The 72,089-nt window shown below is 36.6% G+C and overlaps 1 pseudogene; it reads right to left on the bottom strand.

Annotated features, from left to right (window-relative positions):
• Positions 1 to 16,657: 16,657 nt before the first annotated feature.
• On the bottom strand, positions 16,658 to 57,465 carry LOC109567073 (E3 ubiquitin-protein ligase Hakai-like; annotated as a pseudogene).
• Between the last annotated feature and the right edge of the window lie 14,624 nt (positions 57,466 to 72,089).

The raw sequence follows: 72,089 nt of genomic DNA, 5'->3' as shown, positions 1-72,089 counted from the left end.
TATATATATATATATATATATATATATATATATAGTTTGAACAGCTTTAAAATAAAAGATTATTTTTATACATGTATATGTTCATATTATATATGTAAAGTCTTTATTAAAAAAGCACTCATGTTTGTAAAGGGTCTGTTTCATGACAAAGCAGTCATTCAGGTAGATTTTTAGTATGTGTAGTGTTATTTTGAAGTTAAGACCGGAAAGAAGAACTTAGAAGTATGTTGATATCATTTTATGTTGATATACTGGACTTGAAATTTTCATGGCTAGAGGATAATTCCCAGAACTAATTGAATATGTTTTGACAAAAGGAAAAGCTTTCTAGAGTAGGTTCACAAAGAAGTATTTTGTCAAAATGAGTGAATTACAAATGCCAGCAGAACCAATAAAAAGGAAATTGGTTCTACATGTAAAAAATTCCCCTAAATCCATGCCTAAAGTATAACTGAAAGGATCAATATTTTTTGTATTATTCCTAATCCAATTACACATGCCTTTAAATCACTATAGTTACAGTACAGCATTCTGATTGGGTACCATAAATTCATTAAAAAAAATGTAGCCAGTGAAAATTGAGTTGCTTTTATAGGAGTTTAAAGGAATAAGCTACAAACTATGTTATCCAATTAGTTTTGTATTTCCACTGAAGTAAATCTTGCTATCCATTCTCAGTATAGCAGATAATTTCAAGTTTGTGTTAAATATGTAGCAGCTGGAGGTTGCCAAATGAATGTGTTGAATGAGAGTATTTTAGTGAAGTGTGTACTATCTTTTTTGACATGCATGTAATGATAACACATTTTCTGGCAGCTGGATTCCCTAGGGCAAAATGAAGCTGTAATAGAAGATAAAACAGCCAGTTTGCTTATGTAATGATCATCAAATAGTACGTATATATTTCAAGAAAAAACGTCTCAATTGGATGACTGACTTTAGCTGAGGTCATGTTTTACAATGCATATTAGTCAAACATTTTTCAATATCTTGAGTAGAATTGTAAACAGTATGATAAATGAAATTAACTAACTTAAGCTTATAAACAAAAATCTCAACAGTCATCAAGTTTGATTACTTAATAGTCATCAAACTGTCTTAGCAAAGCATTTTTTAAATGAAAAGAAAGAATGATTTAATATTTCCAACCACAATATGACAAAGTCATGTGTGCTTGGTGATTTTTATTCTTTTATATATAACCTGATCTTTAATACATGAAAAGTTTTCCTGTGAAACACTAGTTAGAAATGATGATTTTCCCACCCCCTAACAAAAAAGTCTAGTCAGCCACCAATTTTGAATAGTGATTTGATAAGAACTATATTATTTGTCAAATCTATATTATCAAATATATTTGCACCTATCATCTTGTTTCCATTCTTATACAAACATGACTCATTTTAATTCGCCATCATTGTAATGTGGACTTCAGTTATTTGAGTATGTTTAATTATACCATAGAAGAAAATAAAATAGTCTTTCAGATAGATGAAATTCATAAGATGTGCTGATATATACGATGACTATTCCATCAGATTTCAAATATAAATAGAACCTATGAAATGCGTTAAGTATGGAGGCAACCTGTCAGGCATTATAGAAATAGGTATTAATAAAATGTATCATATATGACAAAAGATTCAGAAAGAATATCCCTAACTCTAAGAGGATTGATAATAATAAACAGGAAGCTTAACATTTGTATAGCTGCTGCTGCTAAGTCGCTTCAGTCGTGTCCACCAGGCTCCACCGTCCCTGGGATTCTCCAGACAAGAACACTGGAGTGGGTTGCCATTTCCTTCTCCAATGCATGAAAGTGAAAAGTGAAAGTGAAGTCGCTCAGCCGTGTCTAGCGACCCCATGGACTGCAGCCTTCCAGGCTCCTCCCTCCATGGGATTTTCCAGGCAAGAGTACTGGAGTGGGGTGCCATTGCCTCCTCCGACGTTTGTATAGGTTGTGACATAAAATGAGAAAAAGAGAAAGACTAAGAAAAGCAGAAGCACGTAAAATTCCTACGGCAAGATTAGCTTTCAGGTATACAATGTAGTAGTGGGTTAATAATAAGTAACAAAACGAGGCTGGTATTTCAAGAGGTGATAACTTGAGTTGTTTTAAGTCTCTCTGGTGCAGATTTAGTTATTTATCTTACATATTTATTTATTTACAAAGTATGTCTCGCTATATAGGTTCCACACATAATGGCATATCGATGTACACAGTATTTTTTGCTCTTTGAATTATACTTTATATTTGTGACTATACTGATTCTCCATTCCTAATATTGATAGTTTTGTCATTTCTGTAGTTTCCATTGCTCAGTCTTATCAGAAGTATTTTTTTCCCTCACTACGTTGTATGCCTGAAGCAAATATACTGTTGGAAAACACCTATATTTCAATTCAAAAGTATTTTAAAAGAATTACTTCTTAGATTTTAAAATTTACTTTGCTTGTAATGATTTTTACTTAATTTGTTCTTATATATATAGTATCTGCTTCCTAAAGAACTAATATTAGTTACACTGTGTTTCAATTTCAATAGTTCAATGATTTAAATTTAGTTTCTATTTAATAATAATAATTTATGACAAACACTTTCCTCTGAGTACTGCTTTGTGAACATTCTATTTGCTTTTTTTGGATCTATAGCTCTTGACTGATGCTTAAGGTAATGCTTATACAGTTGTATTATTTTAGGGGGATGCTTTTGATTTTTTGTTATTAGTTAATAGTATTGCATTGTAATTAGATAATGCAATATTTCTACCTTTTGAGCCAAATACAAAACTACTTTAAAATTCCAACCCCCCTACACATATACATTTTTATATAGTTCGTGTATGAATATGTAATTTTTTGGTAATATACATGAAATCAATGTTTTAAAGTATATTCTTCAAACTTTATCATGTTCTGTGTTTTTAAAATGATACAGGAAAGATTTAGTGTTTTGTTTTTTTACTTGATTCCTTGAATTTATATTTTATTGAATATATTTTGATCCATCTGTTAAAATTTATAAAAGCTTAGAATTCATATATTCATTGTACATTTTGCCCTTCAGTATAACTCTCATAATTCCATTTAAATCTTCTTCTTTGAATTATCTTTTTGTTCATATTAATACTGAAATTGCTACTTTATTGATTTTTTCCACAAATAAAAATAAAGCAATTTTATTCTCCACAAAATAAAAGTACATTATGTATTTGGATTTTATAGTCTCACCGTAGACATTTTTGTCAGTTTTTGGTGGTTTATTATTTTATCTTATTATTAACGATCATGATTGATCTTAGTTCTCTGTGTTGGTTCTAACTTAGTGTTATATGATTCAGCATATCAAATTACATGCAAATTGGTCACAGTGTGATTTACCACAACTGTAATATGCACTTACGTTGTATGTATCATCTTCTGATTTTACTGTTATTTCAAAGAACTGATAGCTAAAGTATTTTGGGCTTCCCCAGCGGTTCAGTGGTAAAGATTCTGCCTGCAATGCATGAGACTCACGTTCAACCCGTGGGTAGGAAAAATCCCCTGGAAGAGGACATGGTAACCCACTCCAGTGTTCTTGCTGGGAAAGCCTCATGGACAGAGGAGCCTGGTGGGCTACTGTCCGTAGGGTGACAAAGAGTTGGATGTGACTGAGCACAAAGTATTATTTATGAATTAAAAGAATCAATAAAATTTATATTTTTGAGTTGATTATACTAATTATTTTTTTTGTTATGCTTTCAACATCCATGAAATAATGCATTATATATAATGTAGAAAGAGTATCCAGTTTTACATTTCTACCTGTTATGATTTCTGATGGACATATTTGGATATTAAGATCTTCAATATCAATTTATCTTTGATAGGTTATTTCTTTCCCTTTCCTGGTTGGTTTGTGTATTGGTTTTAATTTTAGTTAGGTAGAATTTTTCTCTCTATTTAGTCACCTTTATGAGGCTGTGAAAGTGAAAGTGAAGTCTCTCAGCCGTGTCCAACCCTCAGCGACCCCATGGACTGCAGCCCACCAGGCTCCTCCGTCCATGGGATTTTCCAGGCAAGAGTACTGGAGTGGGGTGCCATTGCCTTCTGAGTTACTATAATAACAGCTGTTTTCCCTGGTGGCTCAGCTGGTAAAGGTAAAGGATCCACCTGCAATGCAAGGGTCTTGTGTTTAATTCTTGGGTCAGTAAGATCCCCTGGAGAAGGAAATGGCAAACCACTCTAGTATTCTTGCCTGGGAAATCCCATGTACAGAGAAGTCTGGCGGGTTACAGTCCATGGGGGTCACAAGAGTCAGACACGATTTAGCAAACTAAACCATCACAACCACTATGAAAATAATGGAATAAAACCAGTAATGTTTTGTGAACATATTTGGGCTATACAGAAAACTATTTCAATAAATGATAATAGAACAGCAATTATGCATAAAGGTATAAATATACATATATATATATATATTTTTTTTTTTTTCCTCAGTGAGTATTTCACTTTATGAGAAATCAATGATATGTTGCCTAATTCATGCTGGTGATCCTGGTGTTCTGTCTGCAGTAATGCAATCAAAAAGAAATGTGAGGATCATTTTCAAACTGTAAAGGCAGTCAAAATTGATCAGACTTTTAAACTTGATCTTAGTATACTGAATATTTTAATCATTGGCTTAGATTTAGCATACTAATAGCATATTAGATACTGTAACCTTTTGCTGTTGTTAACATGAAACACTGCAAAGCTGTAATACAAAAATGATTTTGACAGACTAGAAAAATAGATTACATTTACAAGTGACATTTAATAACTACAAATGAAAACCATGAAATTAATTTCAAAGTATCATATGGCCAAAGAAGCAGATTGTATCAAAAATTCTTAGGGATTTTAGTTGACACAAATCTCAAATGACTTAATATTTTGATGCAAGCATCAAATAGCTCATGTGTTCCTAGTCTAAATTATTAGAAGCACAGTGGTCAGCATAAAATACATAATACATAAAATATAGTTTATTCTTCTTATAAAATATTGCATAATTATTTTGTTGTATTCTATTATTAGCACTGGTAACACTAGACCTATTGTGGATTTAATGTAAGGGACTTTAAAGATTCCAGGAAACCAGTGACTAAGGGAACAAGACTAGACTCCTCTGAAAAAAAAAAAATCAAACAAACCAGTAAATGCATATATTCAAAGAGAACCACAATATTGGCACAATGGCCATAGTTTGATGAAACTGCAGAGAGTCCAAAGTTCTAAAGAAAAATCAGCTATCAAGTGGGAGTGAATAGACTGTATAAAGAAAAATTTGGAGAAAATGAGTGATTAAAATAACTTTCAATAGATCATAGTAAAGGAAAAAGTTTTCTAGGCAGATACTATCCTGCTTCAGATTAATAAATAATATAAATTCTTCTCACATTATCCACTTGACTTGTTTTCATCCATTTTCACAATGTCTACAACACCTTTAGCTCTCAATTATAGATTCAGATATTAACAGTTTCTCTCTTTGGGCTGCTTTCTTCCATTTATTTGATATCTCATCATCAAAGGATGAGGTCTGAATTATTAATAATAATGTAATAATATCCAGTATTCAATATAAAAATGAAATTATACAAGTCCTAGAGGGAAACAAACAAGCAACATTTTCTTTAAGTTTTATGTATGAAGGTTCTTTAAAACTAAAGTCAGTGGGAAAAAATAAAAATTATAAATTTGACTACATAATTTTAAAAGTAATAAATATTAAATAATAACTGGCAAGAACATATTTTCTTGTCCTATGTCAACCCCATAGGGGTTTCCCTGATAGCTCAGTTGTTAAAGAATCTGCCTGCAATGCAGGAGACCTCAATTTGATTCCTGGGTTGGGAAGATCCATTGGAGAAGGGATAGGCTACCCATTCCAGTTTTCATGGGCTTCCCTTATGGCTCAACTGGTAAAGAATCCACGTGCAATGCAGGAGACCTGGGTTTGATCCCTGGGTTGGGAAGATCCCCTGGAGAAGGAAAAGGCTATCCACTCCAGTATTCTGGCCTGGAGAATTCCATGGACTCTGTAGTCCATGGAGTCACAAAGAGTCAGACATAACTGAGTGATTTTCACTTTCACTTTTCTTCCAATCAGTTCAGTTCAGTTCCGTAGCTCAGTCATGTCTGAGTCTTGGCGACACCATAGACTACAGCACACCAGGCTTCCCTGTCCATCGCCAACTCCCAGAGTTTACTCACACTAATGTCCATTGAGTCGGTGATGCCATCCAACCATCTCATCCTCTCATCCCCTTCTCCTCCTGCCTTCAGTCTTTCCCAGAATCAGGGTCTTTTCCAAAGAGCCAGTACTCCCCATCAGGTGGCCAAAGTATTGGATTTTCAGCTTCGCTCCTTCCAATGAATATTCAGGACTGATTTCCTTTAGGATGGGCTGGTTGGATGTCCATAAATCCATAAAAATAAATGCTATTCCATAGACATTACTTTATTACCAATCCCAAAGAAAGGAAATGCCAAAGAATGCTCAAACTACCGCACAATTGCATTCATCTCACACACTAGTAAAGTAATGCTCAAAATTCTCCAAGCCAGGCTTCAGCAATATGTGAACCGTGAACTTCCTGATGTTCAAGCTGGTTTTAGAAAAGGCAGAGGAACCAGAGATCAAATTGCCAACATCCGCTGGATCATCGAAAAAGCGAGTTCCAAAAAAGCATCTATTTCTGCTTTATTGACTATGCCAAAGCCTTTGACTGTGTGGATCACAATAAATTGTGGAAAATTCTGAAAGAGATGGGAATACCAGACCACCTGATCTGCCTCTTGAGAAATTTGTATGCAGGTCAGGAAGCAACAGTTAGAACTGGACATGAAACAACAGACAGGTTCCAAATAGGAAAAGGAGTTCGTCAAGGCTGTATATTGTCCCCCTGCTTATTTCACTTATATGCAGAATACATCATGAGAAACGCTGGACTGGAAGAAACACAAGCTGGAATCAAGATTGCTAGGAGAAATATCAATAACCTCAGATATGCAGATGACACCACCCTTAAGGCAGAAAGTGAAGAGGAACTCAAAAGCCTCTTGATGAAAGTGAAAGTGGAGAGTGAAAAAGTTGGCTTAAAGCTCAACATTCAGAAAACGAAGATCATGGCATCCAGCCCCACCACTTCATGGGAAATAGATGGGGAAACAGTGGAAACAGTGTCAGACTTTATTTTCTGGGCTCCAAAATCACTGCAGATGGTGATTGCAGCCATGAAATTAAAACACGCTTACTCCTTGGAAGGAAAGTTATGACCAACCTATATAGCATGTTCAAAAGCCATTACTCTGTCAACAAAGGTTCGTCTAGTCAAGGCTATAGTTTTTCCTGTGGTCATGTATGAATGTGAGAGTTGGACTGTGAAGAAGGCTGAGTGCCGAAGAATTGATGCTTTTGAACTGTGGTGTTGGAGAAGACTCTTGAGAGTCCCTTGGACTGCAAGGAGATCCAACCAGTCCATTCTGAAGGAGATCAGCCCTGGGATTTCTTTGGAAAGACATGCTAAAGCTGAAACTCCAGTACTTTGGCCACCTCATGCGAAGAATTGACTCCTTGGAAAAGACTCTGATGCTGGGAGGGATTGGGGGCAAGAGGAGAAGGGGACGACAGAGGATGAGATGGCTGGATGGCATCACTGACTGAATGGACGTGAGTCTGAGTGAACTCCGGGAGCTGGTAATGGACAGGGAGGCCTGGCATGCTTTGATTCATGAGGTTGCAAACAGTCGGACACGACTGAGCGACTGATCTGATCTGATCTGATAGACATTACTTTGAAAACATTTTGTGGCTTTTCATTAGATCATAATTTTTTTTTTTAATTAGAGGAAAATTGCTTTATAAGGTTGTGTTGGTTTCTGCCATACAACAGTGTGAATCAGCTATTATGCTCCCTTCCTCCTGAATCTCCCTTCCAACCCTCTCACCTCATCCCACACCTCTAGGTTGTTACAGAGTATTGGGTTAAGTACAGCAACTTCCCAAGAGCTATCTAATTTACATATGGAAATAGATATTTTTCAGTGCTACTCTCTCAATTCACCCCACCCTCTCCTCCCACTGTGTCCACAAGTCTGTTCTCTGTCTGTTTCTCTACTTCTGCCCTGCAGATAGACTCATCAGTATTATTCTTCTAGATTCCATATATATGTATGTGTGTTATTTTACATTTTTTTTCTCTTTGTGACTTACTCCACTCTGTATAACAGACTCCAGGCTCATCCACCTCAGTAGAACTGACCCCAATTCATTCTTTTTATGGCTGAGTAATATTCCAGTAATATTATGGCTTCTTTGGTGGCTCAGACAGTAAAGCGTCTGCCTGCAATCGATTCCTGGGTAGGGAAGATCCCCTGGAGAAGGAAATAGCAACCCACTCCAGTACTCTTGCCTGGAAAATTCCATGGACTGAGAGGCTCCTCAGAGCCTGGTAGGCTACAGTCCATGGGGTTGCAAAGAGTCAGACACAACTGAACGACTTCACTTCACTTTAATATTCCATTGTATAAATGTACCACACTTCTTTATCCATTCATTTGTCAATGGACATCCAGGTTGCTTCTATGTCTTAACTATACATGATGCCATGATCATGTAAATAGTGGTGCCATGACATGCTGCAATATGTCAACAATTTTGGAAAACTAAGCAGTGGCCACAGGACTGGAAAAGTTCAGTTTTCATTCCATCCCAAAGAAAGGCAATGCCAAAGAATGCTCAAACTACTGCACAATTCCACTCATCTCACACACCAGTAACGTAAGGCTTAAAATTCTCCAAGCCAGGCTTCAGCAATATGTGAACCGTGAACTTCCAGATATTCAAGCTGGTTTAAGAAAGGCAAAGGAACCAGAGATCAAATTGCCAACATCCACTGAATCATCAAAAAAGCAAGAGTTTTAGAAAAACATCTATTTCTGCTTTATTGACTTTGCCAAAGCCTTTGACTGTGTGGATCACAATGAACTCTGGAAAATTCTGAAGGAAATGGGAATACCAGACCACCTGACCTACCTCTTGAGAAGCCTGTATGTAGGTCAGGAAGCAACAGTTAGAACTGGACATGGAACAACAGACTGGTTCCAAATAGGAGAAGGAGTACGTCAAGGGTATAAGTATATACCCTTGCTTATTTAACTTATATGCAGAGAACATTATGAGAAATGCTGGACTGGAAGAAGCACAGGCTGGAATCAAGATTGCTGGGAGAAATCTCAATAACCTCAGATATGCAGATGACACCACCCTTATGAGAGAAAGTGAAGAAGAACTAAAGAGCCTCTTGATGAAAGTGAAAGAGGAGAGTGAAGAAGTTGGCTTAAAGCTCAACATTCAGAAAACTAAAATAATGGCATCTGGAACAGTGGCTGACTTTATTTTTCTGGGCTCCAAAATCACTGCAGATGGTGACTGCAGCCATGAAATTAAAAGACACTTACTCCTTGGAAGGAAAGTTATGACCAACCTAGATAGCATATTAAAAACAGAGATATTACTTTGTCAACAAATGTGCATCTAGTCAAGGCTATGGTTTTTCCAGTATTCATGTATGGATGTGAGAGTTGGACTATAAAGAAAGCTGAGCGCTGAACTATTGATGCTTTTGAACTGTGGTGTTGGAGAAGACTCTTGAGAGTCGCTTGGACTGCAAAGAGATCCAACCAGTCCATCCTAAAGGAGATCAGTTGTGGGTGCTCATTGAAAGGACTGATGTTGAAGCTGAAACTCCAATACTTTGTTTTGTTTTGTTTTTTAATTTTATTTTATTTTTAAACTTTATATAATTGTATTAGTTTTGCCAAATATCAAAATGTATCCATCACAGGTATACATGTGTTCCCCATCCTAGACTCCAATATTTTGGAGGGTACTTTGGCCACCTGATACGAAGAGCTGACTCATTTGAAAAGACCCTGATCCTGGGAAAGATTGAGGGCAGGACAATAAGGGGATGACAGAGGATGAGATGGTTGGATGGCATCACCGACTCAATGGACATGGATTTGGGTAGACTCTGGTATTTGGTGATGGACAGGTAGGCCTGGCGTACTGCAGTTCATGCGGTCACAAAGAGTTGGACATGACTGATCGACTGAATGAACTGAACTAATTTTTGCCTGGAAAATCCCAAGCACAGAGAAGCCTGGTTGGCTACAGTCCATAGAGTCGCACAGAGTTGGACATGACTGAAGTGACTTAGCACTCCGACATGCAGGGTATATGCCCAGTAGTGGAATTGCTGGGTCATATGGTAGTGTTATTCCTAGTTTTAAAGAAATCATCATATTGTATTCCATAGTGGTTGTATCAATTAACATTTCCAGTAACTGTAAAACTGTTCCTTTTTCTCCAAATCATTTCCAGTATTTATTGTTTGTAGATTTTTTGATCGCCATTCTGACTGGTGGGAAGTGATGCCTCACTGTAGTTTTGATAAGTATTTCTCTAATAATGAGTGATGTTGAACATTTTTTCATGTTTGTTGGCCACCAAAATCATTTCTTTATGTTTCAAATTGTATATAAAGATAACATCTACTTTGTATTTGCTACAAAAGTGTGAGAATGTTAGTTGCTTAGTCGTGTCCGACTCATTGGATCCCCACAGACTGGAGTCCACCAGGCTTCTCTTTCCATGGAATTCTCCAGGCAAGAATTCTGGAGCGGTTGCCATATCCTTCTCCAGGGGATCTTCCTAACCCAGGGATTGAACCCAGGTCTCCTGCATTGCAGGCAGACTCTGTACCATTTGAGCTACCCCTCTACTGAGTATATTCTCATTATACCTTACTTTTTTATTATAATGGTATATTTAGTGGAAAATTCCTTTTGCCTTGCAATGACTAGAAATGTAAAATTTTGCAATATAACAGACTTATAAAATAGTTCATCAAATTATGCCATTGTTAAGTGATTGTATGTGATAAAATATAGCTAAATATTAAAGAAATGGGGGAGTATATAACATGAAAATAAACTATAATAGTCAATATGAGAAAGACTTAAAATAATATTTATTACTTAATTTAAAAATCTTCTTCACATACATCCATAAATCTACCTTTCACTCTATTGTTGTTCAGTGGCTAAGTTGTGTCTGACTTTGTGACCCCATGGGCTGTCTGTCTTTATATATAAAGCTGTATAAACAAGAGTTCATACTGACATCTCTAATGTGTTTGATAAATATTTAGACACAGTATATTTACTTATTTGCTAAACCCTAGAATATACATAAAATAATTTCAATTCTTAAATCAAGTTCTGAGTAACAAAAGTACTAATGGAAGTACAATACTTGCATGCTGTTCTTTTTGGCTTCAGCTTCACATAGATGATCAGAATGTTCTATTCCATACTTATCTAAGTTTGTCCTTCCTTTCTGTTAAAATGTGTTATGGTTATGTTATTTACTTAAGATTGAATGATTTGTTTACTTCTATTTAAGTTCAATTTTGAGTTTTCTTTCCCTTTTTGATTTTTTTCAGTATGTGAAACATGAATATGGTTCTAAAAGATCTGTATACATAAATACATATATATTCAGAAAACCATTATCCTCATTTATTTTTTTTTGTTTTTATTTATTTTATTTTTAAACTTTACATAATTGTCTTAGTTTTGCCAAATATCAAAATGAATCCACCACAGGTATACATGTGTTCCCCATCCTGAACCCTCCTCTCCCCTCCCTCCCCATACCATCCCTCTGGGTCGTCCCAGTGCACTAGCCCCAAGCATCCAGTATCGTGCATCGAACCTGGACTGGCAACTCGTTTCTTACATGATATTTTACATGTTTCAATGTCATTCTCCCAAATCTTCCGACCCTCTCCCTCTCCCACAGAGTCCATAAGACTGTTCTATACATCAGTGTCTCTTTTGCTGTCTCGTACACCGGATTATTGTTACCATCTTTCTAAATTCCATATATATGCGTTAGTATACTGTATTTATGTTTTTCCTTCTGGCTTACTTCACTCTGTATAATAGGCTCCAGTTTCATCCACCTCATTAGAACTGATTCAAATGTATTCTTTTTAATGGCTGAGTAATACTCCATTGTGTATATGTACCACTGCTTTCTTATCCATTCATCTGCTGATGGACATCTAGGTTGCTTCCATGTCCTGGCTATTATAAACAGTGCTGTGATGAACATTGGGGTACACGTGTCTCTTTCCCTTCTGGTTTCCTCAGTGTGTATGCCCAGCAGTGGGATTGCTGGATCATAAGGCAGTTCTATTTCCAGTTTTTTAAGGAATCTCCACACTGTTCTCCATAGTGGCTGTACTAGTTTGCATTCCCACCAACAGTGTAAGAGGGTTCCCTTTTCTCCACACCCTCTCCAGCATTTATTATTTGTAGACTTTTGGATCCCAGCCATTCTGACTGGTGTGAAATGGTACCTCATAGTGGTTTTGATTTGCATTTCTCTGATAATGAGTGATGTTGAGCATCTTTTCATGTGTTTGTTAGCCATCTGTATGTCTTCTTTGGAGAAATGTCTATTTAGTTCTTTGGCCCATTTTTTGATTGGGTCGTTTATTTTTCTGGAGTTGAGCTGTAGGAGTTGCTTGTATATTTTTGAGATTAGTTGTTTGTCAGTTGCTTCATTCGCAATTATTTTCTCCCATTCTGAAGGCTGTCTTTTCACCTTGCTAATAGTTTCCTTTGATGTGCAGAAGGTTTTAAGGTTAATTAGGTCCCATTTGTTTATTTTTGCTTTTATTTCCAATATTCTGGGAGATGGGTCATAGAGGATCCTGCTGTGATGTATGTCGGAGAGTGTTTTGCCTATGTTCTCCTCTAGGAGTTTTATAGTTTCTGGTCTTACGTTTAGCTCTCTAGCTCTCCACAGAGCTAGAACAAATAATTTCACAATTTGTATGGAAATACAAAAAACCTCGAATAGCCAAAGCGATCTTGAGAAAGAAGAATGGAACTGGAGGAATCAACCTACCTGACTTCAGGCTCTACTACAAAGCCACAGTTATCAAGACAGTATGGTACTGGCACAAAGACAGAAATATAGATCAATGGAATAAAATAGAAAGCCCAGAGATAAATCCATGCACATATGGACACCTTATCTTTGACAAAGGAGGCAAGAATATACAATGGATTAAAGACAATCTCTTTAACAAGTGGTGCTGGGAAATCTGGTCAACCACTTGTAAAAGAATGAAACTAGACCACTTTCTAACACCATACACAAAAATAAACTCAAAATGGATTAAAGATCTAAACGTAAGACCAGAAACTCATTTATTTTCTATTATTTTATTATCAAGTGATAATTCACATGCTATAAAATTCATTCATTTAAAAGTATACAAGTCAGTGGTTTTGAGTATATCCACCTCAGTTCATTTTCTCATTCATTCCATCCTGCCTCCTATCCATATTGAATATTTAAAAATGTAATACATTATTTAACTTAATTCTATTGAGTATTATACTTTATGTCAATTACTTATTTTTACATACACAAACTTCATTTATAGATGAGGATCCTGAAACTAGAAGAGACTATGTAACTTTTATAATATCTTAACACTGTGTTTATAAATTGGGTTTAGAACCCAGGTCCTCTGAGGCCAGGATCCATGTATTTAATACCTCCAAAACTCCTCTTCTATTCCTATAATCCTGGTTCAGATTTCACAATACAACCCCTGGAATTTAGTGAATGCATCCAAATGGTGTCCTTGTTTCTCTCCTTCCCTCCCTTTAGTGTGATTTTTGCAATGCAACCACAACACAAGGATCTACCAAAAGACCAAGGTCAGATCATGTCTCTTCTCTGCTTGAATCCATGCAAACTTTCCCATTACAAAGAGAGTGAAAGCCAAAGCACTTAACTGGTCTAATATTTCAATATGGTTTTCCCACCCACATTTCTATGGTTTAATCTTCTAACACTCTATCATTGATGCATCAGCTGCACAGGAATTATTCCTAGACATCAGTTTATCTTTTTTAAAGCTATTGATATTATTATTATTATTACTTATTTTTAATGCTCATATCCTTATGAGTTGTACACTCTTCTTACATGTATTGACTTATCAGGGAATCATTTTCAGACAAGACTCCACTTTTGCCTTGTCCCAGCATTTTTAATCACTTCTCTTGCTTATTTTTCTCTGTAGCACTTATTACTGACATAAATTAAAAACCTATCTTCATTTTTCTGCCTCCACCATTAGAGTGTGGCCAGGGAATATGAGGGTTTTGTTCCCAACACTATCCCCAGTACCGCTGACATACACTCTTCCAACAAAGCAAAGATTAGGCTTTCACAGACCAAAGACAATGATGTACTATGAAATGTGGGGTAGATTTAGTTTAATTGTCTACTTCAAAAATATCAAAAGAAAAGAAACAAAATAGAGTATAATAACATCTGGTATTGAACTGATTCGAATTATACTAATGATTTTGATATTGCCATTTTCTACCATACTGAAAAATAAATAATATCTTATTTTCATGTGAGTGTATCTAGATATGTTAAATCACTCAATTGTGTCTGACACTTGTAATCCCAAGGACTGTAGCCCTCCAGACTCCTCTGTCCATGAAATTCTCCAGGCCAGAATATTGGAGTGGGTTGTCATTTTCTTCTCCAATGAATCTTCCCAACCCAGAGATCAAACCTGGGTCTCTTGCATTTCAAGCACATTCTAAGCAACTGAGCCATCAGGGAAGCCTGTATCTAGGTATAAATTAATACAAATAAGAACGTAAGTGAAAAATAACTCATGTAAATTATTGTGAACAATTAATTGTTTAAGATTTTATTGTAAAGAATTTTAGAACCCTATGAACTTTGCTAAAATTTGCTTATTGAAGAAAAAAAATACAAGAAGTTAATGGAGCATTTTGTTGCTGGGCATATAGTTCTGAATAACAGACATTCATTGCATGAAGAGCTTTAGCTAAACGTGGATTAACGAGGATCTTTTGGAAAATAGAAACTGCTAAATATTCAAAAGTTATTTGTTCACTTCTAGTTGAAAGGTAAAGTTGAAAGAAATGATGTTTAATAGATTCTGATAAGTATTTAGAATAAAAGCATGTCGTGAATTATATTGCAACTGTGGAAATGCGTAGAAGTGCTTGTCACTGATGAACTAAAGATAAAATTCTCTTCATTCCTTTTGATTGATAAAAGGAATATTAAACATATTTCATTAAAAATCTACCTTGATTCTTTTCTTTAAAACATCTCATACGTGGAAATTTGACCTTTGCTAAAGCATAGTGACAGAGCTAAGTTTGATATCTTCCTCTACTTTGTTTTTTTAATTTGTACTTCCCCAATGGAGCATTTCAAATAACTGAAAAAAAAAAAAAAAAGTCAAGTATGTTAATGAATACCTGTGTTTTGTTGTCTGCCTTAGTGTAATTTGTGTTTTGTTAAGACAATAGACTTTCAGATCAAAAAGAGAGAGAGGGATAGTAAAGCAAGTGATTGACAGATTAAAAAGTAAGGGAGAACAATCTTATAACTTTGTAGCATTTTTAATTCTATTCCATCATCATTTGTGATGCCTGATATATAACATTTTAAAATGTCATATGAAAAAATGAAGGATTTTATCATTAAAAACATTTGAAAAACAGTTTTTATTCTAAGAAGGAGGTGGAAACCCTAAGACATGATGTGACATTGCGTACTATTTGGAAATGCTCAATTTTGATAGAAACAACATAAAAAATGACAAGAGTAATAAGAAAAATTAAACAGAGATAATAAGTAATCTATTTGCCCACATATATAGATGCACACTGGAGAAGGCAATGGCACCCCACTCCAGTACTCTTGCCTGGAAAATCCCATGGATCGAGGAGCCTGGTAGGCTGCAGTCCATGCGGTCGCTAAGAGTCGGACACGACTGAGCGACTTCCCTTTCACTTTTCACTTTCATGCATTGAAGAAGGAAATGGCAACCCACTTCAGTATTCTTGCCTAGAGAATCCCAGGAATGGGGGAGCCTGGTGGGCTGCCGTCTATGGAGTTGTACAGAGTCGGACACGACTGAAGCAATTTAGCAGCATAGATGCACTTATAGGATGCTTTATTTTGTTTGTTTTCTTTTTATATTTTTACTTTGAGGATTTTATTGTATCTCTGAAAAATGAGTGGTAAAACACATGGTTTAAAAAATATGTGACTGCACTTAAATTCACATAAAAATAGCCTTTTACAGCCATACTGAAATTTAATCTTTTTATACAAATTAAGAAAATGTTTCAGAAGAAAAATTAAACATTGAGTTTACCTTTGAAAGTAGAACAATGGAAAATTTTTTTTTCAAAATTTTTACAAATGGTCACCTGTGGGTCAATTTACCACAATAGGAGAACAAAGATGTTAAAATATAGCTGTGCTCAACTGAGCTACTTATCCACACTGCAGTATAGTACTTGATATCAACCCTAAGTCAAGATTTAAAACCATTTCAAGAGACAAGACCCTAAATGTTTTTAGCCACCTCAGTAAGAGGTGTTCTCCTTCCCCAGTCAAGGCTTAATTAAAAGATAACTATATATAAGTTTTGCTACCTCATCATACCTTCAGTTCAGAATACTATTATTATTGGTAATATGATTCATATCTTGACTGATAGGGATGATGTAGTTCAGAAAGTGGGGTTTGAGAAGGAGGACCCTGCATTTGTAGAGGATGAGGTGGCCCTCTTGGTACAGGCTACATACCAGGGCTCATTCCCCTTGGTTGTATAAACAGAAGGCTCAGGGTTCCTGGATCTTCAGTGAACTGGAGTGAAGAGTGAGGGTTATAACAGTGAGGAGGAGGTACAGTAATAGGAGGACCTCCATGTGGAGGTGGGGGAGGACCTGGAGGATGATTTATATAAGATGGCATCTGGGCAATGATATGCCCAGGGGAGGGGTAATTGGTAGTGGAGCAGAGGTCATTGGTGGAGGTGGAACTCAGCTACACATCAAGTGAGGAGTACCTATGGCTTAGGGAGGCTGTGGCACTGAATGGTTTGTTGGTGGTTGAGGAGGTCAGGGTAGTACATATTGTTGCTGTGAAGGCATAATATGATAAGAGTGTGAGACCGTTGGTTGACCCTGATATTCAGGATGATGGTGAGCAGATGCTAGGGCAGGAGATGGTTGTTCTTTAGCAACTGAATTTGAGTCATCCTGAATCAGGAGAATTATTAAGTTGCTGTTGAATTTTGTTGAATATTAAATCCTTGTTCAGTTAGGAAAGATTTCCTGACTGAGCAAGGTAGAAGTGGGACAGATCTGCTGGAGGAGCATGAATATCTTTGTGTGGCTGATTATAGTTCTCGTGCGGCACATGTTGCAAAGGAGGTGCTGGCATCATGGTGTGTTGCTTTGATAGAATATGGCTCATGTGGTACTTGTCTGGTGTCATTATAAAATGATCAGGGATTTCAACTGGTGGTGGGGCAATAGGAGGAGGATGGACATTTTCATCCTCCAAGATTCAGGATTTCCAGGAGAAATATCAATAACCTCAGATACACAGATGACACCACCCTTATGGCAGAAAGCAAAGAAGAACTAAAGAGCCTCTTGATGAAAGTGAAAAAGGAGAGTGAAAAATTTCACTTAAAATTCAACATTCAGAAAACCAAGCTCATGGCATCTGGTCCCATCACTTCATGGGAAATAGATGGGGAAACAGTGGAAACAGTGACAGACTTTATTTTGGGGGGCTCCAAAATCACTGCAGGTGGTGACTGCAGCCATGAAATTAAAAGACACTTTCTCCTTAGAAGAAAAGTTATGACCAACCTAGACAGTTTATTAAAAAGCAGAAACATTACTTTGCCAGCAAATGTCCGTCTAGTCAAAGCTATGGTTTTTCCAGTAGTCATGTATGGATATGAGAATTGGACCACAGAGAAAGCTGAGCACTGAAGAATTGATGAATTTAACTGTGGTGTTGTAGAAGACTCTTGAGAGTCCCTTGGACTGCAAGGAGATCCAACCAGTCCATCCTAAAGGAAATTAGTCCTGAATATTCACTGGAAGGACTGATGCTGAAGCTGAAACTTCAATACTTTGGCCACCTGATGAAAAGAACTGACTCCTTGGAGAAGACCCTGATGCCGGGACAGATCGAAGGCAGGAGAAAAAGGGGACGACAGAGGATGAGATGTTTGGATGGCATCACTGACTCAATGGACATGAGTTTGATTACACTTAGTACAGTTCTATTTTGGCCACCAGCTCAGCTCAAAAAATTGGCAAGTTACAGATGTTGGTAAAGCATATTTTACTTATTTTTGTGCATCATTGTAGTAAAAGATGTGTGTGTCACTGGCCCAGTCATGCTTCTGTTGGAATCCATTTGTTCAAATTTTAATTCTCATTCTTATACCCAAGCCATATTTGGAGAAGCTGTTGAGGAAGAGATAGTAAAAGAGAGGCCAAAAGAAAGAGGGGAAGAGAGAGACTGAGAAGGAGTATGACCATTGCATATCTCAGGATTCAGATAGTAAGATTCTTCCACCAATAAGTACCTTTCCCTAAGTGTGTTTATCCTCTTAGTATCTTTCCTCTTGCTTCTCTTTGTGAACTTCAATTTAGTTTGAGAAGTAATATGTTCTAATCACCTTAAATCAGTCTGTGAGCATTTCTGTTTCATTGCATCTGGGATTTTTCACTAGTGCACTTGGAGACAAAAACTTCATCAATGCACCACTGTCTTCAGCATGGAGAAAGGTCATCTGCATCAGTCCCATGTTTTGCAACCTAGATTCCATTTCTACCCATACCACTCCCCGTTGGCCAAGGGAAAGTTTCCACTTAGAGCCCATGCCTCTACTTTTGGAGGTCATACACGGGATACTTGAGAGTGAAGTTCTAAATTCAAATGGTTCTAAGACCAATACCAGAGTTTGCATGGACATTTACCCCAGGTCTGTTCAGAGACATAGTGGCTAACTCAATTTGTTTTCAGGGTATATGAACAAAACTTGGTCTTATGGGCAACTAGCCCACCTGCATATGTTCTGAGCTTCTCACAGTGCAGAAGGGACCCATGGATGGAAACAGAATGTGGGCTGCATGCAGGTTGGCTCTCTACATAATATCATACTTTATTCTGGAAGTATAAGAAGCCCAATATTTTAAAATTCAATCCTGGATTTCCAGGACTTTATGAAGATATATTTGTCAAGGCAGAAGGATAGAATATACTTTACTTAACAATCTGTTAACTGGATTTTAACTTTTAAGTATCTGGACATATGGTATGTGGGCCGCCATTTATACCCAACTTTCTTGCTAGTGCTAGGGCCTGCCTTTAGGCTTTTATTTATCTATATAAAGAAATAAAGTATGTGAAAGCATGTGGTTTCACATGCATGTGAGAGCAGAGTGGTTTTTTGAAGCAATAGCAGAATATTAAAATATTACATAATTTTCAAATAATTTCCTTCATTTAAAATCATTTAGCAAATAGGTTAAGTTTGGGAAGCATCTTAAACAGAAAACAAAAACTGGCTTTTAAGGAAAACCAGGTTTAAATAGACAAATGATGCAACAAAAACATTGGGCAAAACAAGGTTTGGTGGCACAAAGTAAGGTTCTCCTGAAGAAAGGCTCTTCTGGAACCGGATACATTTAAGACAATGTATGGATAAACTTTGATATATATATATATACACATACAATATTTCAGTCAGTTGTTCAGAAATCAAATCATACTGTTGAGCAAAACAAATTCAGGGCAAAAGTTTTCCTTATCCACCTAGCCTGGTTCTGGTTATAGACTTCATTGTGCTTGTTTGTGCTTGTGCTCACTTAGTCATGTCTCTTTGCTATTGTGACCCTTTGCAACTGTGACCCCCTGAACTGTAGCCTGCAAGGTTTTTCTTTCCATGGAATTTTCCAGGCAAGAATACCAGAGTGGTTTGCCATTTCCTACTCCAGGGGATCTTCCCAAACCCAGGGATTGAACCCATGTCTTGTGTCTCTTGTACTGGTGGGTAGATTTTTACCATGGTACCACCTGGGAACCTCTAGATAGATTTCAATAGCTACCATTTTTTTTTTTTAACTTTCTACTGTTAATGTTATTTAATGTGTAAAAAACTAATGATCATATGTGCTTGTGAATTTTTGAATATGCCATGTAGAAAAGTGTTTACAAACTTTGAATTTCCTGACACTTTCTGCAGATGTTGAAGAACATAGTCATATTTGTCAGAAGTTTAAACTGTTGATCAGCCTTTATTAAAAAACTTAAAAATTCATTTTCTGTCTATAATATAATTTGTCATTTTATCATCTGTTTTAGATACAAGAAAACTGAGAACCAATAAAAAAGAAAAACAAAACACAAAGAAACAAAGATAGTTTGAGGCACAGAACTTTGAAAAATATGAGCTTCTGAAAGTTTACAGGGAATATTTTGCAAAACTAATGAGAAAGTAACTTCTATGAAAGAATGGTAACCTAAGTAACAGTGGGTTCATGAATATTTTAAAAAGGTGTATTCTGTGTTCATTCCTCTTGAACAGATATATCTAAAGAATCAGTTGTATTATAATAAATGATGAAAAATTTAAGTATAAAAATATGTGAACCTATATGGTTTACATTTAATTAGTTTTATTTTCAGAAAAACAACAAAGAATAAGAAAGGAATCAGAATAGAAAAAAAAAAGATAAATAAAATGTTACATTACAAGTTAAAGTCAATCTAAGAAAATTACATATTTTTAAATGGAGAAACACTAACAAACTGCCAAATAATTCTAATGAATTTTGGTATACATAATGATGTATCCAGGAAAAAATTCAACATTAAAAAAAAAATCAAATATACACACGCATACATATACAGGTCTTCACAGGTTGCTCAGTGGTAAAGATGCCTTCAAAGCCATTCAAAAAACTAAGATAATGGCACCTGATCCCATCACTTCATGGCAAATAGATGGGGAGACTGTGGAAACAGTGGCAGACTTTACTTTTGGGGCTCCAAAATCACTGCAGATAGTGACTGAAGCCATGAAATTAAAAGACAGTTGCTCCTTGGAGGTGGAGAAGGCAATGGCAACCCACTGCAGTACTCTTGCCTGGAAAATCCCAAGGATGGAGGAGCCTGCTGCCTGCAGTCCATTGGGTTGCTAAGAGTCAGACATAACTGTGAGACTTCACTTTCATGCATTGGAGAAGGAAATGCAACCCACTCCAGTGTTCTTGCCTAGAGAATCCCAGGGACGGGGGAGCCTGGTGGGCTGCCGTTTATGGGGCCACAGAGCTGGATACGACTGTAGCGACTTAGCAGCAGCAGCAGCTCCTCGAAAGAAAAGTTTTGACCAACCTAGACAGCATGTTAAAAAGCAGAGACATTATTTTATGGTCTGTCTAGTCAAAGCTATTGCTTTTCCAGTAGTCATGGATGGATAGACTCATGTAACATGAGTTTTTCCAGTAGTCATGGATGGATGTGACATGGATGTATTCATGTGGCAAGAATACACAGAAGAACTGTACAAATAATATCTTCACGACCCAAATAATCACGATGGTGTGATCACTCATCTAGAGCCAGACATCCTGTAATATGAAGTCAAGTGGGCCTTAGAAAGCATCAGTACGAACAAAGCTAGTGGAGGTGATGGAATCCCAGTTGAGCTATTTCAAATCTTAAAAGATGATGCTGTGAAAGTACTGAACTCAATATGCCAGCAAATTTGGAAAACTCAGCAGTGGCCACAGGACTGGAAAAGGTCAGTTTTTATTGCAATCCCAAAGAAAGGCAATGCCAAAGAATGCTCAAACTACTGCACAATTGCACTCATCTCACACACTAGTAAAGTAATGTTCAAAATTCTCCAAGCCAGACTTCAGCAATGTGTGAACCATGAACTTCCAAATCTTCAAGCTGGTTTTAGAAAAGGCAGAGGAACCAGAGATCAAATTGCCAACATCTGCCGGATCATCAAAAAAGCAAGAGAGTTCCAGAAAAAAATATCTACTTCTGCTTTATTGACTATGCCAAAGCCTTTGACTGTGTGGATCACAATAAACTGTGGAAAATTCTGAAAGAGATGGGACTAGCAGACCACCTCATCTGCCTTTTGAGAAACCTGTATGTAGTTCAGGAAGCAACAATTAGAACTGGACATGGAACAGACTGGCTCCAAATAGGAAAAGGAGTACATCAAGGCTGTATATTGTCACTCTGTTTATTTAACTTATATGCAGAGGACATCATGAGAAATGCTGGGCTGGAAGAAACAAAAGCTGGAATCAAGATTGCCAGGAGAAATATCAATAACCTCAGATATGCAGATGACACCACCCTTATGGCAGAAAGAGAAGAGGATCTAAAAAGCCTCTTGATGAAAGTGAAGAGGAGAGTGAAAAAGTTGGCTTAAAGCTCAACATTCAGAAAACAAAGATCATGGCATTCGGTCCCATCACTTCATGGCAAATAGATAGGGAAACAGTGGAAACAGTGTCAGACTTTATTTTTCTGGGCTCCAAAGTCACTGCAGATGGTGATTGCAGCCATGAAATTAAAAGACACTTACTCCTTGGAAGGAAAGTTATGACCAAACTAGACAGCATATTGAAAAGCAGAGGCATTACTTTGCCAACAAAGGTCCATCTAGTCAAGGGTATGGTTTTTCCTGTGGTCATGTATGGATGTGACAGTTGGACTGTGAAGAAAGCTGAGCACCGAAGAATTGATGCTTTTGAACTGTGGTGTTGGAGAAGACTCTTGAGAGTCCCTTGGACTGCAAGGAGATCCAACCAGTCCATTCTGAAGGAGATCAGCCCTGGGATTTCTTTGGAAAGAATGATGCTAAAGCTGAAACTCCAGTACTTTGGCCACTTCATGCGAAGAGTTGACTCATTGGAAAAGACCCTGATGCTGGGAGGGATTGGGGGCAGGAGGAGAAAGGGACGGCAGAGGATAAGATGGCTGGATGGCATCACCAACTCGATGGACGTGAGTTTGAGTGAACTCTGGGAGTTGGTGATGGACAGGGAGGCCTGGCGTTTTGCAGTTTATGGGGTCACAAAGAGTCGGACTTGACTGAGCAACTGAACTGACTGATGGATGGATGTGAGAGTTGAAGTATAAAGATAGCTGAGCCCTGAAGAATTGATGGTTTTGAACTGTGGTATTGGAGAAGACTCTTGAGAGGCCCTTGGACAACAAAGTGAACCAACCAGTCCATCCTAAAGAAATCAGTCGTGAATATTCATTGGAAGGACTGATGCTGAAGCTGAAACTCCAATATTTTGGCCACCTGATGCAAATAACACTCATTTGAAAAGACCCTGATGCTGAGTAAGATTGAAGGCAGGAGCAGAAGGGACAACAGAACATGAGATGGTTGGATGACATCACCAACTCAATATACATGAATTTGAGTAAACTCTGGGAGTTGGTGAAGGACAAGGAAGCCTAGCATGCTTCAGTGCATGGGGCTGCAAAGTCAGACATGAATGAGCGGCTGAAATGAACTGAACTGAAGCCTTTGAATGAAAAACCATGAGGGACTTTGAAAATTAGTGTGTAAATTACCAAACCTACAAAAATAAAATAAAAATATTTCATCCAATTCATACAAGCCAAATGTTGCTTCCTTGAACACAAGCTCCTGTTCTTCCCCAATAAGTTTTTTATAATATCATGGAGTTTGTGCCTAACATTCCAGCTTATTCCCTGGAAAAGAACAATAAGTCAAATAATGTAGCCCATTCTGGAAGCAATAAGACACCAAAATTTTCAGATCATTTAAAATTGCACCTCTAAAATGATCATTATCTGATATAGATTACAGTTCATTTTTATGAGCATATAGGATTTATACTCAAGATGTTCAATGAAAGTAGATTTAATTCAGCTTAAACATTAGCAGTCAGAAATAACACAATTATGACCTAGCAGGGTATATTCATCATTATGAAAATAAAATATTCTACAAGTGAAGGTAGTTATCTGTGTAACCCAGCTATGAAGAATGAAGACTCACTAATTTCTATTACATATGATAAACAAATATGCAAAGGTTAAACATAGCATAGTGTAGAACACATAGTAAGTATTCAATAATTACATTGTTTAAAAAATAAGTCATTATAGATCATTTGTATATTTTTATGCAGGTGTCACTGTGGTAATGGTGACATTAATTAAAATGAAATGTGGCCTCCTTAAATTCTGTCGTTACTGATACATGATAATTTGTGTGAAGACATATAAGAATAGAGTAGTGAAAAACATACTACCTTTTAATAAAACTGCATAATGTGAAATTTGTCTTTAATATGATGAGTTTTCATCACTGAAGGAGGTAATGAGTGGTCGGTCAAGATATATTTCAAAGTTTTTTTATGTACCTGGGGAAGATCTGTGCACACAACAATCAGTTATTTGGGAAATTACTACAAAAAGATTGCTTTGATATAGATTAATGCCCAATCACATTATGTTAACAGGGTTTTATGTAATCTGACATTATTAACAGCTCTCCAGTTGGAAAGTAAATCATGACAAGGTTAAACATTTCACTTCTCATTTCTGGATATAAAGGTATATAATGTGTATGTTAATGATATTTATTTGTGGAGAAATATAAAGAGAAATAAACAATGGGAAGTGATGGTGATAATTAAGAAAATTGCATGCAGCTGAGTCAATAGAAAACCACAGAAAATAGTACTGGTATGTGACTATCACAGCACAAAGAACTGCTGAAATGTAAGCACCCAGAGGCTAGAGTGTAGTAGAAGATGCTGCAAGAAGGGGTAAATATGTGCTTTATATAAGCCGTGGAAATCTTGGCAAGCAGGAAATGGTGTCCAGTGTCTAGAGATGTGGAACTAGTGTCGAGAGATGCTGTTTCATCCCTGCTTATGCAGAAAACAGTAAGGTCACGTTCCTTTAAATCAAGGCAAATCAGGTAGATACTTCTACATACAGACTGTGGGGCTCTTTCTGGGCCCTTGAGAATCATAGAGTAAACAGTGATTAGAGGATAATATACAGTAAGTCACTTAATCCTTCTGTATATTTTGATAACGATTAAAGTGTCAATGGCTGTACATTTTTCACTTCATTATAGTACTGAGGAAATTTGAAGCAAGAAAAGAGAAGAAAAAGAAAAACTTAAGTGATGAGAGAAAGCTAGAGAGAAAATGAATAGCAACTTCACCCTATTAAACCTACTCTACCTTCACCCTGCTTTTGAGTAAATGCCATGTTCATCATCTATGAAATTGGAGTGTCAGTGTCCAGGGATGTAGGATCAAATGGTAAGGTGGGAATTTTCATTTAGGGCACTACAGAGAAAGCTATAGGTCAAGGACTTCAGGTTCTACTCTGCCTCTTCTGGGGCTAAAAGGATTACTCAGAATAACCCTAATTGACCACATTGCTTCGGATAATTTCCACTTCAAGGTTGTACTATAAAACAATATTTATGCTCACTTTAACCTCATTTGGAAGACAAATTATAGGCTCAGCCTTGTTTGGGGGCTTATTGTGGCTCATGTGGACACCATGACTAGTAAAATGGCAAAAGGATGAATTGACAGAAGTTGAACACTGGGCTTGCTCCCACTGTGGGGGTGTGTGTGTGTGTGTGTGTTGTGTCTAAGGAAAGCAAATGGGTTGGCATAGTAGTTTAGCTTAGAGGCAGGCTGAAAGAAAGAATTCTCATCAACATGACAATGTACCTGGGAAGTAGGAAGGATTTTTAAATTGTGACAATTAAGAAACAAAGTGTTCCATGGTTCTTCACAGAATAAGGGTAACTCTTTATTTCCACAATAGCACTTACATATACCACATAAGTACACTTGACACTTTACCTGCATTACACATTTAACCCTCATGTGAACCCTGGGAGACAGGAAATCTTAGTAGGGTTATTTTCTGGAGGAGGAAACTGGAGCAGAGAATTCAGATTGTCCACATGGTAGTAACTGAAAAGAAATATGTTAATGTAGCATCTTTGGGGTTTCAGCAGGTACTTTCAAAAATAATCTCTCCCAATGTATTGCTTAATATTTCTTCAGCAATGATGGAAATAGTCTACCATACTGTCCAATATGATAGTCACTGGCCATATTCAGTGATTGAGCACTTGAAATGTGGATACACTGATTGATAAATTTAAATGTAATTCTACTTCATTTAAGTATCAAATATGCTAGTGGTTACAGTATTGGGGTCTCATCAGAAAAATAATTTATTAATAAAAAATACATTTTGTGGATCTTAGGTTTTTATTTTCTGATGACATATTCCACATTATTAACTCAAAAACATTAGTTATCTGTATTTCAAACAGTTAAAACTTTTCTGGGGACAGAGTATAATTTGTAGATTATGATGATACATCAAAAACACCTTTCTCTAAATTTATCTAATGAAAATATCTTTTTAACCACATACTTATTAGAAATTTATATACAGTGTCTGGAAACATATAGTTTACTAATATTAGTTTCAAAAATCTATAAAATTTTAAACCCTGATTTTTTAAATTATAAAATTTTTGCCAGTTAAATATAACGATTTACACAGTATGGCAGCATTTTGTTTGTTCTATCTTAATAAAGTCACAAACTACAAAAATATCATTTTTCCTCCAGGTCTTCTTAAATTATCCTTAATAATTAAAAATTAAAACATCTTTATTCATTTGGAATATACTAAATGATCATTTGATTAGTGTTTTTACAATATCAAAATGTGGAACGTTGGTGTTGGCTTTCTCTAACTATCTTGGAATAAAATTTTATTTTTTAATTAATTTTTTATTGAAGGATAATTGCTTTACAGAATTTTGTTGTTTTCTGTCAAATCTCAAGATGAATCAGCCATAGGTATACATATATCCCCTCCCTTTTTAACCTCCCTCCCATCTCCCACCCCATCAACCCCTCTCAATTGATACAGGGCCCCTGTTTGAGTTTCCTGAGCCATACAGAAAATTCTCATTGCTATCTATTTTACATATGTTAATGTAAGTTTCCATGTTACCTTTTCTATACATCTCACCATCTCCTCCCCTCTCCCCATGTTCATAAGTCTATTCTTTATGTCTGTTTCTCCATTGCTGCCCTGTAAATAAATTCTTCAGTACCATTTTTCTAGATTCCATATATATGTATTAGAATACAATATTTATCTTTCTCTTTCTGACTCATTCCACACTGTATTGTAGGTTCTAGGTTCATCCACCTCATCAGAACTGACTCAAATGCATTCCTTTTTATGGCTATGCAATATTCCACTGTGTATATGTATCACAACTTCTTTATCCATTCATTTGTCAATGGACATCTAGGTTGCTTCCATGTTTTAGTCATTGTAAATAGTGCAGCAATGAACAATGGGATACATGTATCATTTTCAACCCTGGTTTCCTCAGGGAATATGCCTAGGAGTGGGATTGCTGGATCATATGGTGGTTTTATTCCTGTGTTTTTAAGGAATATCCATACTGTCTTCCATAGTGGCTAAATCAATTTACATTCCCACAAGTGTGCAACACCCTCTTCAGCATTTATTGTTTGTAGACATTTTGATGATGGCCATTCTGACCATTGTGAGGTAATATCTCATTGTGGTTTTGATTTGCTTTTCTCCAATAATGAGCAACGTTGAGCATCTTTTCTTGTGTTTGTTAGCCATCTGCATGTTTTCTTTGGAGAGATCTCTGTTTAGGTGTTTTTCCTGATTTTTGATTGGGTTGTTTGTTTTTCTGGCATTGAGTTGTGTGAGCTGCTTGTATATTTTGGAAATTAATCCTTTGTCAGTTGTTTCATTTGCTATTATTTTCTCTCATTCTGAGGGTTGTCTTTTCACCCTACTTATAGTTTTCTTTGCTGTACAAAAGCTTTTAAGTTTAAACAGGTCTCACGTGTTTACTTTTGTTTTTATTTCTGTTACTCTAGGAGGTGGGTCATAGAGGATCTTGCTTTGATTTATGTCATTGAGTGTTCTGCTTATGTTTTCCTCTAAGAGTTTTATAGTTTCTGGTCTTACATTTAGGTCTTTAATCTATTTTGAGTTTATCTTTGTGTATGGTATTAGGAAGTGTTCTAATTTCATTCTTTTACATGTAGCTGTCCAGTTTTCCCAGCACCATTTATTGAAGAGGCTCTCTTTGCCCCATTGTATATTCTTGCCTTCTTTGTCAAAAATAAGGTACCCATAGGTGCATGGGTTTATTTCTGGGCTTTCTATCTTGTTCCATTGGTCTATATTTCTGTTTTTGTGCCAGTACCATACTGTCTTGATGACTGTAGCTTTGTAGTATAATGTGAAGTCAGGAAGGTTGATTCCTCCAGCTCCATTCTTTTTTTTTTCAAGGCTGTTTTGGCTATTTGCAATCTTTTGTGTTTCCATGTGAATTGTGAAATTTTTTGTTCTAGTTGTATGAAAAGTGACATTGGTAATATGATAGGGATTGCACTGAATCTGTAGATTGCATTTGGTAGTATAGTCATTTTCACAATACTGATTCTTCCTACTCAGGAACATGGAATATCTCTCAGTCTGTTTATGTTGTCTTTGATTTCTTTCATTGGTGTCTTATAATTTTCTGTGTAGAGTTCTTTCATCTCCTTAGGTAAGTTTATTCCTAGACATCTAATTCTTTTTGTTGCAATGGTGTATAGGATTGATTTGTTAATTTCTCTTTCTGATTTTTCATTGTTAGTATATAGAAATGCAAGTCATTTCTCTGTATTGATTTTGTATCCTGCAAGTTTGCTAAATTCACTGATTAGCTCTAGTAATTTTCTGATATTATCTTTGGGGTTTTCTATGTACAGTATCATATCATCTGCAAACGGTGAGAGCTTTACTTCTTCTTTCCTGATCTGGATTCCCTTTGTTACTTTTTCTTCTCTGATTGCTGTATCTAGGACTTCCAGAACTATGTTGAATAATAGTGGTGAAATTTGACATCCTTGTCTTATTCCTGATCTTAGGGAGGATGCTTTTAGCTTCTCACCATTGAGAATAATGTTTGCGGTAGGCTTATCACATATGGCCTTTACTATGGTGAGGTAGGTTCCTTCTATGTCCATTTTTTGAAGAGTTTTAATCATAAATGGGTCCTGAATTTTTTCAAAGGCTTTTTCTGCATCTATTGAGATTATCATATAGTTTTTATCTTTCAAGTTGTTAATATGGTGTATCACATTGATTGATTTGCATATAGTGAAGAATCCTTGCATTCCTGGAATAAACCCAACTTGATCTTGGTGTGTGAGGTTTTTGATGTGTTGCTCAATTCTGTTGACTAAAATTTTGTTGAGGATTTGTGCATCTAGGCTCATCAATAATACTGGCCTGTAGTTTTCCTTTTTTGTGTTGTCTTTGTCTGGTTTTGGTATCAGGGTGACTGTGGCCTCATAGAATGAGTTTGGAAGTGTTCCTTCCCCTGCAGTTTTTTGAAAGAGTTTTAGAAGGACAGGCACGTTTGATAGAATTCTCCTATGAAGCCATCTGGTCCTGGGCTTTCATTTTTGGGGGAGATTTTTGACCACAACTTCAATTTCAGTGCTTGTAATTGAGTTGTTCCTAATTTCTATTTCTTCTATTGAACTTTTCTAAGAATCTGTCCATATCTTCCAGGTTATCCATTTTATTGCCATATAGTTGTTCATAACAGTCTCATAATCATTTGTATTTCTGCATTATCTGTTGTAACCTCTCCTTTTTCATTTCTAATTTTGTTGATTTAATTCTTCTTTCTTATTTTCTTGATGAGCCTGGCTAAAGGCTTGTCAGTTTTGTTTATCTTCTCAAAGAGCCAGCTTTTAGTTTTATTAATCTTTACTATTGTTTCTTTCACTTCTGCTCAGATCTTTATGATTTGTTTCCTTCTATTAGCATTGTTTTTTTTGTTTTTTTTTTCTCTTTTCCCAATTGTTTTAGGTGTAAAGTTAGGTTTTCTATTCGATGTTTTTCTTGTTTCTTGAGGTAGGATTGTACTGCTATAAACTTCCCTTTTAGAATTTCTTTTGCTGCATCCCATAGGTTTTGAGTTGTCGTGTTTTCATGGTCATTTGTTTCTAGAAATGTTTTGATTTCTGACTTCTTCAGGGACCTGTTGTTTTTTTAGAAACGTGTTGTTTAATCTCCATGTGTTTATGTTTCTTACAGTTTCTTTCTTGTAATTGATATCTAGTCTCATAGCATTGTGGTTGGAGAAGATGCTTGATACAATTTCAATTTTCTTAAATTCACTGAAGTTTGATATGTGACCCAAGATGTGGTCTATCCTGGAGAATGTTCCATGCGCACTTGAGAAGAAGGTGTATTCCTCTGCATTTGGATGACATGTCCTGAAAACATCAATGAGATCCATCTCATCTAATGTATCATTTAACACTTCTGTTTCCTTATTAATTTTGTTTTGATGATCTTTCCAATGGTTTGAGTGGAGTGTTAAAGTCTCCTACTATTATTGTGTTACTGTCAATTTCACCTTTTATGTCTGTTAGTGTTTGTCTTATGTATTGAGGTGCTCCTATGTTGGGTGCGTAGACATTTACAATTGTTATGTCTTCCTCTTGGACTGACCCCTTGATCGTTATGTTGTGTCCTTCCTTATCTCTCACAATTTTCTTTATTTTAAGGTCTATTTTTCCTGCTATAAGGATTGCTACTCCAGCTTTCTTTTGCTTCCCATTTGCATGGAATATGTTTTTCCATCCTCTCACTTTCAGTCTATATGTGTCTTGAGGTCTGAAGTGCGTTTCTTGTAGAGAGCATATATATGGGTCTTATTTTTTTATCCATTCAGCCAGTCTGTGTCTTTTGGTTGGAGTATTTAATCCATTTACATTTAAAGTAATTTTTAATATGTATGTTCCTATTGCCATTTTCTTATTTGGGGTTGATTTTGTAGACCTTTTTTCTTCTCTTATATTTTTTGACTATATAAGTCCCTTTAACATTTGTTGTAAAGCTGGTTTGGTGACACTGAATTCTCTTAATTTTTGCTTGTCTGAAAACCTTTTTAGTTCTCCATCAATTTTGAATGAGATCCTTGCTGTGTACTGTAATCTTGGTTGTACATTTTTCCTTTTCAGTGCTTTAAATATATCCTGCCATTCCCTTCTGGCCTGCAGAGATTCTGCTGAAAGATCAGCTGTTAAGCATATGGGGTTTCCCTTGTATGTTACTTGTTGCTTCTTCCTCGCTGCTTTTCATGCTCTTTCTTTGTGTTTAGTCTTCATTAGTTTGATTAGTATGTGTCTTGGCATGTTTCTCCTTGGGTTTATCCTGTATGGGATTCTTTGTGCCTCTTGGACTTGATTGACTATTTCCTTTTCCATGCTGGGGAAATTTTCAACTATATTCTCTTCAAATATTTTCTTGTACTCTTTCTTTTCCTCTTCTTCTTCTGCTGCTGCTAAGTTGCCTCAGTCGTGTCCGACTCTACGTGACCCCACAGACGGCAGCCCACCAAGCTCCCCCATCCCTGGGATTCTCCAGGCAAGAACACTGGAGTGGGTTGCCATTTCCTTCTCCAATGCATGAAAGTGAAAAGTGAAAGTGAAGCCGCTCAGTCCTGTCGGACTCTTAGCGAGGGACCCTTGTAATTCAAATGTTGGTGCCTTTGATATTATCCGAGAGGTCTCTGAGACTATCCTCAGTTCTTTTCATTCTTTTTACTTGATTCTGCTCTTCAGAAGTTATTTCCACCATTTTATCTTCCAGCTCACTGATTCATTCTGCTTCAGATATTCTGCTATTGATTTTTTCTAGAGTATTTTTAATTTCAGCAATTGTGTTGTTTGTCTCTGCATGTTTATTCTTTAATTCTTCTAGGTCTTTGTTAATTGATTCTTGCATTTTATCCATTTTGTTTTCAAGGTTTATGATCATCTTTACTATCATTATTCTGAATTCTTTTCCAGGTAGTTTTGCAATTTCCTCTTCATTTATTTGGACTTCTGTATTTCTAGTTTGTTCCTTCATTTGTTTAGTATTTCTCTGCCTTTTCATTATTTTTTGTAACTTATTGTGTTTGAGGTATCCCTTTCCCAGGTTTCAAGCTTGAATTCTTTCTTCCTTTTGGTTTCTGCTCTCCTAGGTTTTGTCCATGGTTTGTGTAAGCTTCAGATAGGGTGAGATTTGTGCTGAGCTTTTGTTTGTTTGTTTGCTTTTCCTGTTATGAGCAAGGCTGAGTGAGGTGGTAATCCAGTCTGCTGATGATTGGGTTTGTATTTTTGTTTTGTTTGTTGTTTAGATGAGGTATCCTGCACAGGGTGTTACTGGTGGTTTGGTGGTGCCAGGTCTTGAAAGGGGTTCCTTTGTGTGAGTTCTCACTATTTGATACTCCCTAAGATTAGTTCTCTGGTAGTCTAGGGTCTTGGAGTCAATGCTCTGACTCCAAAGTCTCAGGGCTTAATCTCAAGTTGTGCATGGTTTTATATATTCTTTTCTTCTGATCTGGTATGCCTGTCCACTGTCAGCCGATGTTCTGCATGCACTTCTGTGTCTGAAGATGTATTCCTGATGTATCCATGCTGAGAGATGTACTCCATGTCCACCTACTCCGCCATCATGTTCTCTATGAAAATTTATTTTTTATTTTATCTGATATATTGGAATATAGTCGATTTGCAATGTTATGTTAGTTTCAGGTATACAGTGAAATGAATCTGTTATACATATACATATATTCATTGTTTTTTAGATTCATTTCCCATATAGGTCTTCCCTGGTATCTCAGCTAGCAAAGAATCCACCTGCAATGCAGGAGACCCTGGTTTGATTCCTTGATCAGGAAGATCCCTTGGAGAAGGGATAGGCTACCCACTCCCGTATTCTTGGGCTTCCCTGGTGGCTCAGCTAGTAAAGAATCCACCTGCAATGCCCTGGCAGGCCACAGTCCATGGAGCCACGAATAGGTGGACATAACTGAGCGACTTTCACTTTCACTATCCCATATAGATCACCACAGAGCACTGGGTAGAGTCCCCTGTGTTATACATTAGGTCCTTGCTGGTTATCTATTTTATATATAGTAGTGTGTATATGTTAATCCCAATCTCCTAATTTATTCCTCCCCTCTTTTTTGACTTTAATAAATTTGTTTTCTACATCTGTGACTCCATTTCTGTTTTGTAAATTAGTTCATTTTTACCATTTTTTGACTTCATATTTGTGATATCATGTAATAATTTGTCTTTCTCTGACTTAATTTCTAGTCCAGCCAGGTTGCTGCAACTGGCATTATTTCTTTTTTTTTTTTTTATGGCAGAGTAATATACCACATCTTCTATATCCATTCCTTGATGGACATTTAAGTTGTTTCCATATTTGGCTATTGTAAACAGTCCTGCATGAACATTGGGGTCTATGTGTATTTTTGAATTATGTTTTTCTCAAGCTATCTGCCCACAAGTGGGATTGCTTGATCATATGTTAGTTTTATTCCTAGTTTTTAAAGAAATCTCCATACTGTTCTCCATAGTGGTTGTACAGTTTACATTCCCACCAATAGGTTATGAGGGTTCCTTTTTTCCTGGAGTAAAATTTGATATGTGAAGATATTTTATACATACTGACAAGCTAGAGAAAGATTTAATAACTGAATTCATCTGAAAACTATTTGTATTTTGTCAGCTCTGCTATATGGTTCTTCCAGTGTTACTTCTGTAATTGTCATTGTTTTTGTGACTGCTGGGTTGTTTTGCTTTCCTTTTTTAGTTGGTAAGAATAAAATAATCTAAGATACAAATATTTTGGCATCAAATAATTCAATATTTTTAGTTAATACAAAATTTGCTCTGTTGGCAATAGCTGAAGGGTAAAACATGTGAACATTTATTTCTATATAAACACATATTTCCCACCTCTATGCAAACTCTATGCATATTCATCATATATTTACCATAGCTCATCTACTGTTTGGGGGAAAATACATAGTTTATATATTCACATATATTGAGTATATAAATAAACTTTTGTAAAATGAATGAATGACAGAACAAATACCATGTTATCATTCAATATTAGTGTCTATTAGTGTGGAATAATTTTTTTGCTAATAATGAGGAAAATTTCTTATTCTGTGACATTTGAAATGAGTAGCAAAAGTGTAGGTGTCATTTTGAGATAACTATCAAAATATGAAATATACAGTTTCATTTTATATATTCAACTCTGCAGACATGAATTTTGGAATGCTTAAAATAACATACTGCAGTACTATCATATAACAGAATATTAAAGAGCTTTAAAATGAATTAAAATCATATATTTGGTTTTTAAAGCTAGGCGATGCTAATAGCAGAGTTACTAAGCATACAATGAATAAAATGGAGTACAGGACAAAGCATTGTTCAGTCGAATATTAACAGTGTTAAGGTTGGCAATCACTAGTCTAGATGTAAGAAAGTTATTAAACTTCTAGTAAAAAAATATAAGAAGAGATATTTACCTTATGTTAGGCAACACTATTGTAATAGGATGACAGGCAGTACAATGAAAGAAGAAAAACCCACTTTGCTTTATAAAACATAAAAAAGTTTGATTTTCAATATTCACCATTAAGAAAATGAAAGTGAAAGTGAAAGGTGCTCAGTCCTGTCCAACTCTTTGCAACTCCATGGACTGTACAGTCTATGGAATTCTTCAGGCTAGAAGACTGGAGTGGGTAGCCTTTCCCTTCTCCAGGGTACTTTCCAACCCAGGGGTTGAACCCAGGTCTCCTGCATTGCAGGCAGATTCTTTACCAGTTGAACCACAGGGGAAGCCCAAAATGGGAAAGAAGACTCAATTACAGATTGGGTTTCCCCGGTGGCTCAGTGGTAAAGAATCAGCCTGTCAATGCAAGGAGACACAGGAGACGCAGTTTGGATCCCTGGGTAGGGAAGATCTCCTGGAGGAGGAAATGGTAACCCACTCCAAAATTCTTGCCCAGAAAATTCCATGAAATGCAGTCCATAGGGTCACAAAGATTCAGACACAACTGAGCAACTGAGTGGTTGCGTGTGCACACACACACACAAACACAGATTAGGAGACAACATTTTTAAAAAATATCTAGCAAAATACTTCAAATGAAAGAAAAAAAACACACAGCTGACAAATGTGATAATCACAATTAAAATTTAATTTGAACAAATAGACCTAGAGATAGATACATGAAATACATACTCATAAAAGATACATGAAAATAGTATTATTTAAAGAAATGTAAATTAAAAGAACAGCAAAACATCACCATATCTCTAATAGAGTAACAAAAATTAAAGAAAATAAAATTAAAGACTGAACCTTCCAACTGTTAACAAGAGTATCTTGTGAAATAGCTGGGACTCATAGCACTGCTGATAAGAATCTAAATGGATGTAAACGTTTTGGATCAGATATTGGCAGTTTCTTAAAGTGTTAAGAATATATCTACCATATATATTCCAGTTCTAGGTGTATGACCAGAAGTAATTAAAATATGTTTCCATACAAAGACATAGACACATACTTTTGTAGTACCTTGATTTTAATAGCCATAAACTGGAAGCAACCCAAACAACCAATGAGTGGTTATATAGACAACAAGGGGTGAAGCCTAAAATGGAGTACCCATACATCACTCAAAAGAACAAAGTATTGTTGCACCTAGCATGGTAAATGACTTTAGAATTAAATGCTGAGTAAAAAGAGCCATACACAAGTAGTTCATACATTTTACTCAATTATTATTAAATTATTAAAATATATCAAGTTTTATTAAAGTTACAGAAATGAAGCTAGTCCTTACACCCAGGGATTATTTCAGCTAAAGACACCTAGAAACTGAAGAAGACAGTTTGAAAGATAGTAATGCCTTTATAATATTTTCAATTATGTCTGCTTTAACTATAATTAAATAGATATTTCAAAATTTTGCAATCACTAAATTCTAACATACACACAAATATGAGTGTGTATACATAAATTTGTGTGTACATAAACACATATATACAACTATTTTTTCTGATATAAATGGGCAGTTATGTCATAGTACTAATTCTTGGAAATATGTATTCTAAATAGACTGATGAAGGTAATGTGAAGAAAATTAAAATTTCAGTTCAAATAATAAAAATAAGCATTTTCTCCTGAAAACATGGCTTCAACTTAATCTAGTATAAGATAGCTAATGATGCCTCTTAAAATCAAACTTATTCCTTATTATAAAGCAATGAACTATGAAAGAATATCCACTTATAATTTGCAACTGAGATGGACACAAATAAATCATTTCATAGATAGTTAAAGTATTATCAGCTGGAAAGACTTTCAGAACTTGCAAAATAATATACATGAAAATACCAAATGCAGGAAATCAATTACACTGCTTGCTCTTTTATCAGGTGCTTAATATTCTAATTGCTTGAGAAAGGTCAATATGCATAAAATATTTTGAAAATGGAAATCATATACAAATATGAGGAAATTTTCACTATTCTCTTTTAAATATTCAGTCCTATCTTAAATGAGATTGGGTGCAACAGCTTAAAACCTAAAGTTTTTCCTGTGGAAAGGAACTATTGTCTAATGAAAGAGATTTGTAATGTGTAGAATATTGTACATATGAAGTCCATGTGAAAATCTTTAAATGAATGGTGGAAGAGTTTTTGGAGAGCCTGAGGTCAGTGTTATAAGGATAGTCTGTAGAAGCTGTATTAGAATATTCCTTGAGTAGTAGACTATTCAGTTATTTTTGATACGATATTAAGAAAGAAGGAACTGATAAAAGAAGTCTAGTGGATGGCATTTTTAGCATTGTACTGTACAAAAATATATCCATTGTTGCATTGGTGTAACACACCACAGGTAGTATCACATAATTATGTGAATGTACTAAGTGTACAGCAGCTAATGATAATTTTAGCAAATGCAAAAACACATACACTGCACTGTCTGTTAAAAAGTTTATAATATGGTACTATTTAAATAAAACATTTCTTAAAGAAAATTCAGGCTCTCGTGGCTGCCAATTTGCAGCCCTGTGATTCAAAGACATGGTGTAGTTTCTGGCTCTCTGCATTCCGCTGTATGGTAAGATTCTCTTACTTGCCTTCATCTGGTAAGATGGAACTATGTGACTATTACTGGTGTTAGAGCTAGTAGCAGAAGATATATGTATAAATTCCTTTTGACTGAGGTATTTATTTGAAGCAAGAGGGTAAAACAGGGTAAATGTATACAGGAAGTCTGTACTCTTTCTAACTTTTTAAAATAAATCTAAAACTATTCTGAAATGTTCAGTTCAGTTCAGTTCAGTCGCTCAGTCGTGTCTGACTCTGAAATGTTACTATTTTTTAAATGTAGCAAATCAAATTCAACAGTACATAAAAAGGGTGGCTCAGATAGTAAAGAATCTGCCTGCAATGTGGGAAACCCATGTTTGATCCTGGTCAGGAAGATCCCCGCTCCAGTGTTCTTGCCTGGAGAATCCCAGGGACAGGAAGCCTGGTGGGCTGCCATCTATGGGGTCGCACAGAGTCGGACAGGACTGAAGCGATGCAGCAGCAGCAGCAGCAGCAGGAAGATCCCCTGGAGAAGGGACTGGCTACCCTCTGCAGTCTTCTTGCTTGGAGAATTCCATGGACATAGGAGCCTAGCAGGCAACATCCCATGGGGTCTCAAAGAGTCAGATATGACTGAGCAACTAACACTTTTTTTTCCACTCTGATACACTTTTTTTTTTTTCACCCCAACCAAGTGCGTTTATCACAGAAATGTGGAGTTGGTTTAACATTTGAATATTAATAAATACAACTCACATTACTAAACGAACAAAAACATGACTATCTCACTAGATGCAGAAAAAACATTTGACAAAATTCAAAACTTGTGACAAACTGTTAGCAACTTATGAGTAAAAGGTAATCTTTTTATCTCATAAAAGGTAGTTTTATAAAGCCTACAGCTAACATCATCTTTAATACTAAAAGATAATTATTTTTTCTCCTAAGATAAGGAACCAACCAAGGATGTTGACTCTCACAACATCTAGTGTGGTTGTAGCCAGTGGGATGAGGCAAGAAAAATAATTAAAGTCATCTGGGAAAAAAGTTCTATGTAGAAAATTGTATTAAGTCTACAGAAAAGCTACTAGAACTTGAGTTTAACAAATGTGGTAGACAAGAACATTTCTGTATTTATTGTGATGTATCAAATCCAGCTTATACTTTTGTTTATGCATGCTCCTATTTACAAAGTAGATGCTGTGCTACTGCATGTCCTCTCTGAATCCTTTTTCCCAATGCCTGTGTCTTCTGTCTTTCAGTTAACTTCTCATTTTCTCTCTCTCCCTTCCACAATCCTACTGCCTCCCTCCTTTTCTTTATCTCTCTCATTTTTCTATTTTCACATATTCTTCATATTGATATTATTAATATACCTTATTGTGACTTTTAAAATGGAAATGAAGTTGAGCAAAGAGAGTTCAAGTGAATGGATGAGTTACATTTTTGACCTTTTATTACAAATTATCTAAAACATTTCAACCACAAGGGCTTTTTAAAACTTATTCTTATACAGCTTAAATGATTTGCAAATTACAAAGGGTCACAATATTCAATTTAAAAACAGGTTTCAACTTACTTTTAGATCAGTTTTTATGAGAAATTTAATTGCAGGAGTTTAATATTAATGCATTCTCCATACATTTTATAGTGTTTTACTTGATTATATGAAAAAAATACCATATACTGTCAAGAATTGTTAGACAGCAATACTTTCATTATACTAGTGTAAAATGACAGGTGCTACTTTACAGTCTTAAATACAGTTGAAACATTGGGAGCTTATTTTGTTATATTAAAGTGAGGATTTATCAAAAGAGTGAATATAAGTGCAATGTGGGGGTAGCACTTAATGCAATCATTATAGGTTCTCAGAAATATAATAGCTAAAGAAATATAGGCAGAATAGTAATAAATTTGGTGATGTATTTATTGTTTATAAAAAGCAAAATAAAGAGTAAAAAATAGGTCAAATTATACTATAATAGAAATACAAAAACATAAAAGTTTACAATTTATGTTAGTTTGTGTAACGGTTTCACCTATAGTGCTTCAATGTTATATGTTCTATATAGATTGATTTTTAATCTGTAGAACTGGAGCATAAGTTCTATGATTTGATAGTGTATAAAAAGTGTCAAAAGAATATTTGAGCCTTATCAAGGTCAATAAAAATAATTCTATTGCTAATTCAGTTAATGTTAGGCAGTTTGTTATGTTCAAGTTCATTTAAAAAAATGTCCATTCTTTCAGGAATTAATTTGCACAAAAACACAGTGAGTTATTTCTGCCTCTCAACATATTGTTGTCATGCTTTTAATTAGAGGATACTTATTAATCATATAAACCAATCTTTGTATTGATTCTTTGAATGGATTACAAATAGATAGTGATCATCCTGAAGGTCATTATTTCCAAATTGCAAAGAATCAGGCAATGATTATCAAGGTACAAGAGTGCTTGATAACACAATCAAGAATTTACATAATTCATTATGATCTCTTTATCCAGGAAGATGTAATGATAGCATGCAGTAGGGAGATAAATTATAGAAAATTATCTGCTTATAGCTTCATACATATTTAAAAGAAAGATTATTTTTCTGATAAACCAGGCCCTGTATTTTCAAGGCTGTTTTGTGCAAAGTTATTATGCTTCTATTGTTATAGACTCTAATGCTCACCTTTATCTTCTCAGCACTCATATCTAAAAGTATCTTTATTAATATTGTTAATTACAATGTATATATACATATAATGTGTATATAGTAGATTTTTAAAGTTTAAAATGATCACTAGTCATTCTTTTAACTAAAGAAAATGCACTCTTTTCTTTCTATATTTTTTGCCTGTCTTCTTTAATTATTGCTACTTATTCTAAATTCCTTTAAAATCCTCAATGGAAAACATAATGATGAATTGAATAAGGTGGTTGAAGTTTAAACAATGGTATATAGTAGCAATCATTTGCATTTTAATTCCAGCTATGACATGAGAGCCTTTGATATTTTGAGCTAGCTATTTCTTCCTAATCTCAATTTAAAATATGAAATAAAAATTAAATATATAACTCCAAATTAGATTAATACAATCCCACATTATTTTAATATAATAAATGTTTTTACTAAAAGGAAGACAGCCTTATCTTTCATTGGATATATATCAAATGTCAAATAGTAAAAACTGATGAAATGTTTTCTAGTTAATTGTATCATAAAGCCTTTGTTATTGAATTGTTTCTTATAAATATGTATATTTGATCTCTTGTTTTGCACCCCTGATATCTCCTAAGATAGTATGTGCACTATCTTGGATATGAATCATGCAGGTATGAAGAAATAAAACCACAATAACATCAACAATAATAATGTCATTTTTCTTAATTAATTCTGTCCTTGAAACACAGCAGGTTGTCTCTATATGATACCCAAAAAGATTTAAACCATCCTCCAATTTTTCTTCCTTGATATCACCTCCTCTATCTGTTTTAATTTTTTTGGTCAATTATTACAATACTTTTCTAAATTCCCAAACGGTTTGCATCCTCAAATCCTATGGTATTGCAACCAGAGATTAAACTTCTAAAGATATATTTTTATATAAATCCTATGTTTGAATATTCCAGTAATTGTTTCTTGTCTCAAATAAATATTAGTTTACTTACAATGTAGCATCCTACAATTTTATGACAGAATGCCTCTTTTGTTTTTTCCACTTTATACTCCATTCTTTGTTCTCTGGTTTGTCAACCATGTTTCATTTCTTCAATTGTCTCCTAACTGGCACGCTTGCACTTCTTCCTATGATATTTCTAACTTTTTATTTTACCTTAAAGCTGAAACTTCCCCTTTGGTTAATAGCTTTGATTTCACATCTTCTGGTCACCTTATTTGAGTCCTAAAATCTGGACGATAAATGGCAAAATCTCCATAATCCTTCAGAAAACCCTGTAAGTATTTCTATTGAGAGATTATGTCACATATTTGGAATACTTGTTTCTCATTTTACTTCACAAATAGATGCACATATTCTATAAGGTACTAAGAGCCTCAAAGTGTTGTAGAGTGACTGAATGAATCAAAGATAAATTAACAGAGTAACTTATTATTGTCTTCTCTCCCTTCTTTCCTGAGAAATTAAATCTGGGATAAAAGCCCTTAAAATTTAATTCTAAGATGTATGTTTTGAAAACAAAAGAAAAATTCTCTTTCTTCTGTGATCCATATTCTAACAGTGTTCATTTTGTCAAACAAATGAATAAGCACAATGGGCAGCACATATTGAGAAGCCAAGACCAAGAAATTTTGATTTTGTGAGTAAATGAATAAAAGAGAAGAAAATGAATGAGATACAGGAGCAGAGAATAGAGTTGTGAGATCCACATTAAAACATGTATATTTATGAGAGAGTAGATCCTAAAATCTCCTGTCATAAGAAACAAAAGCATATATGTATAAACATGTTGTAATGTATGTTAACCAGACTTACTGTGGTGATCATTTCATAATATGTACAAATACTACATCATTATTTTCTAGAACTGAAATTAGTATGATGTTACACATCAAATATATATCAATTAAAATAAGAAAGCATGTACGCTTACTCAATTGTAATACTTTTTAACTGCACTATTAAGGAGCAATATAGAATTTTAATTGATGAGATTAATCAGTTTATGCACTCAAAAATGTATACTTATTTGCTTTGCAGATGAGTAAATATATATATATTAATATAATTAGCTATTACTAGGTTCCATGAAAAAGGATGGCTATGTTTATTTTTCTGTTTTTAATTTTTTAATTTGTATACTCTGTAAACACAAGTAATCATTCTCAAAATGAACAAAAACAATGTTCCTCAAAGACAGATGGGTTTTTAATCCTTAGCCTTTCTCTCCTAGCACTAAAGGAGGTCATTTAAAATAAGGGAACATTCCCTATTTATAAAGAATATAGAGAAGTGCCTTAGGTGCCCCAGGATACCACAAAGTATTTTAGTCTCCAAAATCAGGATATTGATTCCTCCCTTGAATCAAATTATAGCTTATGGCATGATCTCCACATTTACTATATGAGTCAAATTCTTTGCTGTAGAATTCTTGGGAAATGAATTTATGTGAATTTATGCCACATTATTTTGTGGCATAAATATTGGTTTATTATATCAAAACAAGGGTAAATACAGGTTAGTAATGATATGGATATATGACCAAAAAAATAAGGATTTACCTGATCTGTCTCCTCTAACTGCTCCTCCATCAAAGACAGTGGTCTTTTGGTCACTTACCCCCCTCCTCCCCTCTTTCTTTTTACTACTTTACAGCCATTTCTAATTTTTGTTTGTCTCATCCTCTCTTTTTCAATTTTTCCCCATACAATGAAGGGTAAATAGAAGGTTGAAATTACTTAATCTTTATAAGCATATGGTAAGATTCAGTAGCTATTTCTGTACTCTCGTTAAATGGGATACTTTTCAAGATCATTTATTTTTCATTGAAAAACATTTGCTGTTTGAATGTATTTCATTAGAGATAGGTGATCTGACTACCGTGTGAAAAAAAGTGAAAGTGTAAGTTGTTCAGCCAACTCTTTGTGATCCCATGGACTGTAGCCTGCCAGGCTCCTCTGTCTATGGGATTCTCCAGGCAAGAATACTCGATGGGCTTTCATTTCCTTCTCCAGGGGATCTTTCTAGGCCAGGAATTGAACCCAGGTTTCCCACATTGCAGGGAGATCTTTTACCCTCTGAGCCACAGTGGCTTCCATATATAGTAACTGATTTTCACTACTCTATTAAAATGGTCCCTGTCAATATTTATCCTTTAGCTTGTGAAAATGATTAAAAAGACTGAGGAGTTCAGAACAGGTCTAAAATACAGAACTTATATCTTGGATAACTGCAGATTATCTTATTTCCCATTTCTGAGAATTAGCCACGATCAGAAGAAATATTAAGATTCTGTTTCAAGAATTTTAATGCTAATATGCCACAAGGAATCTAGATGTGTGACATCTAGTTCTGATTGAGAGCAAATTGACATTGGCAGAGGCACTGCAAATCATGGTTGGTATGCCCCAAATACCCAGATTCCTCTTGTATTCCCTGGTGGCTCAGACAGTAAAGAATCCACCTGCAAAGCAGGAGATCTGGGTTCGAACCCTGGGTCAGTAAGATCTCCTGGAGAAGGGAATAGCTACCCATTCCAGTATTCTTTCCTGGAGAATTCCATAGAGAGAGAAGCCTGGTGGGCTACAGTCCAAGGGTTATTGTCAGACACAAGTGAACGACTAACACTTTCACTTTTCATACTCCCTTAGGTTATAATAAATTTCAACAAAAGCATCAAATAACTTTCTGGATATTTGATATTGTTCTGTGATGTTATTTTATTCATGCAGTTTTATGTATCTAGGTCAGCTTTTTGGTCCTTTTTGCTTCCATCTGCTCAGTTAGTCCTATATAGGTCTATTAGAATTATTCTATTAGATACCATTGTTGTCGTTGTTCAGTCCCTAAGTCTTTTCTGACTCTTTAGCCTGTAGCCCGCCAGGCTCCTCTCACCATGGGATTTCAGAGGCAAGAATTTCCTTTTCCAAGGGGATTTTCCCAGATCAGGAATCCAATCTGAATCTTCTGCATTGGCAGGTGGATTCCGTATGTCTGAGCCACCAGGAAAGCCCATTAGAGACAATTGCTGCTGCTCAAACTATACTAACCATTATTTTTTGTTTTCAATCATATCTGAATCTTCTATCAGATTACTAAAAAAAGGACAAAAATAAATAAATAAAAGCAACCACAGAAAAAACCCTGAACTTTTTTTACCTACTTTAACAAATCTTTTCACGTGTTAGGCAAGTTTTGGCAAATAAAACAATATGTTATCTTTGAGAAGAAACAAAGTGTGTCAAAAAGATGCAACAGAATTTCTGCATGATTTAACATCTAATAGAAAGGAAAAAGGAAATGATAATTATTTTATGTATCAAATGAGAATCATCATGCTGAAACCTGAAGGAAATACTTGCAGAGAACATTGAGTTCAATAATATTCTCCAATTCAGTGGTTTAAGTTGAATTCTCTTTCTTGGGTAAGCAGAATCCTTCCGGACTAAACATTTATATTGTTTAGTGTGAAACTGAATATTCAGTCAACTTGGATTTGTTTTTACCTACTTTCATAAACTTCAGAGATTCCACAAATATTAATTTTATATTTATCATAAGAATTTTTAATCACCTACATCCTATAGATAAACTGGATTAAAAAAAGTGATTATTGACACTCTTCTCTCTTCATTTCTTGATAATATTCATCTCATATAATGAGATTTTATGATTTCCATTAACACTTACATATGATCTGGAAGAGAGGCTGAAATTTCCCAAAACAATTTTCAAATTATTTCTGTCTTAATGTAACTGCTCCTGCAAATGTAATGCCCTGGTAGTTTATTGATCACTGTTATAATGTGCTTTTTATACTCCTGCACTGTACACTACCCTTCATTGCTACATTAACTTACACCATTTAAAACCCATTTTCTTTCCACTTAACTCTGTACTAATAAAGTCTGACAAAGTTATGAGTTCTCCTTTAATATTTTTTCCTACAGAACATGATTACTGGTATTTCATAGTAGTTAAATGGATGGGCTAGGGAATTAGATACATCTAGGTTGCCTTAAAAATAGCTGTGAAAAGAAGAGAAGTGAAAAGCAAAGGAGAAAAGGAAAGATGAAAGCCTCTGAATGCAGAGTTTCAAAGAATAGCAAGAAGAGATAAGAAACACTTCCTCAGCGATCAATACAATAAATAGAGGAAAACAACAGAATGGGAAAGACTAGAGATCTCTTCAAGAAAATTAGAGACACCAAGGGAACATTTCATGCAAAGATGGGCTTGATAAATGACAGAAATGACATGGACTTAACAGAAGCAGGAGATGTTAAGAAGAGGTGGCAAGAATAAACCGAAGAACTGCACAAAAAAGATCTTCACGACTAAGATAATCACGATGGTGTGATCACTCACCTAGAGCCAAACATCCTGAAATGTGAAGTCAAGTGGGCCTTAAAAAACATCACTATGAACAAAGTTAGTGGAGGTGATGGAATTCCAGTTAAGCTATTTCAAATCCTGAAAGATGATGCTGTGAAAGTGCTTCACTCAATACACCAGCAAATTTGGAAAACTCAGCAGTGGCCACAGGACTGGAAAAGGTCAGTTTTCATTCCAATCCCAAAGAAAGGCAATGCCAAAGAATGCTCAAAATACCACACAATTGCACTAATCTTACATGCTAGTAAAATAACGCTCAGCATTCTCCAAGCCAGGCTTCAGCAATACGTGAACAGTGAACTTCCAGACGTTCAAGCTGGTTTTAGAAATGGCAGAGGAACCAGAGATCAAATTTCCAACATCTGCTGGATCATGGAAAAAGCAAGAGAGTTCCAGAAAAAACTCTATTTCTGCTTTATTGACTATGCCAAAGCCTTTGACTGTGTGGATCTCAATAAACTGTGGAAAATTCTGAAAGAGATGGAAATACCATGCCACCTGACCTGCCTCTTGAGAAACCTTTATGCAGGTCAGGAAGCAACACTTAGAACTGGACATGGAACAACAGACTGGTTCCAAAGAGGAAAAGGAGTACATCAAGACTGTATATTGTCACCTGCTTATTTAACTTATATGCAGAGTACATCATGAGAAACGCTGGGCTGGAAGAAGCACAAACTGGAATCAGGATTGCCAGGAGAAATATCAGTCACCTCAGATATGCAGATGACATCACCCTTATGGCAGAAAGTGAAGAGGAACTCAAAAGCCTCTTGATGAAAGTGAAAGAGGAGAGTGAAAAAGTTGGCTTAAAGCTCAACATTCAGAAAACTAAGATCATGGCATCTGGTCCCATCACTTCATAGGAAATAGATGGGGAAACAGTGTCAAACTTTATTTTTTGGGCTCCAAAATCACTGCAGATGGTGACTGCAGCCATGAAACTAAAAGACGTTTATTCCTTGGAAGGAAAGTTATGACCAACCTAAATAGCATATTCAAAAGCAGAGACATTACTTTGCCAACAAAGGTCCATCTAGTCAAGGCTATGGTTTTTCCAGTGGTCATGTATGGATGTGAGAGTTGGACTGTGAAGAAAGCTGAGCGCCAAATAATTGATGGTTTTGAACTGTGGTGTTATAGAAGACTCTTGAGAGTCCCTTGGACTGCAAGGAGATCCAACCAGTCCATTCTAAAGGAGATCGATCCTGAGTGTTCTTTGGAAGGAATGATGGTAAAGCTGAAAATCCTGTACTTTGGCCACCTCATGCGAAGAGTTGACTCATTGGAAAAGACTCTGATGCTGAGAGGGATCGGGGGCAGGAGGAGAAGGGGACGACAGAGGATGAGATGGCTGGATGGCATCACCGACTCGATGGACTTGAGTTTGAGTGAACTCCGGGAGTTGGTGATGGACAGGGAGGCCTGGCTGCTGCGATTCATGGGGTCACAAAGAGTCGGACACGACTGAGCAACTGAACTGAACTGAAGGTTCACATTTAAATGCTTTTTTGTTTGTTTATTTTTGCTATTTTTAGTTTTAAATTTTATTTTATTTTTAAACTTTAAATTTGGGAAGTTGAGTAATTTAAATTTACTGCAACTGAACACCTCATTTCAAAAATGATATTTAGACTATGTCACCCTGGTGGCTCAGATGGTAAAGCTTCTGCCTACAATGTGGGAGACCTGGGTTTGATCCCCGGGTCAGGAAGATCCCCTGGTGAAGGAAATGGCAACCCAGTCCAGTATTCTTGCCTGGAAAATCCCATGGACAGAGAAACCTGGTAGGCTACAGTCTATGGGGTCACAAAGAGTAGGATAAGACTGAACGACTTCACTTTCACCTTACATTTTTAGTATTATATATGTAATGTGTGAAGGTCATTTAGCCCAATCTTGCCTAAAAAAAGTAAAGAAAATGAAGTTGCTCAGTCATGTCCGACTCTTTCCGATTCCATGCCATGAAGGTTATAAATGGTTTACTGAATCGAAAATACAGTATAAATTTCTGCTAAGATAGACTTCACTTCCAAATTTTCATTTTGTATAGTATGAAAAATACCACTAGGCAGTCCCATTTTATGAAATCCAAAACAGGGAATGTCTTTTAGTTTTCTCATGAAGATAAGTCACTGGGAAATGTTGACAAAATTATTTTAGTATAGACTGATCATGGTGATAGTGACTTAATATGAATTGAAAACAGAAAACAATAATTTCTTCAATGACAGCTGAGACATAAATTATTGAGTACACATCAAATTAAAATGTTAAGCAATTATTAATAGTTAATTGTTAATTTTTATAAAACCCAAAGTACACTCATCTCTCCTAGGCTATCCAAATTAGAACATGTGTGTATTTACTTTTGTAGATACATACGCATCTACCCTAATGAAAACAATTCAATGTATCTTTATAATAATTCTCATACATTATATTCAATAGTGACTTGATAGACCCTACATAAATATGATTTTTAATAACAGAAAAAAAAATCCTTTAAGTTTATACAAGACAAAAGAAAGTTGATCACTCCCTAGTAATGTAGATAATATTAAGAAAATTACTATGTCTAATTAATTATCACTGTATTTCAGTCTGCTTTTGTTGTACAATAAACATTTTAGTGACATAAAACAATATCGTTTAATTTTCAGGTACATTTCTGTAAGTTGGCTGGTGTAAAGCTTAACCAGGTTGGACTCAGCTAGCTTTGGCTCCAAGATAAGGAGTAGAGCCAAGCCCACTCTAGATATCTATGTATTGATTTCATTATACATATATATTTTAAATGTAATCATTTAAATGTTTCAAATATGTGTATACCTAAATTATTTCAATAATGACAGATTGCTGTAGTATATTTCATGATATGGACATACCCTAGGTTTACTTAATCAGTTTCTAACAATGTGTATTTATGTTTTCTTACATTTTCACTATTAGAAAAAAATGTTTCCTCAGGCATTAGTGTACAAACATTGTTACTCTTACATAAGGCAAATCTTTAGAGAATAAAAAGAAATAAAGTAATTGCTATAAGATGTGCACATTTCTAATGCAATAAGTTTTTTTCAAACTGCTTTTTATAGAGCAATTCAATTTCTACTCTCAACAACAGTTGGCATTATTAAAACCTGATGGCTAAAATATGCTAATAATATTCTAATCTGCATTCCCTTTTATTATTAATGAGATAATGTACCCTTTTATGGACCATTTTTATTCCTTCTTTGTTGGCTCCATTTCATAATTGCTTCCAAATTAATTGAGTAGGTTTTATTTTCTTTCTTTGCTTTGTAGGAAATGTTTATATATACTGGATCTTAATACTCTGTATGGTAAACATGTGGCAAATGTTTCTTTTCAGTTGCTGCTTGTCTATTAACAATATTTATGGTGAATCAGAATTTTAATTTTGATATAACCAAGTTTATCAAAGTTTACTTTATGACTATTGCTTTTTATGTCTTGTTAATACTTTTTCTCCTATAGACACAAATATTGCATACTAATTTTTATTCTAATTCTCCTAATATTTTTAAAGCATATACTGCAGAACCATAATCTTATGCTTAAATCCTAGTATGCAATTTAGTAGCTTTATGAGATTTAGCAAGAAACAATCCCTCTGTGCTTCACTTTCCAAAACTAAAAATTAGAATTATACTAAAAAACAGCATACTTGCTACTTGCTGGATCATGGAAAAAGCAAGAGAGTTCCAGAAAAACTTCTGCTTTATTGACTATGCCAAAGCCTTTGACTATCTGGATCACAATCAACTGTGGAAAATTCTTCAAGAGATGGAAATACCATACCACCTGACCTGCCTCTTGAGAAACCTGTATGCAGGTCAGGAAGCAACAGTTCGAACTGGACATGGATCAACAGACTGGTTCCAAATAGGAAAAGGGGTACATCAAGGCTGTATATTGTCACCCTGGTTATTTAACTTATATGCAGAGTACATCATGAGAAATACTGGGCTGGAGGAAGCACAACCTGGAATCAAGACTGCCGGGAGAAATCTCAATAACCTCAGATGTGCAGATGACACCACCCTTATGGCAGAAAGTGAAGAGGAACTAAAGAGCCTCTTGATGAAAGCGAAAGAGGAGAGTGATAAAGTTGGCTTAAAGTTCAACATTCAGAAAATGAAGATCATGGCATCTGGTCCCATCACTTCATAGCAAATAGATGGGGAAACAGTGTCAGACTTTATTTTTTGGGGCTTCAAAATCACTGCAGATGGTGATTGCAGCCATGAAATTAAAAGACATTTACTCCTTGGAAGGAAAGTTATGACCAACCTAGACAGCATATTAAAAAACAGAGACATTACTTTACCAACAAAGGTCCGTCTAGTCAAGGTATGATTTTTCCAGTGGTCATGTATAGGTGTGGTAGTTGGACTATAAAGAAAGCTGAGCACTGAATAATTGATGCTTTTTAACTGTAGTGTTGGAGAAAACCTTTGAGAGTCCCTTGGACTGCAAGGAGATCCAACCAGTGCATTCTAAAGGAGATCAGTCCTGGGTGTTCATTGGAAGGACTGATGCTGAAGCTGAAACTCTAATACTTTGGCCCCCTGATGCTAAGAGCTGACTCATTTGAAAATACCCTGATGCTGGGTAAGATTGAGGGCAGGAGGAGGAGGGGATGACAGTGGATGAGATGGTTGGATGGCATCATCCACCTGATGGACATGGGTTTGGGTTAAATCCAGGAGTTGGTGATGGACAGGGAGGCCTGGAGTGCTGTGGTTCATGTGGTCACAAAGAGTCGGACACAACTGTTTGAACTGAACTGAACTGAACTGAAGTGACATGTTAGAGGAACACATACTCAGTTATATTGTATTGGCTTATCCATTGTGCAAAATTGTATGGTTCTATTTCTGGATCTAGGCACTCAATTTGTTCAATTTACCTATTTGTCTATCTAAGGTGGCCAACTGTCTGAATTAACTCCTGAATTTAATTTCAATGAACATATTTTGGATTGCTAGTAAATAGAAACCTGCTTACTTTTTTGTGTTTTTTGCATTTTATTTTTTTCCTTATTAAACTCAATAATTAGTTCTAGTAGGTTTTGCTTATTTTTGTAGATTCTTTGGAACTTTCTATGTAGACTGGAATGCTATCCATGTGTAAAGACTGGATTATTCTTCTTTTCTAACAATCTGTTTTATGACTGGTAAGTTTTAAAATACTTCAGATTTAAAATACTTCTGTAATTTAGGAAGCTCTTATCTTGACATAATTAAAACTTCCCAATATATTAGTATACCTACAAATAAGCATTTGGAAGAAAAGTAAGTGTCTCACTAAATTTATCAATTAGCCTGACACAGTGTTCCCAAAGCTAAAACATGGCTGAATGTATGCTTACAATCCAAGTCTTTAAAAAAATGAGAAAATATATTATCACTCAGTATACTATGACAATATAATAGATAGTTAATAGTTTTCTCAAAAAGACTTGGTAGATAAATACAAGTAAATGAAAATATAACTATGATTCACTGATATCTTAATTATATAACTTTGTATTTGTTGTTGTTGTTTAGTCACTAAGTTGTATCCCACTCTTTGTGACCCTCATGGACTGTGGCATGCCAGGCTTCCTTGTCCTTCACTCTGTCCCAGAATTTGCTCAAACTAATGTTCATTGAGTCATTGATGCCTTCCAACTGTTTCACCCTCTGTTGCCTCTTTTTCCTCTTGCCCTCAAGCTTTCTCAACATCAGTGTTGACTTTTTGCATCAGGTGGCCAAAGTATTGGAGCTTCAGATCATATCAGTCCTTCCAATGAATTATCAGGGATGATTTCCTTGAGGATTGACTGGTTTGATCCCATTGCTGTCCAAAGAACTCTCAGAGTCTTCTCCGGCACCACACTTTGAAAGCATCAATTCTTAAGCACCCAGACTTCTTTATGGTCCAAATCTTACATTGTTACCTGACTACCAGAAAAACAGTAGCTTTGACTATATGGACCTTTGTGGCAAAATAATGTTTTGCTTTTTAACACCCTGCCTAGGCTTGTCATAGCTTGTCTTCTAAGGAGTAAGTTTTTTTTAATTTCATGGCTACAGTCAATGTCCACAATGATTTTGGAGCCCAAGAAAATAAAATCTGCCATTGTTTCAGTTGTTTCCCCACCTATTTGCCATTAAGTGATGGGACCTGATGCCATGATCTTAGTTTTTGAGCTTTTTAATTTTCAATTCTCACCTTCATCAAGAGGTTCTTTAGTTCCTCTATGCATTCTGTCATTCAGTTAAGTTCAGTTCAGTCATTCAGTTGTGTCCAACTCTTTGTGACCCCATGGACTGCAGCACGTCAGGCCTCCCTCTCCATAACCAAATGCCAGGGTTTACTCAAACTCATGTCCATTGAGTTGGTGATGTCATCCAATAATCTCGTTCTCTGTCATCCCCTTATTCTCCTGCCTTCAATCTTTCCCAGAAACAGGGTCTTTTCAAATGAGGCAGCTCTTCACATCAGGAAGCCAAAGTATTGGAGTTTCAGCTTCAGCATCAGTCCTTCCAATGAACACCCAGGACTGATTTCCTCTAGTATGGACTGGCTGGATCTCCTTGCAGTCCAAGGGACTCTCAAGTCTTCTCCAACACCACAGTTGAAAAGCATCAATACACTGGCACTCAGATTTCTTTATAGTCCAACTCTCATATCCATACATAACTACTGGAAACATAGTTTTGATTAGACTGGCCTTTTTGGTAAAGTAATGTCTCTGTAAATTAATATGCTATTTAGATTGGTCATATGCAAAAGCAGGGAGTCAAGAAATACCTGGAGTAACAGGCAAATTTGGCCTTTGAGTACAGAATGAAGCAGGGCAAAGGATAATAGAGTTTAGCCAAGAGAACACACTGGTCATAGCAAACACCCTCTTTCAACAACACAAGAGAAGACTCTGCACATGGACATCACCAGATGAACAACACCAAAATCAGGGTTATTATATTCTTTGCAGCTAAAGTTGGAGAAGCACTATACAGTCAGCAAAACAAGACCAGGAGCTGACTGTGGCTCAGATCATGAACTCCCTATTGCCAAATGCAGACTTAAATTGAAGAAAGTAGGGAAAACCACTAGACTATTCAGGTATGATCTAAATCAAATCCCTTCTGATTTTATAGTAGAAGTGCCAAATAGATTCAAGAGATTAGATCTGATAGACAGAGTGCTTGAACAACTGTGGACAGAGATTCATGACATAGGAGATAGGGAGCAAGACCATCCTCAAGAAAAAGAAATGCAAAAAGGCAAAATGGTTGTCTGAGGAGGCCTTACAAATAGCTGTGAAAAGAAGAGAAGGGAAAGACAAAGAAGAAAACCAAAGACATACCCATTTGAATGCAGAGTTACAGAGAATAGCAAGGAGATATAAGAAAGCCTTTCTCAGTGATCAACGCAAAGAAATAGAAGAAAACAACAGAATGGAAAAGTCTAGAGATCTCTTCAAGAAAATGAGAGATACCAAGGGAAATTTCACGCAAATATGGGCATGATAAAGGACAGAAATGGTGTGGCCCTAACAGAAGCCCAAGATATTAAGAAGAGGTGGCAAGAATACCAGAAGAACCATCCAAAAAACATCTTCACGACCCAGATAATCATGATGGTGTGATCACTCACCTAGAGCCAAACATCCTGGAATGTGAAATCAAGTGGATCTTAGGAAACATCACTACAAACAAAAATAGTGGGGTGATGGAATTCCAGTTGAGCTATTTCAAATCCTAAAAGATGATGCTGTGAAAGTGCTTCACTCAATATGCCAGCAAATATGGAAAACTCAGCAGTGGCACAGGACTGGAGAAGGTCAGTTTTCATTCCCGTCCCAAAGAAAGAAATGCCAAAGAATGCACAAACTACCACACAATTGCACTCATTTCATGAGCTAGTAAAGTAATGCTTAAAATTCTCCAAGCCAGGCTTCAACAGTATGTGAACTGTGAACTTCCAGATGTTCAAGCTGAATTTAGAAATGGCAGAAGAATCAAATATCAAATTGCCAACACCATTGGATGATCGAAAAAGCAAGAGAGTTCCAGAAAAACATCTATTTCTGCTTTATTGACTATACCAAAGCCTTTGACTGTGTGGATCACAATAAACTGTGGAAAATTCTGAAAGAGATGGTAATATCAGACCACTTGACCTGCCTCTTGAGAAATCTGTATGCAGGTCAGGAAGCAACAGTTAGAACTGTACATGGAACAATAGACTGGTTCCAAATAGGAAAAGGAGTACGTCAAGGCTGTATATTGTCACCCTGCTTATTTAACTTACATGCAGAGTACATCATGAGAAATGCTGGGCTGGATGAAGCACACGCTGGAATCAAGATTGGCAAAAGAAATATCAATAACCTCAGATATGCAGATGACACCACCCTTATGGCAGAAAGTGAAGAAGAACTAAATCTCTTGATGATAGTGAAGGAAGAGAGAAAAAAATTTGTGTTAAAGCTCAACATTCAGAAAACTAAGATCATTGCATCTGGTCCCATCACTTCATGGCAAATAGATGGGGAAACAGAGGAAACAGTGACTGACTTTATTATGGGGGGCTCCAAAAGTACTGCAGATAGTGAAGGCAGCCATGAAATTAAAAGACGCTTGCTCCTTGGAAGAAAATTCGTGACCGACCTAGACAGCATATTAAAGAACACAAATATTGCTTTGCCAACAAAGGTCCATCTAGTCAAATCTATGGTTTTTCCAGTAGTCATAATGTGAGAGTTGAATTATAAAGAAAGCCGAGCGCTGAAGAATTGATGCTTTTGAGCTGTAGTATTGGAGAAGACTCTTGAGAGTCCCTGGTACTTCACAGAGATCCAAGAAGTTCATCCTAAAGGAAATCACTTCAGTTCAGTTCAGTCGCTCAGTCGTGTCTGACTCTTTGTAACTTCATGAATCACAGCACACCAGGCCTCCCTGTCCACCACCAACTCCCGGAGTTCACCCAGACTCACGTCCATCGAGTCAGTGATGCCATCCAGCTATCTCATCCTCTGTCGTCCCCTTCTCCTCCTGCCCCCAATCCCTCCTAGCATCAGAGTCTTTTCCCATGAGTCAACGCTTCGCATGAGGTGGCCAAAATACTGGAGTTTCAACTTTAGCATCATTCCTTCCAAAGAAATCCCAGGGCTGATCTCCTTCAGAATGGACTGGTTGGATCTCCTTGCAGTCCAAGGGACTCTCAAGAGTCTTCTCCAACACCACAGTTCAAAAGCATCAATTCTTCGGCACTCAGCCTTCTTCACAGTCCAACTCTCACATCCATACATGACCAAAGGAAAAACCATAGCCTTGACTAGACGGACCTTTGTTGGCAAAGTAATGTCTCTGCTTTTCAATATGCTATCTAGGTTGGTCATAACTTTCCTTCCAAGGAATAAGCGTTTTTTAGTTTCATGGCTGCAGTCACCATCTGCAGTGATTTTGGAACCCCCCCCCCAAAAAAAAAGTTTGACACTATTTCCACTGTTTCCCCATCTATTTCCCATGAAGTGGTGGGACCAGATGCCATGATCTTCGTTTTCTGAATGTTGAGCTTTAAGCCAACTTTTTCACTCTCCACTTTCACTTTCATCAAGAGGCTTTTGAGTTCCTCTTCACTTTCTGCCATAAGGGTGGTGTCATCTGCATATCTGAGGTGATTGATATTTCTCCTGGCAATCTTGATTCCAGCTTGTGTTTCTTCCAGCCCAGCGTTTCTCATGATGTACTCTGCATATAAGTTAAATAACCAGGGTGACAATATACAGCCTTGACGTACTCCTTTTTCTATTTGGAACCAGTTTGTTGTTCCATGCACAGTTCTAACTGTTGCTCCCTGACCTGCATACAGATTTCTCAAGAGGCAGGTCAAGTGGTCTGATATTACCATCTCTTTCAGATTTTTCCACAGTTTATTGTGATCCACATGGTCAAAGGCTTTGGCATAGTCAATAAAGCAGAAATAGATGTTTTTCTGGAACTCTCTTGATTTTTTGATGATCCAGCGGATGTTGGAAATTTGATCTCTGGTTTCTCTGCCTTTTCTAAAACCAGCTTGAACATCTGAAAGTTCATGGTTCACGTATTGCTGAAGCCTGGCTTGGAGAATGTTGAGCATTACTTTACTAGCCTGTGAGATTAGTGTAATTGTGCAGTGATTTGAGCCTTTTTTGGCATTGCCTTTCTTTGGGATTGGAAGGAAAACTGACCTTTTCCAGTCCTGTGGCCTCTGCTGAGTTTTCCAAATTTGCTGGCGTAATGAGTACAGCACTTTAATAGCATCATCTTTCAGGATTTGAAATAGTTCTACTCTAATTCCATCCCCTACACTAGCTTTGTTCATAGTGATGCTTTCTAAGGCCCACTTGACTTCACATTCCAAGATATCTGGCTCTAGGTGAGTGATCACACCATCGTGATTATCTGGGCTGTGAAGATATTTTTTGTACAGTTCTTCTGTGTATTCTTGCCACCTCTTCTTAATATCTTCTGCTTCTGTTAGGTCTATACCATTTCTGTCCTTTATCAAGCCCATTTTTGCATGAAATGTTCCCTTGGTATCTCTTATTTTCTTGAAGAGATATCTAGACTTTCCCATTCTGTTGTTTTCCTCTATTTCTTTGCATTGATCATTAAGGAAGGCTTTCTTATCTCTTCTTACTATTCTTTGGAACTCTGCATTCAGATGCTTATGTCTTTCCTTTTCTCCTTTGCTTTTCACTTCTCTTCTTTTCACAGCTATTTGTAAGGCCTCCCCAGACAGCCATTTTGCTTTTTTGCATTTCTTTTCCATGGAGATGGTCTTGATCCTTGTCTCTTGTACAATATCACGAACCTCAGTCCATAGTTCATCAGGCACTCTATCTATCAGATCTAGGCCCTTAAATCTATTTCTCACTTCCACTGTATAATCATAAGGGATTTGCTTTAGGTCATACCTGAATGGTCTAATGGTTTTCCCTACTTTCTTCAATTTAAGTCTGAATTTGGTAATAAGGAATACATGATCTGAGCCACAGTCAGCTGCTGGTCTTGTTTTTGTTGACTGTATAGAGCTTCTCCATCTTTGGCTGCAAAGAATATAATCAGTCTGATTTCGATGTTGACCATCTGGTGATGTCCATGTGTAGAATCTTCTCTTGTGTTGTTGGAAGAGGGTGTTTGCTATGACCAGTGCATTTTCTTGGCAAAACTCTATTAGTCTTTGCCCTGCTTCATTCCGTATTCCAAGGTCAAATTTGCCTGTTACACCAGGTGTTTCTTGACTTCCTACTTTTGCATTCCAGTCCCCCATAATGAAAAGGACATCTTTTTTGGATGTTAGTTCTAAAAGGTCTTGTGGGTCTTCCTAGCACCATTCAACTCCAGCTTCTTCAGCGCTACTGGTTGGGGCATAGACTTGGATTACTGTGATAGTGAATGGTTTGCCTTGGAAACAAATAGAGATAATTCTGTCATTTTTGAGATTGCATCCAAGTACTGCATTTCAGACTCTTTTGTTGACCATGATGGCTAGTCCATTTCTTCTAAGGGATTCCTGCCCACAGTAGTAGATATAATGCTCATCTGAGTTAAATTCGCCCATTCCAGTCCATTTTAGTTCACTGATTCCTAGAATGTTGACATTCACTCTTGCCATCTCTTGTTTGACCACTTCCATTTTGCCTTGATTCATGGACCTGACATTCCAGGTTCCTATGCAATATTGCTCTTTACAGCATCGGATCTTGCTTCTATCACCAGTCACATCCTCAAGTGGGTGTTGTTTTTGCTTTGGCTCCATCCCTTCATTCTTTGTGCAATTATTTCTCCACTGATCTCCAGTAGCATATTGGGCACCTACTGATCTGGGGAGTTCCTCTTTCAGTATCCTATCATTTTGCCTTTTCATACTGTTCAGGGGATTCTCAAGGCAAGAATACTTAAGTGGTTTGCCATTCCCTTCTCCAGTGGACCACATTCTGTCAGATCTCTCCACCATGACCCGCCCATCTTGGTGGCCCCATGGGCATGGCTTAATGTCATTGAGTTAGATAAGGCTGTGGTCCTAGTGTGATTAGATTGTCTAGTTTTCTGTGATTATGGTTTCAGTGTGTCTGCCCTCTGATGCCCTCTTGCAACATCTACAATCTTACTTGGGTTTCTCTTACCTTGGGCGTGGGGTATCTCTTCACGGCTGCTCCAGTAAAGCGCAGCCGCTGCTCCTCACCTTTGACAAGTGGTATCTCCTCGCCGCCGCCCTTCCTGACCTTCAACATGGGATAGCTCCTCTAGGCCCTCCTGCGCCCGTGCAGCCACCGCTCCTTGGATGTGGGAAATCAGTCCTGAGTATACATTGGAAGGACTGATGCTGAAGCTGAAACCCCAGTACTTTAGCCATCTGATGTGAAGAACTGACTCATTTGAAAAGACCCTGTTGTTGGGAAAGTTTGAAGCCAGGTGGAGAAGGGGACGACAGAGGATGGGATGGTTGAATGTCATCCATAACTCAATGCACATGAGTTTGAGTAAACTCTGGGAGTTGCTGATGGACAAGGAGGCCTGGAGTGTTGCAGTCCATGGGGTTACAAAGAGTTGGACACGACTGAGCAACTGAACTGACTGATAACTTAAAAGTGGCTTCCCCAGTGCTTCATTGGTAAAGAATCCCCCTGACAATGCAGATGATGCAGGAGACAGGTATTCAATCACTCCATCAGAAAGATTCCATGGACTATGAAATGGCAACCCAGTCCAGTATTCTTGCCTGGGAAATCCCATGGAAGGAGGAGTCTGGTAGGTTACAGCCATGAAGTCATTAAGGCATCTGACATTATTTAGCAACAAAACAACAATAGCTTAAAAAAGATTTTTCAGGTAGATATATCCCATAAATTATTTTTTTCTAAATTTGTTTAATATAAGTAAATGCAGGCAAATGAGATTAAATCTGCTGAGAACTTTTATTCCATCGATTAGGATCCTTCCTTGAGGAAATGATATTGGCTTGTTTGCCAGGAATTCTGTTGTTTGTATGTATACAAGGAGATTAATTAAGCTACCTTCTTTTTATTCCAGAAGTGATCCCATAGTAAAAGGATAGGATCAACAGCTGTCTAACCATTTCTTCCTCATTGTTTAATGCAGGAACTGCAAAAGTTTGGACAGTGGGAATGTGTATAAGTGGATTCGCCAGAGAAATATAATCAATCTAATCAGCCAAAAGAAAAGCTTTGAAAGCAAAAATTGAATTTTCTGGAAAAGAAATTCTGCAACCTTGAGGCTACCCAAGCTCTGTACCTGCCAGCCTGCTATAGAAGATTTCAAATTTACCAGTCCCAACAATCACTTGAGCCTATTTCTTAATTCTTTTCTCCAAGAAGGTCAGTTTTTGCTCCTAAGGCTTTTCAGCCAATTGAATGAGGCCCACCCACATTATCTAAGGTAATCCTATTTAAAGTCAACTGATTGTAGAGGGTATACACACATACAAAACCCCTCCACCACAAAACTGAGATTAGTGCTCAATTAAACAGAGTGCCATAGCTAAGCAAAGTCTACACATAAACCATCACAGAATGTGGGTCCTCTGCTGATACAAATGATTCTTTCATTGGAAAAGTATTCAAACCTTTTTCTAAACACAGGAATCTCGCTTGATGATGGATTTCTGTTGACAAGCCTGATTTTATGTTATGACTGGTTAGAAACTACTCTGTTTACTATACCTAGTTTCAATCCGTGCAGAGTCCATCTGGAAACTCATAGTCTACTGGTGTTTAAAATATTTTTTGAGAGATATCTCAAAAAATATTGCCTATATTGCCTGTTATAGTGTGGCTTTGCTCTATCTGATTTCCCTGGCGACTCATATGGTAAAGAATTTGCCTGCAATGCAAGAGTTGTTGTTCAGTCGCTCAGTTGTGTCCAACTCTTTGCAACCCCATGGACTGCAGCATGCCAGGCTTTTCTGTTCTTCACCACTTCCCAAAGCTTGCTCAAACTCATGTCTACTGTAGAGTCAGTCATGCCATCTAACCATCTCGTCCTCTGTTGTCCCTGAAGTGCAGGAGACCTGGTTTTAATTTCTGGGCCTGGAAGATACTCTGGAGAATGAAATTGCAACCCACACCAGTATTCTTACTTGAAGAATTCCATGGTTGGAGGAGCCCGGTGAGCTGCAGTCCATGGGATTGCAAAGAGTCAGATATAACTGATTAACTTTACTCTATATGGTGGTGCAAGTGGTAAAGGACCCCTGCCAGTGCAGGAGACACAAGAGACATGGGTTTGATCCCTGTGTCAGGAAGATCCCCTGGAGAAGGGCATGGCAACCCACTCCAATATTCTTACTTGGAGGAGCCTAGCAGGCTGCAGTCCATAGGGTCACACAGAGTCGGACATGACTGAAGTGACTTAGCACACACTCAGCACACACATATGCCATATTGCATTTTCAAAAGATGGCCACAGTAATATCATCCATCTCACATACATTCTACTTTGCTATCATGACATTTCTCCCACTGAGAATAATTTAAAGGAGAAAGCTATTATATAATTTTATCAAAATATTGGTTTTGGGATGGATAACATATCTTAATGTTAAGATATTTAGCATTTTAGTAATCTAGTACATGTTTTTTAAATTGCAGGTTTTCTCTTTATGTTTTTGTTAGATTTGTGTGTGTGTGTGTGTATATATATATATATATTTGTAATATACACATATATATTTGTAATATACATATATATGTTATATATATATATATAAAACTATCCTTAAAGTACTTAATCAAAAATTTTTAATATACTTCTCTAGCTTTTTGGACTCAATTCTAAATGTCACTGTGTTGTGTGCCTATTAGTGTCTGATTCTTTTGAGACCCCATAGACTGTAGCCCACCAGGCTCCTCCAGCCACGTGATTATATAGACAAGAATGCTGGAGCAGACTGCCATTTCCTACTCCAGGCGATCTTTCTGACCCAGGGATCAAACCTGTGATTCCTGTGTCTCCTACAGTGGCAGGAGGATTTTTCACTGTTGCGCCACCTGGGAAGCCCCACATGTCACCATCTCTAAGGTATTTTGTACTAGGTGTTCTCAGGTAGCCCAAACTTTTCTGCTTTATGACTCTCTGTGATTATGAAAAACTCTGAGCTTTTGGGTCCTAGCGTCATTATCCTATAAACTGGCAAATGCCTCCGTGGAAATGATTTCTAGAACACTATTTATCTCTGTCATTTTACTTCTCTATAGGATTTTATTTAGCCCTTCATTTCATGAATTTTCTCTTATTTTCTATTTCCTTTTACTATTGCTTTATATCAAGGCTTAAGCAGAACACCTTTTTCTCTTTAATGTTAGACATAATTCCCTGAAATTAATAATGCTTTATGTTCCATGTTTATATAAAACAAAACACTATAAAGATGAATGAAAATTTTGTGTGTTGTCAGTGGCTTTGTTACACAGCTTTTTAATCATCCTCATAGCCATACTGGTCAACGTGTTTTCCCATAGGTTTTTTTTCAAGTAGGGAATCCTAAATCTTAGTCTACTGTATAAAATCTGGCTGCCATATTCTGGGATATGAGAGGAAAAATGGGGCTGAGGGACAGTCCTATTTAACCTTACATCACATATATTCCTTCCTCACCTATATTTAAAATAAACCTCCAGAATCTTGCTAAGTTTGAATATTTATTTTCACTTGGCATCCTGGTTTAGAAGAGGGTATTTAAGAATCTTATTAAAAATCCTTATTTAAAAAAAAAGATCAACTTGTCTGGGTTCAATCTAGTTTTTAATTCAACCTGTGTGAGTTGAGGACTTGACACATCTAAGTTCTGAGCACTGGGGGATGAGGGAAATGGCATGTCTTTGGGGCAGATTGCTTAACTTCCCAGGGGTCCCATTTCTTGTCACTTTAGATTACATCTTTCCCTGGCTTCAGAAAACTGTGTATCTAATTTCAAGCTTCTTCTACTGTCTGTTATTTTATACTCACCTATTTGTCTTTCTGGGTTCTTGATCTTTTATTCCAAATGGTCACTGCAGTAAGTTTCTCTGACGGAAAGGTTACATTACTTTAACTAATCCATCATAATTAATTGTAACTCTGCCTTAGACATTCACCTGACTTCTAAAGACCAAAAAAAAAAAAAAAAAAAAGCAACAAACATAACTATGCATTTCCAGTTATACAGGTAATACTCAAGTCATGGAGCCTTTTATAACCAAGCCTTTATTTAAAATATGAATAAAAAGTAATACAGAGACAGAAGGTAAGTCTAAATAAAACACTTTGTCGAGCAAACATGGCATGTACTGTGTTTTCTTGGCTTCTGTTTTTGTCCATTTCAGTTCAGTTCAGTCACTCAGTCATGTCCCACTCTTTTCAACCTCATGAATCGCAACATGCCAGGCTTCCCTGTCCATCACCAACTGCAGGAATTTACCCAAACCCATGTCCATCGAGTCGGTGATGCCATCCAACCATCTTCTCCTCTGTCATCCCCTTTTCCTGCCCTCAACCTTTCCCAGCATCAGGGTATTTTCAAATGAGTCAGCTCTTCTCATCAGGCGGCCAAAGTACTGGAGTTTCAGTTTCAACATCACAACTTCCAATGAACACCCAGGACTGATCTCCTTTAGGATGGACTGGTTGGATCTCCTTGCAGTCCAAGGGACCCTCAAGAGTCTTCTCCAACACCACAGTTCAAAAGGATCAATTCTTCAGCATTCACCTTTCTTTATAGTACAGCTGTCACATCTATACATGACTACTGGAAAAAACACAGCCTTGACTAGATGGACCTTGTGGACAAAGTAATGTCTCTGCTTTTTATTATGCTGTCAAGGTTGGTCATAACTTACTTTCTAAGGAGTAAGCATCTTTTAATTTCATGGCTGCAGTCACCATCTGCAGTGATTTTAGAGCCGAGAAAAATAAAGTCTGACACTCTTTCCACTATTTCCCTATCTATTTGCCATGGAGTGATGGGACCAGATGCCATGATCTTCTTTTTCTGAATGTTGAGCTTTAAGCCAACTTTTTCACTCTCCTTTTCACTTTCATCAAGAAGCTTTTTGGTTCTTCTTCACATACTGCCATAAGGGTGGTGTCATCTGCATATCTGAGGTGATTGATATTTCACCTGGCAATCTTGATTCCAGCTTGTGCTTCCTCCAGCCCGGCGTTTCTCATGATGCATATAAGTTAAATAAACAGGGTGACAATATACAGCCTGGACATACTCCTTTTCCTATTTAGAACCAGTCTGTTGTTCCATGTCCAGTTCTAACTGTTGCTTCCTGACTTGCATACAGGTTTCTCAAGAGGCAGGTCAGGTGGTATGGTATTTCCATCTCTTTCAGAATTTTCCACAGTTTATTGTGATCCACACGGTCAAAGGCTTTGGCATAGTCAATAAAGCAGAAGTAGATGTTTTTCTGGAACTCTCTTGCTTTTTCAATGATCCAGCAGATGTTGGCAATTTGATCTCTGGTTCCTCTGCCTTTTCTAAACCCAGCTTGAACATCTGGAAGTTCATGGTTCATGTATTGCTGAAGCCTGGCTTAAAGAATTTTGAGCATTACTTTACTAGTGTGTGAGATGCGTGCAATTGTGTGGTCATTTGAGCATTCTTTGGCATTGCCTTTCTTTGGGATTGGAATGAAAACTGACCTTTTCCATTCCTGAGGCCACTGCTCAGTTTTGAAGTGTGCTGGCAAATTGAGTGCAGCACTTCCATAGCATCATTGTTTAGGTTTTGAAATAGCTCAACTGGAATTCCATCACCTCCACTAGCTTTGTTCATAGTGATGCTTTCTAAGGCCCACTTGACTTCACATTCCAGGATGTCTGGCTCTAGGTGAGTGATTGCCCCATCGTGATTATCTGGGTTGTGAAGATCTTTTTTGTACAATTCTTCTGCGTATTCTTGCCACCTCTTCTTAGTATCTTCTGCTTCTGTTAGGTTCATACCATTTCTGTTATTTTATTTAGCCCATCTTTGCATGAAATGTTCCCTTGATATCTCTAATTTTCTTAAAGAGATCTCTAGTCTTTCCCATTCTATTGTTTTCCTCTATTTCTTTGCAATGATCAATGAGGAAGGCTTTCTTATCTCTTCTTGCTATTCTTTGGAACTCTGCATTCAAATGGGTATACCTTTCCTTTTCTCCTTTGCTTTTTGCTTCTCTTCTTTTCATGGCTGTTTGTAAGGCCTCCTCAGACAGCCATTTTGCTTTTTTGCATTTATTTTTCTTGGGGATTGTCTTGATTATTGTCTCCTGTACATTGTCATGAACCTTTGTCCATAGTTCATCAGGCACTCTATCTATCAGATGTAGTCCTTAATTCCATTTCTCACTTCCACTGTATAGTCATAAGGGATTTGAGTTAGGTCATAAATGAATGATCTAGTGATTTTCTCCACTTTTTTCAATTTAAGTCTGAATGTGGCAATAAGGAGTTCATGATCTGAACCACAGTCAGCTCTCAGTCTTGTTTTTGCTGACTGTATAGAGCTTCTCCCTCTTGGGCTGCAAGGAATATAATCAATCTGATTTCGGCGCTGACCATCTGGTGATGTCCATGTGTTGTTAGAAGAGGGTGTTTACTATGACCAGTGCGTTCTCTGGCAGAAGTCTATTAGCCTATGCCCTGCTTCATTCTGTACTCCAAGGCCAAATTTGCCGGTTATTCCAGGTGTTTGTTGAATTCCTACTTTTACATTCCAGTCCCCTCTAATGAAAAGGACATCTTTTGTGGTGTTAGTTCTAGCAGTTCTTGTAGGTCTTAAAAGAACTGTTCAATTTCAGCTTCTTCAGCATCACTGGTCAGGGCATAGACTTGGATTACCATGATATTGAATGGTTTGCCTTGGAAACAAATAGAGATCATTCTGTCATTTTTGAGATTGCATCCAAATACTGCATTTCGGACTCTTGTTGACTATGATGGCTACTCCATTTCTTCTAAGGGATTCCTGCCAATAGTAGTAGATATAATGGTCATCTGAGTTAAATTCACCCATTCCAGTTCATCTTAGTTCGCTGATTCCTAGAATGTCGATGTTCACTCTTGCCATTTCCTGTTTGACCCCTTCCAATTTGCCTTGATTCATGGACCTGACATTCCAGGTTCCTATGCAATATTGCTCTTTCCAGCATCAGACCTTGCTTCTATCACCAGTAACACCCTCAAGTGGGTGTTGTTTTTGCTTTGGCTCTATCCCTTCATTCTTTCTGGAGTTATTTCTCCACTGATCTCCAGTAGCATATTGGACACCTACTGACTTGGGGAGTTCATCTTTCAGTGTCCTATCTTTTTGCCTTTTCATACGGTTCACGGGGTTCTCAAGACAAGAATACTGAAGTGGTTTGCCATTCCCTTCTCCAGGGGACTACATTCTGTCCGACCTCTCCACCATGACCTATCTGTCTTGGTGGCCCCACATGGCATGGCTTAGTTTCATTGAGTTAGACAAGGCGGTGGTCCATGTGATCAGATTGGCTAGTTGTCTATGATTGTGTTTCAGTCTGTCTGCTCTCTGATACCCTCTCTCAGCACCTACTGTCTTACTTGGGTTTCTCTTACCTTGGATGTGGGGTATCTCTTCACGGCTGCTCCAACAAAGTGCAGCCGCTGCTCCTTACCGTGGATGTGGGATAGCTCCTCTTGGCCACCGCCCTTGATCTTTGACATGGGTTAGCTTTTCTCAGCTGCTCTGTTCCTGTGCTGTTGCTCCACCATTTGGCATTCATTAATTACATTGCCAAACTGATAGTCAAAATTATTTATATTCCCTGTGCCATCCAGTGTCCATAATCATAACCATTCTTTTATCTCATTCTCGCATGCCAAGCCATTATTTCCTCTGTCCTAAATCAACCAGGTCCAGCTCTGAGACAAACTGAAGACGACCCGTATAGCTCAGAGCTCACCTACATTATTCAAATGATCAAATCGTAAGCCATTTCTTCTGCCCTATCCTGCCATTCTTGCAAAGACTCTGGCCTGGGATAACCTTTGTTTCTCCTCTCTGCTTCCTGACCATACCCATGTGTCTCTGCATGCCACAGTGAGCCCTCTCCATGCCATGGTGTGCACCTTCCTCTTAGGAAATTTCAGTAAAAAAAATCTTTCAATAACATTAGTTCTTCCACATCATCATTCAGGTGCCTCTCTGAATTAAATATCCTGATGATGCAATTGCCACACTATCAAAAGAACATTGCTGGTGAGCATGAAATCCATAAAAAAATTTTTTTTTCAAAAAGTGGGGACTTTGTTAAAACAAAATTTATATATACTTGTTTTAATCGATATAAAAGAAAAAATAATATTAAGACATTTAATCTTAGAATCAAATATTGATCACTACAGCTGAATTAGGAAATATTTGCCAATATCTAATGTATATTGTCACCCTGCTTATTTAACTTATATGCAGAGTACATCATGAGAAACGCTGGACTGGAAGAAACACAAGCTGGAATCAAGATTGCCAGGAGAAATATCAATAACCTCGGATATGCAGATGACACCACCCTTATGGCAGAAAGTGAAGAGGAATTCAAAAGCCTCTTGATGAAAGTGAAAGTGGAGAGTGAAAAAGTTGGCTTAAAGCTCAACATTTAGAAAACGAAGATCATGGCATCTGGTCCCATCCCTTCATGGGAAATAGATGGGGAAACAGTGGAAATAGTGTCAGACTTTATTTTTCTGGGCTCCAAAATCACTGTAGATGGTGACTGCAGCCATGAAATTAAAAGACGCTTACTCCTTGGAAGGAAAGTTATGACCAACCTAGATAGCATATTCAAAAGCAGAGACATTACTTTGCCAACAAAGGTCGGTCTAGTCAAGGCTATGGTTTTTCCTGTGGTCATGTATGGATGTGAGAGTTGACTGTGAGGAAGGCTGAGTGCCGAAGAATTGATGCCTTTGAACTGGGGTGTTGGAGAAGACTCTTGAGAGTCCCTTGGACTGCAAGGAGATCCAACCAGTCCATTCTGAAGGAGATCAGCCCTGGGATTTCTTTGGAAGGAATGATGCTAAAGCTGAAACTCCTGTACTTTGGCCACCTCATGCGAAGCGTTGACTCATGGGAAAAGACTCTGATGCTGAGAGGGATTGGGGGTAGGAGGAGAAGGGGACAATAGAAGATGAAATGGCTGGATGGAATCACTGACTTGATGGACGTGAGTCTGAGTGAATTCTGGGAGTTGGTGATGGACAGGGAGGCCTGGCATGCTGCGATTCATGGGGTCACAAAGAGTCAGACACGACTGAACGACTGAACTGAACTGAATGTAGAAACATGCATTAAAATAAATATGTGAAAAACCTTAAGTTATTCATTCATATCTTAAGTTATCACAAGTTATCCAAGTTATTCCAATAATTTTTTACAACCGTAGTGGAAATTATTTTAAGTAGCTGATAACACTATGTAATGAAGCTAATGAAGCAACCTCTGCATGAAATGTGGACTCTTTATCTCTTTCTAAATACAAGTATAGTCAATATATAAACTTTGATATATATATATCATGATTTTATACTGTAGAAACCTTTCTTTCTTCCACTAGTTCTCTCTCTCTCTCTCTCTCTCTCTCAATGTAGTCATTGAATATAGGGGCAAGTGATATTGGAAAGAACATAATAATTAAAAGGCATTACATGCCTGTGTGTTGAGTTGCTTCAGTTGTGTCCGACTCTTTGTGACTCCATAGATCTTACCCGTCTAGGCTCCTCTGGCCATGGGATTCTCCAGATAAGGACACTGGACTGGGTTGCTATTCCCTCATCCAGGGGATGTTCCTGGATCAGGGATCGAATCCATGTCTCTTTATGTCTCCTTCTTTGGCAGGCGGTTCTTTAATTCCAGTAATTTTTTATAAACAGTGGAAGTTTTAAGGAGCTGATACATTATATGATGAAGCTAATGAAGCAACATTTATATGAATTTTGGACTCTTTAACTCTTTCTAAATACAAGTACAGTCAATATATAAACTTTAATGTATACAGTTTAAGGAAAAACATACGCTTGAGCAAGATGAGTTGTTTTGTTGTATACTCATTAGCTCTGGGCTTAAAGAAAAAGACAAAATGTTTTATGTGACTAAGCAAAGGAATGTAGGAACAAAAAAAAAAGTGTGTCTTTTTCTTCTCCTCAAGAGCTCTAGACCCCTTTTTCCCAGTGGGGGACCCCAGACTTCTTATCAACCTACCTGAGAATGAACTCTCTGACTCCATAGTCACCCCTTTTTCTTTTCTTTTAAACCACTGGCACGACCTGGGAAGCCCTACAAGACATTACACTAATAATTAAATGAAGGAATTTTTAGAAGATAAATATCATCAGAACTGACAGTGTTGATAGAGGTACACATATAACCTTAACTCCATGGTAACTGCTGAACTTCTTTTGGGTCTGGTGTTAAAGTAAGTCTAAGAAGTTGGTTGTACACACACAACTGATGCCCAAGGATTTGGTATAACACTTAGCGTTGGCCCTTGTGTGGCAGACAGGATACTAAAAAAGTGAGGCCTACAAGAGTGGCACCATTAGGGAATGCAGAATGAGTTTACCATTATTTCTCTTGACTTCACCCCTTCCTTTCTGTCTTCAGTTCTAAACTCTCCTACCTGGAAACATATGACAGACATTTTGAAACATATAATAGGCATTTTGTGTAAACTTAAACTCTGATTCTGGGAAACTAAGCCACCCTACCTCACTGTGACTGACACACAATACCCCAATCCCAAATTAGTGTGGTTCTTCAAAGAGGCATTTTTCAGAACCAAAGAGGAATTATAAATGCATGTCCAGAGACTTGCATTTTTTGTGTAAAAAAGTTTTCTTATAAAAAAAATAGCTCTGTCAAATAGAATAGCTAAAATCTTACATTATGTCTTCTCTAATTTTTACCTTTCTAAATGTGGGAAGAGTGCTACTTAACACTGCTAATTATGGATGTTTAATACTAATCCATGAGACATGGGGATTTGTACAATTTACTTGATGGTTACATAAAATTTTATGCATATTCATAAGAGTATAAGTAGAAATTAATTGTTGCAATATGTCTGGGTCTTTTAAAATGCATTCTTTGTTGTTCAGTCACTCAGTCATGTCTGACTCTTTGCAACCCCATGGGCTACAGCACGCCAGGCTTCCCTGTCCTTCACTATCTCTCAGAGTTTGCTTGAACTCATGTTCGCTGAGTTGATGATGCCATTCAACCATCTCATCCTCTGTCATTCCCTTCTCCTCTTGCTCTCAATCTTCCCAGGATAATGGTCTTTTCCAGTGAGTTGGCTCTTCACATCAGGTGGCCCAAGTATTGGAGCTTCAGCATCAGTCCTTCCCACGAACATTCAGGGTCGATTTCCTTTAGGATTGACTAGTTTAATATGGGCATTGTTTCCACTTTGGTTCAGTCCCTTCATTCCTTCTGGAGCTATTTATTCACTCTTTTCCACTAGCATTTTGGACACCTACTGACCTGGGGGGCTCATCTTTCAGTGTTATATTTTTTTGCCTTTTCATACAGTACTTCATCAGGTTCTCAAGGCAAGAATGCTGAAGTGGTTTGCCATTCCTTTCTCCAGTAAAATACACTCTAACATTCCACTTTTAGAATTTGCTTATTTAAGCAAAACAACATTGAATGAGTTTTGAGTAGTTTCTAGATAATCCAATTAATTATCAAATATTTTGAATAGCCTAAAATCTCTTTTTCTAGATCCAGTTTTCTGACATGATATAAATATCCTGGGGTCTCAAAGAGGAATGCTAAAGTATAACTGGGATATTGAACAGTGAACTAAAGCATATAGTATCTTCCAAATGTCTATGTTTAAAGTTTTTGGTATGCTTATCTTATTTATTATGGTTCTCAATTCATGAAAGATGTCAACTTTACTTTAAAACAGATAACAATTGTTTAGTGATGTCATAGAGAAAAAATCTAAGAGAAAGGGTATAATGAGGATGTTCAAGAATGCTGGAGAAAAATAAATTTCTAGGAAAGGGAATTATAAAGTGGATAAAGTGCTTGAGGGCCATGGGAGTTGAACAGATTTCAAAAATGGAAGAGGAACAGAAACATCGAGAAAGACACTGAACATAGGTATCCTAGCAGTGTCTCTTAAGGAGGCAGAAGCTTTTTGGACGAGTGAGCTGAAATCTTTGAAAACAATTTGTTAGTTAAAGAGAAAGAATTTTTTTAAGGTGTAAAAAACACTGCAAAAGAGAGTGAAAGAGAGAAATGGGAAGATTGAAAGTTTTGCTAAGTTAAGAGAATTCAATTTTCTTGTGGACAGAGGTCCAATGTGACTATTAATTACATTTATCAAACATGATGAGATATGTATGACACCCTCCCTTATCAATTCCCCATGTCCCGTTGTTCCTGTTATTACCTTTCCCTCTCCTCTTTCATGAAATTCTGGCATTGGGTCAATATCACTTGGAAATTACTGCTGCTGCTGAATTTCATTTAGAGAAAGTGACAACACACATCTGTGACTATGACATTTAACCTACTAAAAATAAAAGTAAAAGAGCATATTAACAAATGCCATCACCATCACAGGAATAAAGAGAAAACTGGCTCAGGTTATATTGAGAATATTTAAAAACACAAATGTATTATAAGCCTGAAAATAGGCCCTATAGGAAATTATATTTTAGTTCTATGGTAATTTATTCACCTTAAGTGAGGAGTGACACACTGTATATAGTTTATGGGTTTATAATTTTTGTAATTAATTCTTTAAACTTTCATGACACTTTAGCTGCTCTGATTTTCAAATTATTTTACATTCCATTGAAATCATACATTACTGAGTGGGGACAATCAGTAATTTATTTATATTGATTTATGTCAAAGAAGGTATTGTTTTGATGTCTAAGGTGAAATAAAGCACTAGGAATCAACAAAAGCTAATTTTGTTACTGCAGTCTTAAATAATTGTTCAATGTGAAGGAAATATGCATGTAATTCAAATATCTCATTCCTATTAATGTAGAAGGTAACTGAATCATTACCACTGTCTCATCAATTGGGCTTTAGAAGCACTTGCCAGATAACTTCATTTATACAGCCAATTTAAACTTTCTTTAGGCTTGACTTATTGAACAGTGGAATTTAGTACTTTGTAATAAACTGGGATTTTAAAAGGAAAATTGTACTGGTTTTCTACTTCTTGACACATATCCTTGGAATGGAAGACTGTTGCATATCAGGAATTCTCCTTCATAGGAGAGATGTAACTTATGATAAAAATAGTTGCTTAAGAGCCCCTTTTGAACAGTTTCTCAGTTGTGCAAAATTCCATGTATCTTAATTAGCATAGGGTCTAAGAAGTGTATTTGTTTATAATTCCACTTAATATGATTAATGTAAAGCCAACTATAGCATACCATACCAGTTTCTAGACTCAGAACATTTGTATCTCCTCCTTAAAAAGCTAAAAAATTTTAGCTTTTTAACATTGAAATAGCTTAGAAGGGAAAAACAGGAATGTGAATGAGACAGGTCTCATGCATATTTCCTGCTAAAATTTTAGGTAGAAAATTCTATTAACAATTTGCCCAGCTGCTTTCTATTACTTAGCAACATATAATTAATAAAATATTACATAAATCTGATTTAATCCTGCTGAAAATTCAGTTAGGCTTTTTATTAATCTTACCAGGTCTGACAGAAAGAAAAGGCACAATCAAAAAGTTATTTACAGATAATTTTAATGAAATTCTGTTTACAGCAGTAGATGCAGAGTTGTTGTTGTTCAGATGCTCAGTCATGTATGACTCTTTGCCACCCCATGGACTGTAGAACTCAGACTTCCCTTTACTTCACCATTTCCCAGAGCTTGCTCAAACTCATGTGCATCTAGTCAGTGATGCCATCCAACTGTCATCCTCTATCATCCTCTTCTCTCCTGCCTTCAATCTTTCCCAACATGATGGTATTTTCTAATGAGTCAGCTCCTCAGATCAGGTGGCCAAAGTATTGGAGTTTCAGCTTCAGCGTCAGTCCTTCCAATGAACATTCAAGACTGATTTCCTTCAGGATTGATTGGTTTGATCTCCTTGCAGTCCAAGGGACTCTCAAGAGTCTTCTCCAATATCAGAGTTCAGAAGCATCAATTCTTTGGTGCTCAGATTTCTTTATAGTTCAACTCTCACATCCATACGTGACTACTGGAAAAACCATAGCTTTGACTAGATGGACTTTTGTTGGCAAAATAATGTGTCTGCCTTTTAATATGCTGTCCAGGCTGGTCATAGCTTTTCTTCCAAGGAGGAAGTGTCTTTTAATTTCATGGTTACAGTCACCATCTGTGGTAATTTGGGAGCCCAAGAAAGTAAAGTTTGTCACTGTTTCCATTGTTTCCCTATCTGCCATGAAGTGTTGGAATTGGATGCCATGATCTTAGTTTTTTGAATGTTGAGTTTTAAGCCAGTTTTTTTCACTCTCCTGTTTCACTTTCACCAAGAGGCTCTTTAATTCCTCTTTATTTCTCCCACAAGGGTGGTGTCATCTGCATATCTGAGGTTATTGATATTTCTCCTGGCAATCTTGATTCCAGCTTCTGCTTCATGCGAGCCCAGCAATTTGCACGATGTACTCTGTATATAAGTTAAATAAGCAGTGTGACAGTATACAACCTTGATGTACTCCTTTCCCAATTTGGAACCAGTTCATTGTTTCATATCCAATTCTGACTGTTGCTTCTTGATCTGCATTCTCTGGAGGCAGGTAAGGTGGTCTGGTATTACCATCTCTTGAAGAATTTTCCACAGTTTGTTGTGATCCACACAGTCAAAGGTTTTAAGGTAGTCAATGAAGCAGAAGTAGATGTTTCTC

The sequence above is a fragment of the Bos indicus genome, chromosome 12 (genome assembly GCF_029378745.1).
Source record: "Bos indicus isolate NIAB-ARS_2022 breed Sahiwal x Tharparkar chromosome 12, NIAB-ARS_B.indTharparkar_mat_pri_1.0, whole genome shotgun sequence".
Lineage (NCBI taxonomy): Eukaryota > Metazoa > Chordata > Mammalia > Artiodactyla > Bovidae > Bos > Bos indicus.
This window is presented reverse-complemented; position numbering and strand designations above follow the sequence as displayed.